Source organism: Phocoena phocoena, chromosome 14 (assembly GCF_963924675.1).
Source record: "Phocoena phocoena chromosome 14, mPhoPho1.1, whole genome shotgun sequence".
Taxonomy (NCBI): domain Eukaryota; kingdom Metazoa; phylum Chordata; class Mammalia; order Artiodactyla; family Phocoenidae; genus Phocoena; species Phocoena phocoena.
The window spans coordinates 42339362-42411450 of NC_089232.1; the positions used below are offsets into that span (position 1 = coordinate 42339362).

Consider the following 72089-nt stretch of genomic DNA (forward strand, 5'->3'; position numbering starts at 1 on the left):
TAGCTTTATGTACTCTAATATATTTATAATCATCTTTTAGTGTCATGCTTCAAGTGTAAACTGGATGTTTATGAAATTCCTCCCACCAACAAAAAATAGCTGAAGCCGTTTTGATATTTTGAAACATTAGAAAAATGTTCCCAAAATGATCTCTTTAGAATATAAGTTCTATGAGATGTTAATAATCAGTTTGGGAGAGATGTTGGGTTGAAGAAGGAAATAGGACTCCTCAGAGCCTTTGATATTTTGGAACATTAGAAAAATGTTCCCAAAATGATCTCTTTAGAATATAAGTTCTATGAGATGTTAATAATCAGTTTGGGAGAGATGTTGGGTTGAAGAAGGAAATAGGACTCCTCAGAGCCTTTAATATTCAAGTGTATATTGTAACTCTCCATGAGGAGGATAAGTTATACAGTATTTCCTAACTTATTAAGTTGCAAAACCCTGTTCTTTGGCATGCCTCTTTGAGAAATAACCTTCAAGAAGAAAAAAGAAAGAAAGAAAGCTAGAATGACTATTTTTCAGACCTTCACTAACAGGCGCTGGAATGTGTCTGCCTTCCTCATCAAACCGAGTGCTCTATATACAAAGCCTTCTCTAATTTATTTCATCTTGCTTAGCAACATCCTGCATCAGGGTCCTCCGTCCTCAGCCAGAGTCCTTTCGAGGATGGCAACTCCTGTTTGGTGAGGAAGTCTGTTTGATGAGCTTCCTCCGGAGTTGGCACCAGTACTGCCTTACCCTGCAGACCCTCACTACGAAGCCCAGTTACCCATCAGGTCACCAAGGTCTGCCCTGGGCTTTCAGGTCCCCCAGGACTGGTTTTGCCCACTTAATGAATAATTGGAAATTCAGAGCCTTATGTTCCGGGTCATGAACCAGAAAGACACATAGTTCATAGAGACACTTCCAGCAAGGAGGATTGCTGCATGAGACTGCTGACAACATCCCATTAAGTCTTGACGTGCTCCTTTTTAGTGTGCCTTTACTCCTGCAGTTTTCCCCACCTGAAAAAACAACCTTTTCCACTTTTGCTTTCCAAACGCTTTTTGTTTCGAATTAAAAAAAAATTGAAGTATAGTTGATTTACAGTGGTGTTTTAGTTTCAGGTGTACAGCAAAGTGATTCAGTTATAAATACACATATATTCTTTTTTAGGTTCTTTTCCATTGTAGGTTATTACAAGGTATAGATATAGTTCCCTGTGCCATACAATAGGTCCTTGTTGCTTTTCCATTTTGTATATAGTAGTGTGTATATGTTAATCCCAAACTCCTAATTTATCCCTCCTTTAACATTCCCCTTTGGTAACTATGAGTTTGTTTTCTATGTCTGTAAGTCTGTTTCTGTTTTATAAATAAGTTCATTTGTATCATTTTTTAAGATTCCACATATAAGTGATATCATTTGAAATTTGTCTAACTTACTTTACTTAGTGTGATCATCTCTAGGTCCACCCATTTTGCTGCAAATGGCATTATTTCATTCTTTTTTTATGGCTGAGTAATATTCCATTGTATATATTAATATATACCACATCTTCTTTATCCATTCAACTGTTGATAGACATTTAGGTTGATTCCATGTCTTGGCTATTGTAAACAGTGCTGCTGTTTACAATAGTGTTCACTATATAATAGTGAACATTGTGGTATATGCATCTTTTCAAATTAGAGTATTTGTCTTTTCCAGATACATCTTCAGGAGTGGGAATGCTGGATCATAAAGTAACTCTATTTTCAGTTTTCTAAGGAAACTCCATACTGTTCTCCACAGTGGCTGCACCAATTTACACTCCCCACAACAGTGCAGGAAGGTTTCCTTTTCTCACACCTTCTCCAGCATTTATTACTTGTAGGCTTTTTGATGATGGCCATTCTGACCAGTGTGAGGTGATACCTTATTGTAGTTTTGATTTGTATTCCTCTGCTAATTAGTGATGTTGACCATCTTTTCATGTGCCTGTTGGCCATATGAATGTCTTCTTTGGAGAAATGTCTATTTAGGTCTTCTGCCCGTTTTTTGATTGGGTTGTTTGTTTTTTTGATACTGAGCTGTATGAGCTGTTTGTATATTTTGGAAATTAAGCCCTGTCAGTTGCATCACTTGCAAATATTTTCCTCCACGACATAGGTTGTCTTTTTGTGTTGTGTATGGTTTTCTTTGCTGTGCAAAAGCTTACAAGTTTCATTAGGTCCCATTTGTTTATTTTTGCTTTATTTCTTTTGCCTTGGGAGACTCACCTAAGAAAACATTGCTGTATGATTTATGTCAGAGAATGTTTTGGCTATGTTCTCATCTAGGAGTTTTATGGTATCATGTCTTATATTTAAGTCTTTACGGCATTTTGAGTTTATTTTTGTGTATGGTGTGAGGGAGTGTTCTAACTTTATTGATTTACATGTGGCTGTCCAGCTTTCCCTACACCACTTGCTGAAGAAGCTGTCTTTTCTTTATTGTATATTCTTGCCTCCTTTGTTGAAGATTAATTGACTGTAGGTTTATTTATGGGCTGTCTGTTCTGTTCCATTGATCTATATGTCTGTTTTTGTGCCACTGCCATGCTGTCTTGATCACTGTAGCTTTGTCATATTGTCTGAAGTCTGAGAGGGTTATGCCTCGAGCTTTGTTCTTTTTCCTCAGGATTGTTTTGGCCATTCTGGGTCTTCTGTGGTTCCATATAAATTTTAGGATTATTTTTTCTAGTTCTGTGAAAAATGTCCTGGGTGATTTAATAGGGATCACATTAAATCTGTAGATTGCTTTGGGTAGTATGGCCATTTTAACAATATTAATTCTTCCAATCCAAGAGCATGGGATATCTTTCCATTTCTTTGAATCATCTTTAATTTCCTTTATCAGTGTGTTATAGTTCTCAGCAAACGCTTTTTAAAATCTTTAGTAGCAACAATAGAAATGCCTAAAAATTATGAAATGTTTATAACTTTTCATATAAACCTCATGTTTATATTAGGAACTGTGCAAAATGCTTTATGATACTGTATCTTATTTTGAATTAATTTCTAAGAGTTTATTAAAATTTTGAGATCTTTAAAAAATTCAAAAGCACAAACACCAGTGTATTCATAACCTCAAATTTACAGTTGTTAAAAATGACATGTTTTCTTTCATTTGTTAAAAATAAAACAAAGAATGTTACAGCTAAATATGAAGTCTTTTTAAAATCTACCCACTTATATCCTATGCACCTCCCCCATTCGTAGGGGCAAAAACTGTCATGGATTTATTGTAACTCCTTATATTTACATAGAGTCTTTTGCATGAATATGATTCCATGAAAAATATATAATATTATTTCAAGCGATTTTCACAAAAATCCATACAATCATATCATATTATATTGGGTGGGCCAAAGAGTGCCTTCGGTTTTTTATGTAAAAATAAAAGACACATTTTCACCAAGAACTTTATTGAATGACATATTCACCCTTTTGTTCCACTACCTTCTGCCATTTTTCAGACAACTTCATAATTCCATCTTCCCAACACTTTTTATCTTTCTGAGCAAGGAACTGTTCCAGGTGCCTTTTACAGTCTTCCAGGGAATTGAAATTTTTTCCATTAAGAGAATTTTGTAAAGACTGAAATAAATGGAAATCTGAAGATGCAATGTCTAGTGAATATGGTGAATGAATCAGAACTTCCCAGTCAAGCTGTAACAGTTTTTGCCTGGTCATCAAAGAGACATGCAGTCTTGCATTATCCTGATAGAAGACTATGCATTTTCTGTCGATTAATTCTGGACACTTTACATCGAGTGCCTCTTTCAGTTGGTCTAATTGGGAGCAGTACTCGTTGGAGTTAATCGTTTGGTTTTCCGGAAGGAGCTCATAATAGAGGACTCCCTTCCAATCCCACCATACACACAACATCACCTTCTTTGGTTCAAGACCGGCCTTTGGTGTGGTTGGTGGTAGTTCATTTCACTTGCCCCATGATCTCTTCCATTCCACATTATTGTACAGTATCCACTTTTCATTGCTGGTCACACTTTGTTTTAAGAAATGAATGGTTTCCTTAACGTTTCAGTAGAGAATTGCATGTGAAAATATGGTCAAGAAGGGTTTTTTTGCTTTACTTATGTGGAATCCAAACATCAAAGCAATTCACATAACCACGCTGGTGCAAATGATTTGCGGCGCTTGATTTGGATATTTTGAGTATGTTGGCTATCTTCCGAGTGGTATAATGTTGATTGTTCTCAATTATTGTTTCGATTTGATTGCTATCAACTTCAACTGGTCTACCCGACTGTGGCGCATCATCCAGTGAGAATCTCCAGCACAAAACTTGGCAAACCACTTTTGACACATTAGATTGGTCACAGCACCTTCTGCATACACTGCCCAAATCTTTTTGTGCGTTTCAGTTGCGTTTTTACCTTTCTTGAAATAATAAAGCATAATATGCCAAAAATGTTGCCTTTTTTCTTCCACCTTCAATATTAAAATGGCTGCAGAAAAATGTACCAATTTTGATAACCCTTTTTTTAAATGTGTGCTGATATGACAGCTGTCACATACAATCTAACAAAATTGTTTCAAATGAAGTTAAGACAACTAAGTGCTACTAGAGCCATCTTACAGAGAAAAACGAATGAAACTTGGCCAACCCAATACATACATCATTTTGACACTGGTTGTCTTCTCTCACCATTGTTTACAACATCCTGTTCTTATCAACACAGTTCAGTGGTTCTTAACCTCTGTTGTGCCATAGGCCCCTTTGGTAGCCTTGAGAAGTTAATGGACTTCTTTTCAGAGTACATTTTCAATTTTCCTTAATAAAATACATAAGATTATGAAGGAACTCAATTATATTAAAGTAATAGCTAGCAATATATTAAAAAACTAATTGTAATATAGCAACACATATCTTTTTTCATCAATACATTAAATAATAAGATCTAGTAGTGTATGCTCTAATTTGGAGGAAGTGATGAGAGTAAACATTATTTCCAGATGTCTGCAACAACTGTAATGTTCTGTAAAGAAAATCTATAAACTCTAATTTCAAGAGTCTCAGGTATGACCCATGCCACTCTGGTTTGTTGTCTACATTTATAGTAAAAGAAACTGCTAAAATTTCAGTTAGAGCTTAGTAATGATAAAGTTGTAAATTTATTTTTATTCAAGCTCATGGGCCTCCTGAATTATTTACATATTCTTTTTAAATTGAGGTATAATAATACATAGTCTTGATTTCTGATTTTTTTCTCCCTTCAATTAATTGCCAACGTCTTCTTCCAATCTTTTGTTTGATTTTTTTTTTCTAACAGTGTTTATGGGGTCTTTTGATCAAGAAATTAATTTTTTTTCATTTAGTTAAATGTGTTCTTTTTTTACTTTTGGGGACTTTGTGCCTTGTGTAAAGTAGGATGTTTTATTATATTTTGTTCCAATAATTTAAAATGGTATTTTTCACTTTTAGGCTTTTAATATACCTGGACATTCAAAAATGTATTTTTTAAGGATGGGACTTAACCTTCTTTCATGTAGTATCTTACAATAAAGGCATAACCTTCTTCATGTAGTATCTTACAATAAAGGCAACATTTTGGTAACATTATTATCGTCATTCAAGGAGCAGATTAACCCTCATCTTCCCCATAACATCCATGCCGAATGCTCCCTTTAACAGGTATCTTCATCTTTCTAAATATCTATCCCATTTGTATTCATTGTTACATTTTTTTCCCTAAATTTTTCTTACTTCTCAAGAGTTCATGTGTTGTCTGAAAAGATGGCAAGCATTTTGAGGACAGAGATAATGTGCTTTAACACTTTTTTTCAGTAGTGACTAGCAAGAGTGTTGGGCCAAATGATTGAGATTAATATATTATAATGTGTTTTGCTTCCAAACTCTTTCCAATTTCAATATAAATTTAGAAAAAAATCATATAGTTTATATAAGAATTTATCTTTTAAAATAGAGTAAGAGTTTTTTCCCTTTTCTAATTCGTGTTTTAGCATATGACCCATTCTCACTTTCTGTATTCCTTATTCCAACATAAGATATGCCTCTAAAATAGTAACAGTGATTTCCATAAGCCACATACAGACACCAGGTCCTTGTCAGGAGTATGAGAAAGAGAAAATTTCTCTTCTGTAGGGAAAGGGAAGGGGAAGGAGCCCTTAGGCCTCCACAGTCCAGACTGCTTCCAGCTGCTCAGTCGCCGGGTCCGTGGTCTTCATGCAGTCAGGACATGTGGGGAATATCTGGCTGTGAGGACCCCCCCGGGGATGAGAGCTTTCCAGTCTGGCGTTATCCTGTCACGCCCTTCTCCTCTGCAGCTCAATTAGGGTTTCTTCTGCTCGCCTAGGCTAAAACTCTGTGAGTATGTGAAAGTCAAAGAAACTCCTTCTACCTAAAGATAGTTCAACATCCAAGCAATAAGTTTCTGGAGATTTTATTAACCTAAATATTGTAATCTGGGACCGTTGTCACTAAAAAAGATAACACATTGTATTTCTGCTTATTCCCTTAATCAGAAAATTATGCTTTTTCTTTTTTCCAACACATTTTTTCACTTTTTATTTTGCAGTAATTTTAAACTTAAAATTTGGAAAAATAGCACACAGGGTCCCTGCATAAATTTTACCGAGTTTCCACTAATATTTATATTTTCTATAACTCAAGCACAATGATAAAAACTAAGAAACTAGAATTGTAACGATACTATAATTTACTAGAGACTCTGTTCATCTTTCGTCAGTTTTCCACTATGTCCTTTTTCTATTCCGGGATACAGTATAGGATCCCACATTGCATTTATTTATTGTCTCCTTAATATCCTCCAATCAGTGACAGTTCATCTATCTTTCTTTGTCTTTCATGACCTTGGCATTTGTGAAGAGTACTTGTTACTTATTTTTGTAGAGTGTCACTCATTTTGGGTTTGTCTGATATTTTTTAAATGATTAGATCGAGGTTGCATTTTTAGCGAGAATACCACAGAGGTGGCATGCACTTCTCAGTGCATCTTATCACAGGGTAAAAATGATGTCCTTATGTCTTTTTACTGGTGATGTTTACCTTGATCACTTGGTTAAGGTGGTGTCTACTGGGTTTCTCTACTGTTACTAATTGTCTATTTGAAATTAACAAATACCTTAGAGGAAATACTTTGCAACCCTGCAAATATGCTGTTTCTCCTTAAATTTTCAGTCACTAATTTCAGCATCCATTGGTGGGTCTTTCTTGAAAGTGTTATTGTGGTATTCTACTGGTGATTTTCTATTTCCCTCATTTATTGTACATTTGTTTATTTATTTATATCAGTATGGACTCATTCATGACTTTAACATTTGTATTCTATGGATTATAATCCAATACTATCATTACTTATTTTGTGCCTCAGATTGCTCCAGCTTTGACCATTGGGAGCTCTTTCAGGTTGGCTCCTATGAACTTTTGCCAGCATGGCCCCATCCTTTTTGGAGCACTTCTTCATTTATTGCTACCATATAACGCTCCCTGCTCATCTTGTGTTTTCCCTGCCACAGCTCTTTAATCAACCACTTCTCCAGGTATCCCTGTTTCTTTGTATCAGTGAATGATATTTAGACACCAAAAGCTAGGCTTTTAGAGATTAAAAGATCTAGGCTTTTAGAGATTAAAAGATCTAAGGACTTGGCAAATTTTATAAGTGGCCAGATCGTAAATAGGGTTTGCAGGCCATTCAGTCTTTGTTGCAGCTACTTCATTCTGCTGTTGTTGCACAAAATCAGACATAGACAGTAGGCAAGTGTGTATGTGTGGATATGTTTCAATAATACTTTATTTACAGAAATAAGTGGTAGGCTGGATTTGGTTCATGGGACTTGTTGTTTGCCATCTCCTACTCTAGAATGACAAGTCATGTGCTTACTTTCATGTATAAAAACAATGACAAAAACCTAGTAATGTTTTCATCTTCTCTGGTGAGGAACGTACTGGAGTATACTGATGTAAATGGAATTAGCTTAAGTGTTTTTACTTTTAAAAATTTTGGATTATTTTAATTCAGAATAGGAAAAAAAATGATAATTACTACTTCCCATCTTTAAATCATTAGATGTTTAGATAGTGCAGTATTTATTTTCAGATGAATCAATAAATAAAAAGTTTACTTTCACTTTTACTTTATGCATGGAATATCAAAGATAACTAAGTGCAAAATAAATGGTACAGGGGTAGTAGGAAAGACTCGTTCTGACCTTGCTCTGGAAAAGAAGTCCGCAACTTTCATAGATGGCCAGATCGCAAATGGGCTTTACAGGCCAGGAAGGCTCTGTTGCAGCTGCTCGCAGGGTAGAGCATCCTGAAAAGTTTCCAGGAGGAGGTGAGGACTGAGAATGACACCAAAGAATGGATGCGACTTGAGTCACCTACAAAAGAAGAAATAAACGTGGTGATTCAGGGATGATTTGAATAAGAGAGGGAGAGAGAAACAGGTTGAGAGTATTCAGGAATAATAAATAGCAAACAACAGCTACAGCAATTCAGAAAGGGATGTAAGAGACAAACCTAACCCTGCTAGCAGCTCTACTAATCTCACAGATTTTAGTAACTGGCTATCTTTCAAATCACCTGGCTTTATTAAAAACAATTGACACTATGCTCTGTACGTTTAAATGATTCTACAGAATTTTTAACAGATCTTTAAATGGGTTAAAGATCTAAATTACTATTTATTAATTTTCATGTTAATATATTAATGTTTTTTTGCCATTATTTATAAGCTTTTCAGTGTTAGTTCTGTAATGAGCAGGTATTGCCAAGAAGCCAATCTTATAAGATGCAAGAACATTTACTCTTGCACTCATTTCTGTGACAGACTTTTTGGTTCTCCAATGAGTGCACAGTGAGCTGAACAACGAATTCTTAAAAGTTTAATTCCACTTTAATTGGGAGTCAAGTATATCCTGCTTCTTTTGAATGCAACCCTAATCCCAAAGACAGATCATTTTATTGTCTTTGGTCTCAGTAGTTTCTGTGCTAGCCCCTGAGTAAGATGGTGACACAAGTGGACAAAGGAATTGTCAGTTTATTTGGGAATATCCTAGGGATTAATTCATCATTAATGATTGTTAATGAAATCTGATTCCATGAGATAAGGTGACTTCCTAAGTAAAATCGAACTCTTCATCTGAAGTATATTGCTGAAATTTTTCTTATCCAGTGTTCTCATTTAGAGGTCACTAAATCCATCATTATTTGTGCTCCAAAGTAGATTCATAAAAAATAAATAAAATGAAATTTGGCTATAGTTTGAGCTTCTTGTATAAAAGGTGGTATTATCGAATTAAGCAGACAGTTGATTTCTATATTTCTGACATTTAACGTTAATTTGATAGGAAATAGTTACCATAATATTATAATCAAATATTCTAAACCCACAGCTTTTAAATATAGAGTTTAGTGGGTGACTTAATATTTTCTACATGAACTACCATATGTCAAAGAGAACTAATGATCTCCTTAATAGGTAGCCTACTCACACTTGCGTATCTGTGGTAGGGAACCTTCTTAAAGGTCAATCTATTTGGTGTCCTCTCCCTTATTCTCATAATCTTTCTGCCCTTTTCATTCAGGTTTGGCCACCTTTTAGCCAACTTTGTTGCCTGCTTTAATACATCCTGCCTCATGTTCCGTGGTGAGCACTGCACATTGCACCTCCTTCAGGAAGCAGCTTCAGTCTTCCCAATCCATAAACACAGACAACATTCCTTCTTTTTTACTTTACTTGAAACCCCTAAAGAAGGTATATTTTTTGAATGTTCTCAGATCCCAAGAACCATGTTCTATGACCATTTCAAGAATAACTCTTCACCATTCCTTGAATATGGCTGGTACACCCCATTCTTCTGCTTATGCAGATCTTGACATGGCCTCTCTTCTTATCAACTCTCTTCAAAGCCCTACCTTCCTTTAAGACTCAAGTTGAGTTCTAGAGTCTCTCTCAGGTCTTTGTGGACCCCAGCTCCAACATCGGTTCTCAGGGGCCTCTGTTTCCTGTGCCATTTGTCATTGTTGTTTCCCTTTGTGCACATTCCCATCTCCCCCAGCAGATTGCAAGCCCCACTCAGAACGGAAGCATGTCCTGTGCCTCCCCTCACAGTATGTAGAACCTAACCACGTGCCCAGTCAAAGCAGGCCTTCAGTAATGTTTGTGAGGAGGAACTGTGACATTCATTAAGCTCTTACCTTCATCAAAAAGGAGTATTTAAAAAGCTACTGTACTGCACCAAATTACCTGCAATCATCTTGGTATCCCCGTAGAGGCAAATCTGTTGAAAGCCAAATCACTTCAGAGTTCCAGGTATTCATGTGAGGATTTGTAAACAAGTTAGATTGCAGCAAGTCAGTACTCATTTTTTTAGGCAATAAAATATTCTGTAATATAGACAAGGAGACAGTGTCACTCCCGTTTAAGATGTCTGCTGAGAGAGCGAGCATTAACTGAGAGGTCAGATATCTATAATTTTAAGTGTAGTGGAAAGCCACATAATGGATTTCTGCATATGAAATATCATTTTACTGAGTTCTGTAGAGATGTACCAAATCCAATAGTATTAGTGTTAGGCATTTGGGATCTTCAATGGCTAGTCTCTGTGCTTTTAAAAGGAAGAGTGATATATAGCCATGTACAGTGTAGACAGGCCACATCTCCCTAGGAATTCAGTGCTGAGTTTCATCTTTAGAGCAAAGGTGTTACAGAGCTAAAAGACATATGGATTATATTATCACCTTTAAAAGGTGAAATTTTTTTGGTGACTCTTTTCCGGATGTTTCAGCTGCTAGCAAGATCTGGCAAGACAGTCCACTGGGATGGAGCCAGCTTCTGTAAGATTGCTAATCAGGGTCTAAACCTCTGAGTGCAGCAACAAGCCAGGGTGGTTTCTATCAGAACCTTATATACTTGTGTGTCTGGCATTTACTTTGTAAAGCAGTGGAAGAACTCCATGTAAACCAATTTGTGACTTAAGACAATTTAGGTAACCTATCATAAAGCCAAAGGAAAGTTTTTCTCATCAAGAAGTTGTTTCTTTACAATGCAAAGATTTTTCTAATACTATTAGCCTACTAATAAACTCTTAATAGCAACCAGATAACTTATGCCTAAGACCTATACTTGTCTATATTTGTTACTAAAATTTTTAGACATTTAAGTAAAGAAAGGAAGCCCCATTTGGGTTCTTGGTTCATACAATAAGAATAGACCAGAAAAGATATTTATATCAAACTAGTGAAATTCCTATTAAGTATACTATAAATTCTCTAGGAATCATTTTCCTAATCTCCTCTGAAAGAATAATTTTATCTTTAAAAATATACCACTGTATATTTCATATATATATATATATATATATATATATATGTACACACACACACACACACACACACACATATATATTTTCTTTCACCTTCTCCACACCTGTTAAATAAACTTGTCATTTTTACAGCCAATTCAGGAAGAGAGTTCTTCACTCCTCTCCTTGGAGACCTAGATGTACCTCGTCCGGTGTCTGGGGTCAATCCCATCTCCTCTGAAAGCCTGGCTGCATGATTTGATAGTCACAGCTGTCATTATCATCCAGCTTGGCACATGCCTCTAGGGTTTTCCCATTGAGCAAGGGTCTGAACTGTGCTGCTCACGCTTCCTCATACCAATTATAACTCCCATGCAGTTATCTAAAAGGCAGAAAAAAATGATCAACACCATCCCCAGCCTTGTAATGAGGAAGCAATTTCCCCTCATTATAACTGACTAAATAAGTGCAAGCTGACCCTCAAGGCCCCTCCTTGCCCTCTTCGTGTCCCTCTGGAAATCATGGTCAAAACTCACTTTTCCTTTCAGATTTCCTTGACTTCCCACTTGTTTTATTTCTTTCTCTTAATTCCACACTTTTTCCATCTTCATCGTCACTGTGCCGAATGCTGTTCCTCGTTCTGTGCCCTCACAGAGTGATCACGCCTCTTTCTGGTGCGTACCTCATTAGAACCTGACCTTTGTTTCTCGTTTCTGATCTTCTGCCATTGGACTCCCTTACCGCAGATTTACTGCTTGGGCGCCAGAGGAAGAGGGTCCTCGAGCCATGCAAATGATCCAGCAGATTTCACTCTTCCTTCCTTTTGTCACTTCTAAGACCCTCGTGTCTCTTACACTTTTTTGTCCGAAGAATCTATACTGTGTGTGTTTGGTTTAACCAGAAACAGTGCTGTGTTGGCTGTAGGCAGTCAAAGCATTAGTTACGTTGTTGAAAGGCACGAGGAATTTATCATCATTTTTTTACCTTTCTACTTCAAGTAGAGGTAGTTCAAAAACGTTGCACGAATGAGTCAGTATCCCCTGTTTTGGAGCATAAGGAAATCATCTCTGAAGGTTTGATGAAAAACTGAGATAAAACAGAAAAACAGTTTTGGACACTTGTGTATCAGTGGCTCCTCCCTCTGACATGTGACCCTTTGGAGCAGTCCCAAGCTAAAAAAAATCTTAGATTGAGAGACTAATTCATTCTGATTAAAGCTTTTATACTTAGGATTTTCATTTGGGCATATGGAAGAGACTAACCTAATATCTGTCTAAACTAATATTTGTTCTTCCTTGGGAATACAACCTCCAGTTTTTAGCTAGGCACATGCTAAGCTGAATAAAGAGTCCATTTCTCAGTCTCTTAACAATTAGCCATGTACACATTAGGCCAAATGATATGTAAGTGGAAATGTTTTGCATGGGCTTCTGAGAAGTCTTCCAAGCATTGGTGCATGCGCATTGACACTTTCTTATTCTGTTTTCCATCCTGTTTCCTGATCATAAGGCAGATGGCTGGATCTCTAACAGTCATATAGGACTGTGAGGTCAAGGGCCATATCCTAGGGCTGGAGAAACAGTGAGTTGGTAAAAGCCTGAGTCCAAAAACTTCATGAAGTGGAACATCATATCAAGCATGGAATAATTTTTATGTGAGAGAATGAGAAATAAACTGTATTGTTTAAATCTTATTTTGGTTTTTCCTGTTATGTACAGTCGTGTAATTCTAATTGAGTCAGGGAACTTTGTGGTGAGTTGGATAGATGGAAGAGAAGTATTGGGGGATTATGACTGTACCCTTTGCTTATGCAAGGTGTGGAATCAGAAATTATCTGACTGGGTTTAGGACATGGCCTCATGTAAATGAGAAGTTCATAGTTGCTTCCTAGAGACATTTGCTAGTTCTCTAATAACTAAGCACATACATTTTCCAAGAGAAAATTTTCCAAGAGATTCTGACAGGGAGGCAAATGTATGTGTTTGTACGTGTTAATTGTAATACCTGTAATAGAAAAATATTTTAAGTAACCTAACTATTCATCAGTAAAAAATTTGATATATTATAATGGCCTATCTGTACTTTGGCATATTCTTCAGCCCCTAAAGATGATATGTTATGCAGCCATTAAAGATATTAAGAGTGTGAATAAAATGAAGCGGTGTTTGTAACATTTTGTTGAGTGAAAAAAAATAATGTTAAGATTTCTAGCCATGATGGCATTGTAAATTCTCCAAGGGACCTCCTCTGCCTCTACACATATGACATACAGATAATATGTAGAATGAGGAAATCTAAAAGCTGTAGTCATGCTCAAGAGTAAGATAAATGTCTCCATGACACAGAAACTGAAAGTGATAGGCAGCATAAAGGCATCAGCCTACCAGCCTACCGGGTTCTGGGTGAGAAAAAGGCTGATATGGCCAGGAGTTTAGCCATATCTTCAGTAGAGAATAAGAGCATCCGTAGCACAACTTCAGCTAGGTCTTCTCCTTACCTTATGTTTCATGAAAAGAGAATCTAGAAGATACGTGTACAACCACGTGACTAGGAAGTAAACCATTAAGTTGCTTGCTGGCTTCATGATTGATGACATCCCCAGTGTGCAGATGTTTTTAATATATAACCCCTGTCTGCCTGGGGTCCAAAATGGATGGGCTGGTAGCAATTGCAAAGACACTAGAGAGAGGTTAGTATACATACACACACGTGCGCGCACACACAAACACACACACACACACACACACAGAAAAATAACCTCCTATTCAAAAAATATCTATAAACCAACATTCCAAAACATATTAAAAATCTCTCACTAGGGAAACAGCCAAATAAACCCTATAATATGAGTATGGCATTACTATGATGAATATGAAATGAGCAGACTGAAAAACTTTTCTTAAAAATAAATATGTTTAATTTCCACTCCCATGTTTATTGGAACATTATTCACAGTAGCAAAGATATGGAAACAACATAAATGTTTGTTAATGGATGAATGGATAAAGAAAATGTGATTAGTAATAATATATATATATATATACACACATATATGTACATATATATGTATATATTATTCAGCCTTAAAAAAGAAGGAAATACTGCCATTTGAGACAATACTGATCAACCTGGAGGACATTATTCTAAGTGAAGCAAGCCAGACTCAGAAAGACAGAAAGACAAATATTGCATGATGTCATTTATATGTAGAATTTAAAGTAGTCAAACTCATAGAAACAGAGAGTTGAATGGTCGCCTCCAGGAACCAGGGGAGAGGGAAATGGAGAGGTTTGGCCAAAGGGTACGAAGCTTCAGTAATGGAGGTGACTGAATTCTGAAGATCTAATGCATGTACATCACAGTACCTGCAGTTTACATTACAGTATTGTATACTTGAAATTTGATAAAAGGATAGATTGATCTTAAGTGTTCTCACCACATACACACACACACACACACACACACACTCACAAAGGTAAATAAATATACTATTTAAGACTAAAACAAATAAAAATATCCATTTTCTGTGAGATAAATAATAATATGTAATGAAAATAGGGAAATAATGTACTTGGAAAGATTATTGCAAAAATATTATGGAAAAGGGTTAATTTTCTTATTGTATAGAGAGAACTCTGAGAAATTAACTATAAGAACCAACAGCCTAAAATAAAGGAAGGGACAAAAGTTTTAAAGAGAAATCCAACAGATAAAGAAATACAAATCAATTGTAAACCTGAAAATATGTATGGTATTACTCACAATTTAAAAGATACCAGTTGAAATGGTGAAATAGCGTGTTTAACATGTATAAGATTGGAAAAAATGAAATAGAAACACTATCACTATTGCGTGCATTGAAGGTGTGAAATATGGGCAATCTCGCACACATTGGTTTGGGAAGAGAATGACACTTTTTTGCCAGGCAGTTCTATAGTATCTATCAAATTTATAATATCAAATTTACTATGCAATATACCCTTTTATTTTACAATTCCATTTTAGACATTCACCATAAATGAAACATACACAACGTATGAAAAGATGCATTTATAATAATGACCGTTATAGCATTAATTTTAGTAATCATAACATTGTTTTTCAGTAGGGGAATAGAACTGGTTAAACCCATTATGCAACATGGACTACCCTTAACATTCCCAGGCCTGGAAGCAGGGCATATAGAGGTCCACACACTGTCTATCTAAATATTGAAGACTTATAAATTAAATAAAATATACTTCATCTTCCTTCACTGACAAAGATGCCTTCATAACTACCTAAAGTAACAAGATAATGACAAACTAAAAAGGACCTAATGTGGCATTCAAGCCTTTACACACCTGTTTAAAGGTATCTCTCACCACTACTCACTCAAAACTAGCTCCATATTCTATATTGTCCAGTCAGGGGACTCATCTCCATTTCAAGAATGTTTTGTGTTCTTTCTTCATGCATGCTGTAACTTCTTTTTGAAATTCTTCCCTGCTCAGGTTAAATGTCCCCTTTGTTATTACCAGATCTGATCTCGAAAGAGAATGATTTCCTCCTTTGAGATCCCTTAGGTCTTTGCTATAACATTTAAAAATAATCTTCCTCAGATTATAGAATATTGTGGACGTAATTACTTCTCCACCAGGTTGTAAACTACTTTAGATTATGGAATTTATCTTAGTCATTCTTGTACATTTTTAGCATCTGAACCTGTGCCTTGCAACCAATAGGTACTCTACAATTGAAAAAACTGGATTATAGATTAAGAAAAAACCTCTTTATTATGAAAATTTCAAACATGTATAATCAAGCAGTTTCAAAACTAAAAACTCATAGCCAGTCTTGTTTCATCTATACCCTTGTTTCAAACCACACCTAATTTTAGTATCAAATTATTTTGAAAAAAAATGTCATTTTTTCTGTAGCTACCTCTGTATATATTTACATAAAATAAGGAGTACTTTCTCAAAGCATAATGATAAAACCATTGTCAAAACAAACATTTAACAATCATTCTTTAATATATCACATTTCTAATTAGTGTGAAAATTTCCTTGATTGTAAAATAATTTTTATTTGTTTGAGTCAGGATCCAGATAAAAACCATATATTAGTATTGGTTTATTTGGCTTTTAGATTACTTTTTTTTTTTTTTTGCGGTACGCGGGCCCCTCACTGTTGTGGACTCTCCAGTTGCGGAGCACAGGCTCCGGACGCGCAGGCTCAGCGGCCATGGCTCACGGGCCCAGCCGCTCCGTGGCATGTGGGATCCTCCCAGACCGGGGCACGAACCCGTGTCCCCTGCATCGGCAGGCGGACTCTCAACCACTGCGCCACCAGGGAAGCCCAAGATTACTTTTAACCTACCACTTTATTCTGTCTTTATCTCTTCCCTTCCTAGCAGTTCTTCCTTGAAGCTGAAAGGCAGGTGTGTTTTTGAAGGTAGATATAAGCAATGCACCTCATGGCTGCCATTTAATGTTAGTAGTTTTAAAATTTTTATTGCCTAGATCCAATATTTCATTATTTCACCAACAGTTGAAAATGGTAAATTTTTTTTGTATTTTTTCTTCATTTATTTAGGTGACCAACAAAGTGAGTCACAATTTTTAAAAATTATACTCAATTTATAGTTATTGTCAAATGTTGGCTATAGTCCCTGTGCTGTACAATATATCTTTGTAGCTTATTTATTTTATACCTGGTATATTGTACCTCTTAACTCCCTACCCCTATCTATCCCTCCTCCCTTCTCTCTCTCCACTGGTAACCACTAGTTTGTTCTCTAGATCTGTGAGTCTGTTTCTGTTTTGTTATATTCATTGCTTTTTAAAATGTTTTTAGATTTCACATATAACTGATAACATACAGTGTTTTTCTTTCTCTCTCTGACTTATTTCACTAAACATCATAGCTTCCAACTCCATCCATGTTGTTGCCAATGGCAAAATTTCACTCTTCTTTATGGCTGAGTAGTATTCCATTGTATATATACCACATCCTCTTTATCCATGCACACATAGGTTGCTTCCCTATATTGGCTATTATAAATAATGGTACTGTGAACATTGGGATGCATGTGTCTATTTGAATTAGTGTTGTTGTTTTCTTCAGATATATACCTAGAAGTGGAATTGCTGGATCATATGGTGTTGTATTTTTAGTTGTTGTTTTTTTTTTGTCTTGAATTTTATTTTATTTATTTTTTTATACAGCAGGTTCTTATTAGTCATCAATTTTATACACATCAGTGTATACACGTCAATCCCAATCGCCCAATTCATCACACCACCACCCCCATCCCCCGCCACTTTCCCCCCTTGTTGTCCATACGTTTGTTCTCTACATCTGTGTCTCTATTTCTGCCCTGCAAACCGGTTCATCTGTACCATTTTTCTAGGTTCCACATACATGTGTTAATATACAATATTTGTCTTTCTCTTTCTGACTTACGTCAATCTGTATGACAGTCTCTAGATTCATCCACGTCTCTACAAATGACCCAATTTAGTTCCTTTCTATGGCTGAGTAATATTCCATTGTGTATATGTATATCTTCTTTATCCATTCATCTGTCGATGGGCATTTAGGTTGCTTCCATGACATGGCTATTGTAAATAGTGCAGCAGTGAACATTGGGGTGCATATGTCTTTTTGAATTATGGTTTTCTCTGGGTATATGCCCAGTAGTGGGATTGCTGGGTCATCTGGTAATTCTATGTTTAGTTTTTTAAGGAACGTCCGTACTGTTCTCCATAGTGTATCAATAGCTCCATAGCTGTATCAGTGTTCTCCATAGCTGTATCAATTTACATTCCCACCAACAGTGCAAGAGGATTCCCTTTTCTCCACACCCTCTCCAGCATTTGTTGTTTGTAGATTTTCTGATGATCCCCGTTCTAACTGGTGTGAGGTGATACCTCATTGTAGTTTTGATTTGCATTTCTCTAATAATTAGTTATGTCGAGCAACTTTTCATGTTCTTCTTGGCCATCTTTATGTCCTCTTTGGAGAAATGTCTATTTAGGTCTTCTGCCCATTTTTGGATTAGGTTGTTTTTTTTTTTTTTAATATTGAGCTGCATGAGCTGTTTATATATTTTGGAGATTAATCCTTTGTCCATTGATTCATTTGCAAATATTTTTTCCCATTCTGAGGGTTGTCTTTTCGTCTTGAGTGTAGTTTCCTTTGCTTTCCAAAAGCTTTTAAGTTTCACTTGGTCCATTTTTGTTTTTATTTCCATTACTCTAGGACGTGGATCAAAAAAGATCTTGCTCTGATTTATGTCAAAGAGTGTTCTTCCTATGTTTTCCTCTAAGAGTTTTATAGTGTCTGGTCTTACATTTAGGTTTTTAATGCATTTTGAGTTTATTTTTGTGTATGGTGTTAGGGAGTGTTCTAATTTCATTGTTTTACATGTAGCTGTCCAGTTTTCCCAGCACCACTTATTGAAGAGACTGTCTTTTCTCCATTGTATTTCCTTGCCTCCTTTGTCATAGAGTAGTTGACCATAGGTGCGTGGGTTTATCTCTGGGCTTTCTATCCTGTTCCATTGATCTATATTTCTGTTTTTGTGCCAGTACCATATTGTCTTGATTACTGTAGCTTTGTAGTATAGTCTGAAGTCAGGGAGTCTGATTCCTCCAGCTTTGTTTTTTTCCCTCAAGACTGCTTTGACTATTCAGGGTCTTTTGTGTCTCCATACAAATTTTAAGGTTTTTTGTTCTAGTTCTGTAAAAAAAATGCCGTACGTAATTTGAGAGTGATTGCATTGAATCCGTACATTGCTTTGGGTAGTATAGTCATTTTCACAATATTGATTCTTCCAATCCAAGAACATGGTATATCTCTCCATCTGTTGGTATAATCTTTAATTTCTTCCAACAGTGTCTTATAGTTTTCTACATACAGGTCTTTTGTCTCCCTAAGTAGGTTTATTCCTAGGTAGTTTATTCTTTTTGTTGCAGTGGTAAATGGGAGTGTTACATTAATTTCTCTATCACATTTTTTTGGTGGCATCTTTAGGATTCTTTATGTATAGTATCATGTCACCTGCAAACAGTGACAGTTTTACTCCTTCTTTTGCAATTTGTATTCCTTTTATTTCTTTTTCTTCTCTGATTTCCATGGCTAGGACTTCCAAAACTATGTTGAATAATAGTGGCGAGTGTGGACATCCTTGTCTTCTCCCTGATCTTAGAGGAAATGTTTCAGTTTTTCACCATTGAGAATGATGTTTGCTGTGGGTTTGTCATATATGGCCTTTATTATGTTGAGGTAGGTTCCCTCTATGCCCACTTTCTGGAGAGTTTTTATCATAAATGGGTGTTGAATTTTGTCAAAAGATTTTTCTGCATCAATGGAGATGATCATATGGTTTTTCTTCTTCAGTTTGTTAATATGGTGTATCACATTGATTGATTTGCATTTATTGAAGAATCCTTGCATCCCTGGGATAAATCCCACCTGATCATGGTGTATGATCCTTTTAATATGTTGTTGGATTCTGTTTGCTAGTATTTTGTTGAGGATTTTGGCATCTATATTCATCAGTGATATTGGTCTGTAATTTTCTTTCTTTGTAGTATCTTTGTCTGGTTTTGGTATCAGGGTGATGGTGCCCTCATAGAATGAGTTTGGGAGTGTTCCTTCCTCTGAAATTTTTTGGGAGAGTTTGAGAAGGATAGGTGTTAGCTCTTCTCTAAATGTTTGATAGAATTGACCTGTGAAGCCATCTGGTCCTGGACTTTTGTTTGTTGGAAGATTTTTTTTTTTTTTTTTTTTTTTTTTTTTGCGTACGTGGGCCTCTCACTGCTGTGGGCCTCTCCTGTTGTGGAGCACAGGCTCCGGACGCGCAGGCCCAGTGGCCATGGCTCACGGGCCCAGCCACTCAGCGGTACACGGGATCCTTCCAGACCGGGGCACAAACCCACGCCCCCTGCATTGGCAGGCGAACTCCCAACCACTGCGCCACCAGGGAAGCCAGTTTGTTGGAAGATTTTTAATCACAGTTTCAATTTCATTACTTGTGATTGGTCTGTTCATATTTTCTCTTTCTTCCTGCTTCAGTCTTGGAAGGTTATACCTTTCTAAGAATTTGTCCATTTCTTCCAGGTTGTCCATTTCATTGGCATATAGTTTTTGTAGTAATCTCTTATAATTCTTTGTATTTCTGCAGTGTCAGTTGTGATTTGTCCTTTTTCATTTCTAATTTTATTGATTTCAGTCCTCTCCATTTTTTCCTTGATGAGTCTGGCTAATGGTTTATCAATTTTGTTTATCTTCTCAAAGAACCAGCTTATAGTTTTATTGATCTTTGCTATTGTTTTCTTTGTTTCTATTTCATTTATTTCTGCTCTGATCTTTATGATTTCTTTCCTTCTGCTAACTTTGGGTTTTGTTTGTTCTTCCTTCTCTAGTTCCTTTAGGTGTAACGTTTGATTCTTTATTTGAGATTTTTCTTGTTTCTTGAGGTAGGCTTGTATAGCTATAAACTTCCCTCATAGAACTGCTTTTGCTGCATCCCATAGGCTTTGGGTCGTCGTGTTTTCATTGTCATTTTTCTCTAGGTATTTTTTTAATTTCCTCTTTGATTTCTTCAGTGATCTCTTGGCTATTTAGTATCGTATTGTTAGTCTCCATGTTTTTGTGCTTTTTACTTTTTTTCTCTGTAATTCATTTCTAATCTCATAGTGTTGTGGTTAGAAAAGATGCTTGATATGATTTCAATTTTCTTAAATTTACTGAGGCTTGATTTGTGACCCAACATGTGATCTATCCTGGAGAATATTCCGTGTGCACTTGAGAACAAAGTGTAATCTGAGGTTTTTGGATGGAATGTCGTATAAATATCAATTACATCTATCTAGTCTGTTGTGTCATTTAAAGCTTGTGTTTCCTTATTAATTTCGTGTTTGGATGATCTGTCCATTGGTTTAAGTGAGGTGTTAAAGTCCCCCACTATTATTGTGTTACTGTCGATTTCCTCTTTTAGAGCTGTTAGCAGTTGCCTTATGTATTACGGTGCTCCTGTGTAGGGTGCATATATATTTATAATTGTTATATCTTCTTCTTGGATTGATCCCTTGATCATTATGTAGTGTCCTTCCTTGTCTCTTGTAACATTCTTTATTTTAAAGTCTATTTTATCTGATATGAGTATTGCCTACTCCAGCTTTCTTTTGATTTCCATTTGCATGGAATATCTTTTTCCATCCCCTCACTTTCAGTCTGTATGTGTCCCTAGGTCTGGAGTGGGTCTCTTGTAGACAGCATATATATGGGTCCTGTTATTGTATGCATTCAGCAAGCCTGTGTCTTTTGGTTAGAGCATTTAATCCATTCACGTTTAAGGTAATTATCAATATGTATATTCCAGTTACCATTTTCTTAATTGTTCTGGGTTTGTTTTTGTAGGTGCTTTTCTTCTCCTGTGTTTCCCACTTAGAGTAGTTCCTTTAGCATTTGTTGTAGAGCTGGTTTGGTGTTGCTGAATTCTCTTAGCTTTTGCTTGTCTATAAAGCTTTTGATTTCTCCATCGAATCTGAATGAGATCCTTGCCAGCTAGAGTAATCTTGGTTGTAGGTTCTTCCTGTTCATCACTTTAAGTGTATCATGCCACTCGCTTCTAGCTTGTAGAGTTTCTGCTGAGAAATCAGCTGTTAACTTTATGGGTGTTCCCTTGTATGTTATTTGTCGTTTTTCCCTTGCTGCTTTCAATAATTTTTCTGGTCTTTAATTTTTACCAGTTTGATTACTATGTGTCTCAGAGTGTTTCTCCTTGAGTTTATCCTGTATGGGACTGTCTGCACTTCCTGGACTTGGGTGGCTATTTCCTTTCCCATGTTAGGGAAGTTTTTGACTATTATCTCTTCAAATATTTTCTCGGGTACTTTCTCTCTCTCTTCTCCTTTTGGAACCCCTATAATGTGAATGTTGTTACATTTAATCTTGTCCCAGAGGTCTCTTAGGCTGTCTTCATTTCTTTTCATTCTTTTTTCTTTATTCTCTTCTGCAGCAGTGAATTCCACCATTCTGTCTTCCAGGTCACTTATCCGTTCTTCTGCCTCAGTTATTCTGCTATTGATTCCTTCTAGTGTATTTTTCATTTCAGTTATTGTGATTTTCATCTCTGTTTGTTCTTTAATTCTTCTAGAACTTCGTTAAAGGTTCTTGCATCTTCTTGATCTTTGCCTCCATTCTTTTTCTGAGGTCCTGGATCATCTTCACTATCATTATTCTGAATTCTTTTTCTGGAAAGTTGCCCATCTCCACTTCATTTAGTTGTTTTTCTGGGGTTTTATCTTGTTCCTTCATCTGATACATAGCCCTCTGCCTTTTCATCTTGTCTATCTGTCTGTGAATGTGGTTTTTCTTCCACAGGCTGGAGGATTGTAGTTCTTCTTGCTGCTTCTGTCTGCCCTCTGGTGGATGAGGCTATCTAAGAGGGTTGTGCAAGTTTCCTGATTGGAGGGACTGGTGGTGGGTATAGCTGGCTGTTGCTTTGGTAGGTAGAGCTCATTAAAACTTTAATCTACTTGTCTGCTGATGGGTGGGGCTGGGTTCCCTCCCTGTTGTTTGTTTGACCCGAGGTGACCCAATCCTGGAGCCTACCCGGGCTCTTTGGCAGGGCTAATGGAAAACTCTGGGAGGGCTCACGCCAAGGATTACTTCCCAGAATGTCTGCTGCCAGTGTCCTTGTCCTCATGTTGACACACAGCCACCCACCGTTTCTCTAGGAGACCCTGCAACACTAGAAGGTAGGTCTGGTTCAGTCTTCTGTGGTGTCACTGCGCCTCCCCCTGGGTCCTGAAGAGCACACTACTTCGTGTGTGCCCTCCAGGAGTGGAGTGTCTGTTTACACCAGTCCTGTCGAAGTCCTGCAGTCAAATCCCGCTAGCCTTCAAAGTCTGATTCTCTGGGAATTCCTCCTCCTTTAGCTCCTTTAGCCAGACCCAAGATTGGGAAGCCTGACTTGGGGCTCAGAACCTCCACTCCAGTGGGTGGACTTCTGTGGTATAAGTATTCTTCGGTTTGTGAGTCACCCACCCAGCAGTTATGGGATTTGATTTTATTGTGATTCCGCCCCTCCTACCGTCTCATGGTGGCTTCTCCTTTGTCTTTGGATGTGGGTTATCTTTTTTGGTGAGTTCCAGTGTCTTCCTGTCAATGATTGTCAGCAGCTAGCTGTGATTCTGGTGTTCTTGTAAGAGGGAGTGAGACAATGTCCTTCTGCTCCGCCATCTTGAACCAATCTCCCTATTTTTAGTTTTTTAAGACCCTCCATACTGTTTTCCACAGTGGCTACACCAATTTACATTCCCATTAATAGCGTAGGAGGGTTCCCTTTTCTCCACATCCTCACCAAAATTTGGTACTTGTGTTATTTTTGATGATTCACATTCTGGCAGGTGTAAGGTGATATCTCATTGTGGTTCTGACTTGCATTTCTCTGATGATTAGTGATGTTGAGCATCTTTTCGTGTGTCTGTTGGTCATCTGCATGTCTTCTTTGGAAAAATGTCTATTCAGGTCTTCTGCCCTTTCTTTAAGTGGGTTGTTTGGTTTTTTGATATTGAGTTGTATGAGCTGTTTATGTATTTTGGATATTAACCCGTCATCGGTCATATCATTTGCAATTATTTTCTCCCATTTCATAGGTTGTCTTTTTGCTTTGTTTATTGTTTCCTTTGCTGTGCAAAAGCTTATAAGTTTCGTTAGGTCCCATTTGTTATTTTTGCTTTTGTTTCCTTTGCTTTAGGAGACAGATCCAAAAATAATATTTCTATGATTTATGTCAAAGAGTGTTCTCTATGTTTTCCTCTAGGAATTTTATGGTTTCTAGTCTTACATTTAGGTCTTTAACCCATTGTTAGTTTAGTTTTGTATATGGTGTGAGAAAATGTTCAAATTTCATTATTTTACATGTAGCTGTCCAGTTTTCCCAGCACCACTTATTGAAGAGACTGTCTTCTCCATTGTGTATTCTTGCCTCCTTTGTCTTAGATTAATTGACCATAAGTGCATGGTTCATTTCTGGGCTCTGGATTCTGTTCCATTGATCTGTGTGTCTGTTTTTGTGCCAGTATCCTACTGTTTTGCTTTCATTAGCTTTGTATTATAGCCTGAAGTCAGGGAGCATGATACCTCCAGCGTTGTTGTTCTTTTTCAAGATTGTTTTGGCTATTTGGGGTCTTCTGTGTTCCATACAAATTTTAAATTTATTTTTTCTAGTTCTCTGAAAAATTCCCTTGGTATTTTTATAGGGATTGCATTGACTCTGTAAGTTGCAGTGGGTAGTATGGTCATTCTAACAGTGTTAATTCTTCCAGTCTATGAACATGGTATATCTTTCCATCTGTTTGTGTCATCTTCAATTTCTTTCATTAGTGTCTTATTGTTTTCTGAGTACAGGTCTTTTACCTCCTTAGGTAGGTTTATTTCTAGATGGAATAATTCTATAAGGAGAATCCATACCTTATAAATTATTTGGTTATTGAAAAGTACACGTTATATAGGAAAGAATATATAACGAATAACTGCTTGATGTATTCCCTTGGTAAACGTATAATTGGTTAATTACTTACCATTAAAAAATAATTTATTTCCTTAGACTCTTCCAAAGAAGATGACTACCTTTTTTCTGATGAGTGGATGGTATTTAAATGTATTTGTGTGCTTCAAAATACTGCAGTTATTTTTTTTATTCATGGTTAAAATTAGTTTATCTTTGTCCAGCAGAAACCTCTTCAAATTGTCTCTGGGTCCTTTTAACATGGCACTAATAATCCTTGTTACCTTTCTTACTATCTAATATGGCAAAATTCTTTGCATTTGTCCTATTAAATTTCTGATGCCAGCTATACCAGGACTGTATGAAAGGTCCTTGTTCCTTATTGTGAATATAGTATTTAGAAACTACAACTTAAGCACTGGAATTTTTCATTGCCTTTGGATTAGTTTTTGTTTCTAGACCTTTTTTAGTTTTCAGAAGTAAGAAATATTTGTTTACTCTATACATATAAAACACAGTTTAACTGTATCTCATTTATTTAATATGTTAATAATTAACCCAATAATAATTCATATAATTAATTCAAACTCAAGACTGTAGGGCTTTTCTTAACCTCTTTGATCCCATTTCTTTATTTCACTTGTATTTCAATATTTCTACAGTAATTATTCATTTGCTTTATTCCACAATACACACACTACAGACTCAGTATAGTAATATCAACATTATTGCCAACACTGTAATTACTGAAAACAATTTCAGATTTTAATTTTCCTTTATTTGTCCTTCAGGAATTTCACAGTGGGGTTATTCAGTTAAAGTATTGTTTCATATTCACCTGGAATTTTCCTCTCTGTGTGGTTATACTGCCAAGTTAGTACAAAGTTTGGTTTGTGTAATTCTTTTTGCTTCAGACATTTAGCAGTTGACTTTAAAATTTAATTTTGTATTATAATTATATAAAATGTTCACATGGACAAAAGTAAAATATATCAAATGTGTTATATTCAGAGAAGTATATTTTTCTGTTCCTTTCTCTCCAATGCATTCCCTCCCTCCCCTTAAATGTAAGGATATTATACAAACATAGAGCCACATATGGTTTATCTTTATACATAAATGCATGCATCCACACATATATACATACATACATACACACATATATTCAGTATTCAACAATGCTGAATGAGAACTGAATGGAAATTTACTGTAACTTGTGGGAAATTAAATTTTTACATTAGCAAATGAATATAAATTACTTGAAAGTATAAAATGTGATATTTCAGTTTAGTTGCATTTGCCTATATTTTCTAAATTCCACTGTTCATGTAATTCTGAATAAAATGGCATTGGCACCAGACTATGTGCCATTGTGATGTTCCTTTAATGAAAATGCTGCTACCACAGCCCTCGCCATGCAATGCACTTGCACATTTACCCATTTGTAGATACTCATTGAACACATATCTTGCATTTAGTTCCCTTGTGAAAACAGTAAGAAGGAGTTAACAAGAGTTATATCCGTACTGGCTGTTTTGTATAGCACTTCTCAGTATAAAACTAAACATTTCTTATATTCAATTCAATACTAAATACCCATAGCTTAATGCTTTAATCAACATAGCTAAAGCATAATAGTTTATGCTTTACGATCCTCTACAGTGGTCTTGTGTAGTCAAACTCTTTGTATCAGTTTGAATTATGTTTGACTACATGTAACAGAAATCTAACCACAATAGCTCAACCAAATAGAGGTTCATATTTTCTCACATTATGAGAAATCTGGAAGCAATTAGTTCAAGATTGGTACAGCTGCTCAGGGAAGGTCCAAGATCTTTTCAAATTCCTGCCCCATTATTCTTTTCATATGGTATTTATTTTTTCATGGTTTCAAAATGGCTTCTCTGCCTCCAGAAATTATGTTTATATTCTAGGCAGAAAGAAAGAGGGAAGAGTAAAAAAATAAAACATGTCTGCCAGCTGAGCGTATTCTCTCTATACTGGGTAAAAAGAGACTTCCTGTAAAATCTACCTAACAGATTTACTCTTTAATATCATTTGTCAGAACTGGATCACATGTCCATTCCTAGCTACAGTAGAGTCACATTACTGCTCTGAGAACAACTGGACCTCCCAGTAAGTAAAGGAAACAGAAGGAATGGCTACTGGACAAGGAACCAAAACTTTCTACCGGGGCTTCCCTGGTGGTGCAGTGGTTGAGAGTCCGCCTGCCGATGCAGGGAACACGAGTTCGTGCCCCGGTCCGGGAAGACCCCACATGCCACGGAGAGGCAGGGCCTGTGAGCCATGGCCGCTGGGCCTGTGCGTCCGGAGCCTGTGCTTCGCAACGGGAGAGGCCACAACAGTGAGAGGCCCGTGTACCGCAAAACAAAAAACAAAAAAACTTTCTGCCATATGCCTTGAATCCTTGTCAATGATATTTTAAGGTTTATTTTTTTCCTCAAAACAAAAGCAGTATATGCTTTGTGCTACTCAGCTATGTAAATATGAATCAAGTCTGCTTCCCTGAACACCAGAAATTTGTTTTATGATTTTCAAGGACTGTAATGGAAAAATATTTTGCAGCTGCTTATATGAGTTTTCTAGAGCTTCCATAATAAGGAACCAAAGACTGAGAGACTTAAACAATAGATATTTATTTTCTCACAATTCTGGAAGTTAGAAGTCCTAGAAAAAGGTGTCAGAATGGTTGACTTTTTATGAGGTGTCTCTCTTTGGCTCATGGATGTCCATCTTCCCCTTGTGTCTTCACACAGTCTTTCTTTTGTGTGTATCTGTATCCTAATCTCTTCTTCTTATAATGACACAGTCATGTTTAATTAGGGCCCAATGATATGACCTAATTTTAACTCAATTACCTCTTTAGAGACCCCGTTTCTAAATATAAATTCTGAGGCACTGGGGTTTAGGACTTCAGCATATGAATTTTTGAGGGGACACAGTTTGCCTGCAACATTGCTAAAGCATAGAAAAAATAGCAATAACAAAACAAAACAAAAACAAACCAAAAAGGTGAGGTGACAAGAGACATTTCTGGGTCATCCATTTCAATTTTTAAATTGTATCAACATTTCCAATCCCACCTCACTGGTATCATCTGAAACTGGTAACCAGAAAAAATTACTTAGCCAAATATAAAATATAATATTGCCAAATGATTTCTAATTCCTATGATTCATAGATTCTAATGGCTTAATAAATGACTCTTTAACTGGGATAGTAGAGTCATAGGTAATTGCAGTTATTCACACATTAAACTGTAGGGAAATAGCAAATCCAATTATATTGAATTCAAGCGTATCTCTCTGGGATTTGTGGAAGATATTTAAGCAAAGAGACATGCCACTTTCATATTCCAATTTGCTTGTACATGTCTACTTAGATTTATTGTAATTTTTCCTTGGTTTTTGTGTGTTCCCTTGCAGATAACAATCAGTTGCAGATGCAACAGACAGCAGTATAACTTTGGAATACTTTTGTTAATTAACTTGGGTTCAAATTCTAATAACGTGCGCATTATTGCTAGGGTACTAATAGAGTGTGGGAAATAAATGCTCTTGATCTTCCTTGGTTTATTTTTTTGCTTTTTATGTTATATAGAGTGTCTACAGGGCTGTGGAAAACAAAACAGACACAGGCAATAATGATGTTTTATGTGAGTCATAGAGAAAAGTAGGAAAGGATACAATCCAAACAAATATAAAGTGGTATTGATTTTAATTAATGATTATTTGAGACTCAGTCAATATAGAAGAGCTCTCATTCATTAGATAGTTATAGTAATTATAGGTTGCAAATTAGATATAAGTCTTGGGAGGCGGGAACTGATTTGGCACCCTGAGCTGGAGGTTATTATTGTCAACACTGAAGGATTTGCTAGATACCATCAAGCTGAACTATCTAGGGATGATCTTCAAAGGTGAGCATTTGAAATAAGACCAGTTGAAAAAAAGAGACCAGTTCAGTGCCAGGGAGATAATCACTGCATGAGATGATCCTGATGAATTAGATCCTGATGCTTATTTCTTCTTCTGTCTCTTCTTTTTCTTTTTCTTTTTTTTTTTTTTTGCGGTACACGGGCCTCTCACTGTTGTGGCCTCTCCCGTTGCGGAGCACAGGCTCCGGATGTGCAGGCTCAGCGGCCATGGCTCACGGGCTCAGCCGCTCCACGGCATGTGGAATCTTCCCGGACCGGGGCATGAACCCGTGTCCCCTGCGTCGCCAGGCGGACTCTCAACCACTGCGCCACCAGGGAAGCCCTTCTGTCTCTTCTTTGACTAAGGTGAAGATCATGGTGGGCAACAAACCCATGACTCAATTGCTTTCACAACTATCTAAAATAAAACCATCTATCTCAAACATTCTCTCTATTTCAATTCATTGAACTAAATGAATTTAAATTAATCAAACATATAGAGCTTTTGTTAGATACCTTGCCCAGTCTAGGTATATGAGATCCAGTGATGACCAATTGTGTAGAAGGTTATCTGATGATAAATATTTTAAAAAAATGTAGAACAGGACATATATTGACACAGTAATGCTATATAATAATCACTCACAGAACTTCATACATTATTGCTGTGCGTTACAACAATAAACATTCATTTAGTTGATGTGTCTGTGAATCACTGATTTAGGCTGCAAAGTTCTTTTGGTCAGTGGCACGGTGGTCTCTGTCACATTCCATTAGGCAAAACAAGTCGCACAGACGACCCAAACTCAAAGGGTAGGGAAATCAACTCTACATCTTTAGTTGGAGGAACCACAAAATTACTTGGTACACATACAGAGAGGAAAAAATAAGTGCAATTATTAATATAATCAGCCTGCCATTCTTTGCCCTCAGGGAGGACACACTCACATCCCTCTTATGTATAAAATATGTTCTCCCTTTACCATGACTGTCAGAAGTCACATCCCATCACAGCATGAAATTCAAAGTCTATAATTTTGTGATCTCTCTTGGTCTGGATGTAGCCCCTCTTGGTCCAGAGACCTATAGCCAAAAAGACAATTTATATGCCCCTGAAACACCCAATATAAAATGAAGAAAAAAATTTATTTATGAAAATAAAAGGAATGAACAACACATTATAGTCTCTGGTCTATAGAAAGTTTGACATTTCTTGAGCAAATATTCCAGATTTCCCTCTTGTTTTGGAAAATGTTTATTAGTTTAGACCTACTTCTGCTCCCTAGAAATGGAGCCTCTGTTTATTGTTCTCCATGAGTTTTAGCTTTTCCCTCTGATATATCCTTTCTTTTCCATCCATCCTGACCACTTTTGAAGAAATGGTCCTATTAGCTGAGTAGTCTTCTCAGCCTGTAGAAAGTTGTAGGTCCAGAGTCTTTGTTTTCCCTCAGTCGAACATCCTTTTTTTTTTGCAGACTGGCAGGGCTTTTGCCAATACAGCTCTTTTAAGACATTGTGAATTTTCTTTTTTTTTAAATTGAGATATAATTGACATATATTTTATTAGTTTTAGGTGTACAACATAATGGTTCTATATATGTAAATGATATGAAATTATTGCCATAATAAGTTTAGTTAACATCCATCACCTCACATAATTAACAGATTTTGTTCTTGTGATGAGAACTTTTAGGATCTACTATCTTAGCAACTTTCAAATATACAATAGAGTATTGTTAACTATAGTCACTATGCTGTACATTACAGGCATTCATTGTTTTATTGCACTTTGCTTTATTGTGCTTCCCAGATACTGCGTCTTTTTTACAAATTGAAAGTTTTTGACAACCTACATCAAGTAGTGGCATCTATTGGCACCTTTTTTCCAACGGCATTTGCTCACTTCGTGTCTCTTTGTCTCATTTTGGTAATTCTTGCAATATGTCAGACATTTTCATTATTATTATATTTGTTATAGTGACCTGTGATCAGTGATCTTTGATGTTACTAGCGAAATTGTTTTGGCGTACCAAGAATCACACCCATATACAATGGCAAACTTAATTGATAAGTGTTGTGTGTGTTCTCACTGCTCCACCGACCGGCCATTCCCCTGTCTCTCTGCCTCTCCCCAGGCCTCCTTACTCCCTGAAATATGATAATATTAAAAGTAGGCCAATTAATAACCCTCCAGTGGTCCCTAAGTGTTCAAGGGAAAGGAAGAGTCACGTATTTCTTACTTTAAATCAAAAGCTAGAGATGATTAAGCTTAGTTAGGAAGGCATGTTGAAAACTCAGGACGAAGACTAGGCCTCTTGTACCAAACAGTTAGCCAAGTTGTGAATGCAAATGAAAAGCTCTTGAAGGAAATTAAAAGTGCTACTGCAGTGGAGACATGAATGATAAGAAAGCAAAGCAGCCTTATGGCTGATATGGAGAAAGTTTTAGTGGTCTGTATAGAAGATCAAACCAGCCACAAAGTTTCCTGAAGCCAGCACCTAATCCAGAGCAAGGCCTTAAATATTTTTGATTCTCTTTGATTCTGTGAAGGCTAAGAGAGGTGAGGAAGCTGCAGAAGAAAAGTATGAAGCTGGCAGAGGTAAGTTCATGAGGTTTAAGGAAAGAAGCTGTATCCGTAACACAAAAGTGCGGGGTGAAGCAGCAAGTGCTAATGTGGAAGCTTCTGCTAGTTATCCAGAAGATTTAGCTAAGATAATTAATGAAGGTGGCTACACTAAAAAACAGATTTTCAATGTAGATGAAACAGCCTACTACTGGAAGAAGAGGCCATCTAGGACTTTCATAGCTGGAGAGGAGAAATCAGTGTCAGGCTTTAAAGGACAGGCTGGCTCTCTTGTTAGGGGCTAATGCGGCTGGTGACTTTAAGTTGAAGTCAGTGCTCACTTATCATTCTGAAAATCCTAGGGTCCTTAAGAGTTATGCAATATCTACCTTCCCTGTGCTCTATCAGTGGAACAACAAAACCTGGATGATAGCACATCTGTTTACGACATGGTTTACTGAATATTTGAAGCCCACTGTTGAGACCTACAGTTCAGAAAAGAAGATTCCTTTCAAAATGTTACTGCTCATTGACAGTGCACCTGGTCACCCAAGACCTCTGATGGAGATGTACCATGAGATTAATGTTGTTTTCATGCCTGCTAACACAAGATGCTGTCTGCAACCCATGGATCAAGGAGTAATTCGACTTTCAAGTCTTATTCTTTAAGAAATACATTTCATAAGGCTATAGCTGCCGTAGATAGTGGTTCCTCTGATGGATCTGGGCAGTCAATTGAAAATCTTCTGGAAAGGATTCACCATTCTAGATGCCATTAAGAACATTTGTGATTCATGGGAAGAGGTCAAAAATATCAACACAAACAGGAGTTTGGAAGAAGTGAATTCCAACCCTGATGAATGACTTTGAGGGGTTCAAGACTTCAATGAAGGAAGTAACTGCAGATGTGGTAGAAATAGCAAGAGAAGCGGAATTAGAAGTGGAGCCTGGAGATGTGCCTGAATTGGTGCACTCTCATGATAGAACTTGAATGGATGAAGAGTTGCTTGTTATGGATGAGCAGAGAGAGTGGTTTCTTGAGATGGAATCTACTCCTGGTGAAGATGCTGTGAGGATCGTTGAAATAACAACAGAGGATTTAGAACATTATATAAACTTAGCTGATAAAGCAGCATCAGGGTTTGAGAGGATTGACTCCAACTTTGAAAGAAGTTCTGCTGTGGGTAAAATGCTATGAACAACATGCATGCCACAGAGGAACCGTTCTTAAAAGGAAGCATCAATTCATGCAACAATCCTAACTGCTGTCTTATTTTAAGAAACTGCCACAGCCACCCCAGCCCTCAGCAGCCACCACCCTCGTCAGTCAGCAGCCATCGACATTGAGGCAGGACCCTCCACCAGCAAAAAGATTACAACTGGCTGAAAGCTCAGATGAGGGTTAGCATTTTTTAGCAATAGTTTTAAATTAAGGTATAATGCCATTGCATACTTAATAGACTGCAGTGTGGTGTAAACGTAACCTTTATATGCATTGGGAAACCAAGAAAATTCATGTGACTTGCTTTATTGTGATGTTTGCTTTATTGTGGTGGTCTGGAACGGAACCTGGAATATCTCTGAAGTATGCTTGTACATCCCTAGGACTTGTTTATCTTATGATTGGAAGCTTGTACCATTTGACTACCTTCACCCACTTCCCCCACCCTCCACCCCTCACCTCTGGCAACCACCAGTCTGTTCTCTGTATCTATGAGTTAGTTTCTTTTAGATTCCACATATAAGTAAGTGAGATTATATAGTATTTGTCTTTCTCTACTTCACTTAGCATAGTGCGCTTAAGGCCATCCATGTTGTTGCAAATGGCAGGATATCCTTTTTTACGGCTGAATTATGTATATATACCACATTTTCTTTATCCATTCATCTGTTGATGGACACTTAGGTTGTTTCATTGTCTTTTCTATTGTAAATAATACTGCAGTGAACAAGGGGATGCAGATAACTTTCTGAGTTAGTGTTTTCTTTTCCTTTGGATATATACCCAGAAGTGGAATTGCTGGATCATATGGCAGTTCTATTTTTAATTTTTTGAAGAACCTCCATACTGGTTTCCATAGTAGCTGTACCAATTTACATTCCCACCAACAGTGCACAAGGGTTCCCTTTTCTCCATATCTTTGCCAACACTTGTTATGTCTTACCTTTTTGCTAATAGCCGTTAACAGGTATAAGGTGATATCTCATTGTGGTTTTGATTTGCATTTCTCTGATGATGTGAATTTTCTATGTATTTGAAAACAAAAGCCCAATTCATTATTTCACTCATAGGAATTTACCAAATGGAAATACATATGACTGTATGAATAATACATTCACATGTATTATTAATTTACATTAATGAATAATATAAATCTTTTTTATAATTATATTGAAAAATGAACACTTGTATACATTAGTTTTAGTTTTATTCTTTTAACAGAACATTTTAGCAAAATTGTTTATTCAGTATGATCTACTTATTCCTTTTCTAGGCTTTTACCCAATAGGATATATCTATGTAGATGTGTGAACATTTACATATAACCATGTTCACTGAGCATAATTTAAAATATTAGAAGATTGGGAAAAATCTAATAGCATATATTAAATTTGTACATTAAAATGTTCTATTTTATATATAGTTAACTTACTTAAACAATGTATTCATTTTATAATTGGCAAAATATAAACTTTTTAAATATGAAAAATAAAAATATTGCTTTATCTGTTGACTAACATTTAAGGTAAATTTGAACCGTTTTACTTAGCCTCAGGATATGAGTGGAAAAGTCAAAATGATTAAAAATGTGCTAAAACATAGCTCATGGGTGATGCCATTACCTAAAATAGGAAAGTAAAACAGAAGTTATTGGATTTTGGACATGTTCCATTTAAAGTGCCTCTGAAAGCCTCTGTGGGAGGTATCCAGAATATACTTGGAAAGATATGTCAGGTGCCGTAAAAATAGTTCAGATGTAGACAGATCTGTTTAGGATCTGGAAATGTGGGAAATAATTAGCACTCTAAGTGAAAATTTATTTATAGATAAACAATCTAAGGCCCTCAACTTGGTGAATGTCTAAATGCGAGGTTGGGAGATGTGAAAGGGTATAATGAAAAAGGCCCAGAATGCATACTTAGAGGCATAGAGGGTTGTAACAATGCGGAGTCGCAAAAGGCAAGGGAGGAATATTTCAAGGGGGCGCCTGCAAGACTCAGATGCTTCAGGGAGCAGTCTGTTAGAATGCCTCCATATTTTTTAAAAATAGCATTGTGTTCAGTAATGAGATGGTTGATGAAAACTTTCAAATGAACAGTTTCAACAGAAAGTTAGAAATATTATAGACAGTTGAGGAGTAAGTTGGTGAAAGAAAGTAAGAGGTAAAAATATAGGTAACTTTCAAAATGCCTTGAGATGAATCCAGTTACAGAGATCAGGCAGTAATAGAGGGAGACTGACAAAACTATTAGCAATTACTCAGATTTCTTGCCAGCCTCTACACCAAGACTGTATTATATAAGCAGAGTATAATGAGAGTGTAAGCTCTCAGAAGCTTTTGGAATTTGATGCATTTTAATGACACAGAAAATTCTTCTCATTCTATGGACAAAACTTTGGAAAAAATATTTGAAAGAAGGTCCCAGCTTCTGTGCTCTGAAATTCATGACCATTCCTATGGCTGTTTCCACAATGGTTGAGCATGGCAGGGATTGTAAGGAAGGATGTCCCTGGGACAGAACACCTTTGGCTCCAGAACTCTCCAAGAGCCCTGCTGACCACTCCTGAGACAGTAAAGCATTCTGAGGTACTTCACCCAGCCTTCATACTCTCTCTCCTCTACTGGAGTCAGACTACCTTGCTGCCTGGTGTTTTCACCCAGCCTTTCAGCTCCTGCCCTGTTTTCTCTCACACACGTATTTCCCCTCCTAAAATCCTTGAACATTTAACTCCAAATTGGCATCTGCTTCTCAGAGGACCTAGAGTAACACACACATATAATAGAAGTTTTCAGATGTTCTTTGAAGCTGTGAGCTGCTAGACTTATGCTATTTATTAAAGACAGCAGCTTACATTTATCACATAGTTTCTCTTGATGTTTGCAAAACAGATACTAGTTAGACTTTTCTGATTTTACAGTGGGAGCAGCCCATCTGTGGTCACATTTCTTTTTTCATTGTCCTCCTAATTTTCAAATTTTGAATATCCTACTTTTAAAAAATCATGAATGGTACCATCCAGTGATTTCTGCTATTCCTTTTCGTTCTTGCATATGTTTATAGGCTCCATTTGTGAGCTTGGTGAAATTGGTGGATAAGAGCAAGGATTCTTTACATTTCCTCATTTGATATGTAGTGTTTATGTTATTTGATATTTGTCCATTTTGTGGAAATAACATTTCCATCTGTGAAATGATGGATGCTGGTTGATGAGTTAGACACAATATAAATCAAAGTAATAACCTTAGTACTATGGTGAGGGAAGTGCCAGGAATCTCTGCACTCATTAGCATGTGCTTTGCATCAAAAGATGGTAGGAGAACAAAGAAGAAAATATCACTGGGTGAAAGCTCCAAAGAAAAATACCTCTAAATTATGGGTGAGACTTGGTTCTCCAGTCTTTTCTAATAATGTCCTATTCTTCTTGTGGGATAATTGGATTAAGGATAGGAGTATTGTATGGGGATAAGTTAACTGAATTTGACCTGAATTTTATTAATTACTTTTTCAGTAAGCCTCTCCCAACTTATTAGACAAACATACTGCTCTCTGTTGTCTCTCTGTCACTCTGAGGTCACAGGGTTGGGAGGAGTCCTGTAGTGGTCACATGTATGCCAGCATTATAAAATATGGACCTTCACACTCTGCAAATGCTCTTTCTGTAAGAGACTCTGAGCTCAGCCAGTTTGGAGGGAGCCTCTTGAGAATGCAGCTTTATATAAAGGCTTCATATTAAATGATACTTGACCGTATTTAAGTGAAGACATGTGAAATGTGCAGAGTGGGTATAATTATTTTGATTAGTGAACTCTAATGCAGACGCCATCGCATTTCCATACCACAGTTAACGTTTAGCAGAATAGGGAGCCTCAGATCATTAACAACAGGGCACAAGCAATCCTGGCATTTCCCAGGAAACCTATAATTAATTGGAAACCATGAATTGAGGAGAGGCATCTATTTCTTTAAAGTTGATTACTTTGTTCTATTCAGCTAAAATAAAAGAATAAATAGGCCATTACCTAGTATATTCTACTGAATCGTCATTACCTAGTGTACTGTACTGAGAAACTAGACTAGTGCTCTAGGAAATAGTTCCAGAAGACAGGGAGTAAGAAAATTTGCAGGTAAAGCAAAATACACAAAAGTCACAAAATCCTTCCCGCCCATTAAAGATTCACCGACGTTATGAAGACACAAAATGTTGACTATTAAAGCAATCAGTAAAATCTTTGGAGTAGATATTTACATTTATCTTGACTTATCAGGATCCAAACTCCCTTCCCATTTTGGAAGAATGCCTTATCCTCACTATTTAGCTAAAGGGGTACAAATTCTTTCTCTCTCTACCCCTTAGTAGGTAGGATCTGTGAATCCGATTCTTTGTCAGATTGATGTTTCAAACAAAGCTTAAACTCTGGAGGGAGTGATGCAAAAAAGACGGGACAGAATTTATTTGCAAGAGCATTACAGATTCCTCTGAGATATGCATCAGCAACAGGATTGGCATATAGCCTTGGTTTTAAGTATTCCATGAAGGCTGGGTTAGGCCCAATGGATGGCTCTGATACCAAAAGCAACATTCTCATCAGACTAGACTTCTGGTATGAACTTGGCTGTGGTTGTTCTTGCTTAGACTTCCTTGGTCTACCCATTTTCCCAAGCTTGTTTCTCCAGTTTCCAGTCTGTCAGCTACCACATAACTAATTCCTTCCATGTTAGCTAGAGGTTTAGCAGGTGCTTATGGTCAAGAACCCTGAATGATGTGCCACCTTGTTTAAAAATTAGATGTTTTAAAATAACTCTGTTAGGTAATATTTTTCATCCATCATTTTCCTAGAATTATAGCCACTGAATATTGAAAGTAACCCTAGAAGGCATACTTTAAACAATTCTTTAAAGAGTGCATGGTACCTTCTACAACATTTCAGATTAGTGGATATTTGGTCTTCACTCAGATGCCTTCAGTGGCAGAAAGCTCACAGCTTTTCAAGACCAGTTATTCCATATTAAGGCAATTCTAATTTTCTATTGTTATTTCTTTTAACTAGCTTTCTTTACCTGTAATACTGTGATGATTTATTGGGCAACCTCATCTAAGTTTTAGTTCATATTGAAATTGCAGTAAGTATATATCTCTGTTTTGACAGTGTATAAAGATTCAGTTTCACTGAAGTTTAGAAAACAAAAAATATTTTGAAGAATGGATATGCCACAAATATTGGCTCTAAAGCACACCCTTTGGGAAAAAGTTCATTGTTGCAGACTTGTGATGTTTCTAGCCCAGATTTAGGCCTGGCTCCCTAAATTAAATACAAGTTTGAGTCTTACTAGCTCATCACCATTGGCAGCTGCCTCCAGAACCATGTGTCTTCCCCAAACTGCCTGATTTAGTATCATATTTGGGTTCAGTTATAAGTGATAATTAGATCAATATGAGTGTCGGATTGGCTCAAACTTCCTATGACAAAGAGAAGGAAAAGTGTTCATGTATATGAACATTATGACAAATAATTTCCAAAAATAATAACTTGCCAAAGTGAGTGAATAAGATGTAGATAATTCAAAGCTCAAAAAACTCTTAGCGTGAATAATAGTCTCCACTTGGCCTAAAACGTGGCTAACTGCTGTTTATTAACAACACACTTTCCTCTTTTGCAATGGCTACAATAAATGAACTGTTGGAATTCCCCTGATGAGCTATTTCATGGGCCAGGATTTTCATTTCTGCTTCAGAAAACATACCTTCATTGATTGAAATCATGTAGGTGAAGAATAAAGACACACTTGCTTCAGTAAATTAAGGAATTTGTATCAGGAATGTATTTGTCCAAAAGGACACCTGATCAAAACAATCCCTCAAATCTCTAGCTGCTTTATCACTTTTTATTTAGTGGTGTCTGCTTTCATCAATGGAGAAACGCAGGGAAATAGAATTTGTTGTGAAACAATATATTAATTTACATTAATATGTGAATTAAACATTTTTTAATCCATGTATTTCAAACTCTCCTGTAAATGCAACTGAAGTAGTGTGACTTAGGAGCTGTAACTGAAGACAACCCTCAAAAGTAATAGGTACAGAACTTGTACGACTAATATGTATAGTAGTTCAGCCCTCTGGAAGTGTGTATCATTCAAAATTAATCCTTGGGACTCCTCTGGTTAATTTCCCATTAAATTCACCCTATTCCCCTACCCACACCTAAGTCCCCTTGAGAAATGTGAGAGATGGAGGCACAGAGGTAAAGACGGAATTTCAGGATGACCACTTCTGCTGTCAAGTGTCCACTCTAAATCCACTTGCTAAAGTGAGTTTGTAAGATGTACAGAATCCAAAGTTCAAAAACTCAACAGCATTTTTAATAAGACCATATGGTCCCCAAAGCTACCACTCTGTCTAGAATATCCTTCCTACCATGTCTTTTTAGTTAACTCCATTTGTTCCTCAATTATTAGCCCAATCATATCTTTCTCTGGGAAGTCTTCCCTGATCTCATTGAAGACTAGGTATTTTATGAACTGTTTTGGAAAAATGTACTTTTCTCCTGTTACTATTCATTGCTGCATGATCATGTATATGTGGTTATATTAGTAATGGTTATTATAATAATAATAACCAATAACAATGGTTATTATAATAATAACGGTCTCACCTCCTGAAAACCCTGAGCCACTTGAGTGCAGGAGCCATATCTTTTTGTTCACCAGTGTATTCTGAGCACCTTGCACAGCGACTGACAATCAGGAAGCACTTGATAAACGGTGGTCAGATGGGTAACACCTTCACACCGTTTGAGAATATGACTTCTCACAAACATACCATTTTCCTATCTCTCTGCTATTGAGGGGAATAAAGGTTGCTCCTCTAGTCAAGGAAAATCCCTTACCTGTGCTTTGGGTCACTTCCCCCCAAGACCCCTTCACTGTCTCATTCCAACACTCCCTGATGTTGCTTCTATCTTCAACCTTTCCTTCCTTCCCTTCAGAATGAATGTATGCTCAGGTTTCTTCCAATTTAGCAAACAAATAAAAACAAACCAAAAAAGAGTCCCAAAAAATCCTTCCAACCATCCATTCAATTACTTTACTTATCGGACATACATGGCAGAACACTTGCAGGTTTTGTCTGGCATTCACCAACATTTTAGGTTGTGTAGATGACTAAGATAGACGTAACATGTACGCTCAAAAAACTGAGTCTAGCCAACATCCTATCCGCTTTACTTCAGAGCCAAGTTTGTAGTTTCTTTAAAGCATTACTTTTCCATAGTTCTCCCCCCATCCCACATCCTACTCTCTACTGAACTGCTAACCAGCAAGTGGGTAGTCCTCAGTCCCTATCAGTTTGATGTCTCTGTAGCATTTGAATCCACTGACCAGTCCCTCCTCAATCCTCTTTCCTTCATTGATTGCCTAACACTTCTCTTTCCTGGATCTCCTCCTACTTCATGGAAGATTTTTCTTGGTGTCTAAATGAACTATTATTCCTCAATTCATATTTCACTTGGGTGTTCCCTGTGTTTCAGTTTTTATACTTCTCAGGCATTTCCTGGGTGGTCTAATTTAATCTATTGGCTTAAACTATTATGTACAGTCTCAATATATACTGCAAAGATCTCTGTTTTGATTTCCAAGCCTATGTATCCAATAATTTTCTGGTTTTCTTCTTCATCCGGATATCCTACAGATCTTTTTCAAAACAAATCCATTGTCATGTCTTTCCCAGATCTTATTCTCAAATTTTATCTTGCTTATTTTTCTTATTCTTATTTTCTTTCTCTCTCAAAAAATTGTCACCCTCCTTTCAGTGGTTTGAGGCAGACCCTTGGTTTTCATCCCTTGACTTGTGTCCACTTCTTCCCCTCACTTGCTGTGATGGTCAGTCATCAAATAGCATCAATTTCACTTGCTTAAACTTCTTTAGCTTCTATTCCCTTTTCTCCATGTTCACTGCTACTGCTTTTTTTTTTTTAGGGTTTGTCTCCTCTTGCCCAGATTACTAGAAGAGCCTCCTAAGCACCTACCCTTTAAATATAGTTTTGTCACGCCTCCCAGCATGATTTTTCTCATATGCAAGTGTGGCCATGCTGTTTCAGTGGATCACCAAACTGTCAAATCACTGTCAGCCTCCTTAGCATGTCATAGAAGGCTTCTTGTGCGTAAGCTGTTCATATCTTTCATCACTTGTGTATGCCTCTTTCAAATCCTATATTTCAGTCAGATTATAATACTTCTACTTCCCCTGAGAAGCCATGCTCCCTCTCACCTCCAGGATTTAGTACATGATTTTCCTATTTCTGTTGTCTTCTTTGATCTTCCCAGTATTATAAAGGGGTCCATTCTTTGTCCTTCAATGATAGAATCCCATGATTGTCTTTGTTATATACATTTTCAATATCTACAGGATAAAGTTTACTCAAAAATTTTCAACTACGTATACCCTTTTCCCACCATCACCCCTCACCCTCCTACACATACACACACAAATATGATATAAGAGAGAGGGAATTGATCATCTGATTTGATTTTCTAGTAGGAACTCATGTAAAGTCATACCGTGAGAGTGGCACTTTCTTCGGTCTTCTCCTCCCTTTTAATTTAATATAACTATATTAATAAAATAATGCAGTGCTATTTTTTCCCCTGCCTGTGGAATAGGCTACACCATTTTCTCCTGCCTTAGGTTTGCTCCCTTTTCTTTTTGCCTCTGTAGGATTAAGTGCGAATTGACCCAGGGCTTTTCTCCTGGGGTAGCCATGGCCAACTCTTATTTCTGCTTCCTTTCTCCTGTGGCTCCAACTGTAAAAAGGCTAAGATTGTGTCTTGAATATGAAAAGTCATAGTTACCTCTGTCTTCTCATATTAAGATCAGATATTCTCATCAATTATTTTTATTCTTTTAGTTGGCTTGAAAAGTTCTTGAGATTTAAATTTGTATTCATGGGAAGAAATAATTTTTTCCATATTTACTATTATCATTCTAATTCAACTTACCATCTTCTTTCATGAGACCTAATACCATAATACCCTCCTAACATGTGTTCCCATTCCGATTCTTGCTCTCTTTCCAATTCATTCTCTACCCAGAACTCAGCGTGTTATTTCAAAAATATTTGTCTCCTGTTTAAAATGGTTTCCCATTTAGTCACGTCTATTCCCTGCTTAAGTGGTTTCCCATTACACTGAGAATAAAATGTAAACACCTTCTCATGGTATAAGAGGATTTACTCTCATCTGTCTTTTTTTTTTTTTTTTTTTTGCGGTACGCAGGCCTCTCACTGTTGTGGCCTCTCCCGTTGCGGAGCACAGGCTCCGGATGCGCAGGCTCAGCGGCCATGGCTCACGGGCCCAGCCGCTCCGCGGCATGTGGGATCTTCCCAGACCGGGACACGAATCCGTGTCCTCTGCATCGGCAAGCGGACTCTCAACCACTGCGCCACCAGGGAAGCCCTCATCTGTCTCTTGAAACTCATTCTTCTCCATCTTGCTCACAACTCTCCAGCCCCACTGGCCTTACTTCAGATCTTTAACCGTGTCAAGCTCTTTCCAGCATCACAGTCTTTGCATGTGGTCTTTCTGTCTGAAAACTCTCCCCACCTCTGACCCCTCCATTCTTTATCTGGCTGTTTGTGCCCACCTTTCAGGTCTCAGCTTAAATGTCACTATCTCATATAAGACTTCTTTGACTTCTTATTTTATAATGAACCCCTCCTTTCTCACGCTGCTCCTCACCATGGTACCTCATAGAATTATCATAATTTATAATTATAATCTGTCTCCTCCATTTTACTATAGGGCCCATAAGTCTGGAGACCCTCTCTCTTTTGTTTACCCCTGTATAATTTGTCAGGCATCTACAAGTGCTCAGGTACCTGTACTGAATATGTGATAAGTGTAGTGTTTTGGGGAAAAAGAAGGTAACATGCTTTCATTGCTTACCTTTTGGAAGGACTGGAGATGGAGGCTGACCCTGTTGGCCTTTGTAACCTCCACGGATGTCCTTTTGGATCCGTTACTCTTTTGGTGCATTTCAGTTGCTTGATTGCGTTCACTCCCAGAAGCCAGATTCCACCTCTTTTTGTGAAGGTTGCCCTCAGACTAGGTAAGAGATGCTCGGGATGTGAATGCCTGGGATTCACAGCCCTCTGGAGTCCGAGTCCTTAAGCAAGGTCTGATGCGTTTTGGAGGATGGGCTATGAACACACACATCTCTTTCATTCCCAATTAAGACCACAGTCTCCTCTGTCTCTGTTGTTCCCATGTGGAGTTGAGCCACAGTTACCCTGTGTGATTTTGCTTAGTTCTACACACTTGACAGACTTCCATTCATCCCTTCCTCTTACTATTTCCTCACTTGCCTAACAGTTTTTCTAACAAATCACTTTTGCAAGAGTTCTTGACTCGGAATCTGTGTCTGGGGAACTCTATCTGAGATATCCAGCTTCACAGGAGAGGCTTTTAAATGTTTTTCATGTCCTTAGTACATAATGTTGACCTAGGTTGTCAATCAAATCCTAAATTATTTCTTGTTTAAACAGGCACAGATGGAGAATGTGCTAGAAAGGCCTTAGTGATCTACCCATCCAATGGCCTTGTTTTATTGATGAGGGACTGAGCGGCAGAGGGCATGTGCTCTGCTCAAGGTCACAGCCTTCCTGAGCAGCGGGGTGGCAACCAGGACTAACATCCTGATATCCCTGACACCCAGCCTCATGCTTTACATCAACAAGTTTTCATAAATTTAAATTGGGTGATTTGAAAAGGATGAAAAGAAACCGAACACTATTCAAGTAAAACAAATTGGCCTGCAGATGAAAATAATTCATTAGGAGTATTAGAAATCATTAAAATACAACCTAAGGAGAAACTGAACCGATAGCAACTTAGTGTCTTTTACTGTGTTGTACTCTGCGGCTTCATGTAAATGTCATTTCCTCTAATGCCTCCTTCAGAGAAAACCTTGGGTAAGTATATAGCTGTAGGGTGTGTGTGTGTGTGTGTGTGTGTGCGTGCGCGTGTATGCGTCACATAACATTGTCTTAAGAATCTTCTTAAAAATAAAAATTCGAAATATTTACAAAATTACCATTAAACGCCACAGTACAGCTGCTTCACAGATCGTGATGAGTAATAGCTTCATACGTCTTACCATGAGGCCTCAAAGTGCCTTAAGTGTATTGTAGGTCTGACTTATGAGGTTCCCAGACAAGACATAAACCCATAATTTTCTGCAGTCGCTGTTACTCAAAACGATGGACTCAACCTAGGGTAGGATTGATTTATTAGATTTTTTTATTCAGATGATGAATAATTATCTGATTAATGAAAAGGTTCTAATATCAGAGCTAGCACATCATCGAGATTTGGTCTCTAAAACTACTTTAAGCAAAGTTGTAAATACCATTCAGTAAAACACACCTATTGTGCCGTGTGTGTGTGTGTGTGTGTGTGTGTGTGTGTGTGTGAGTGTATGTGCTAATGCACTGTAATAGGCCCATGAAATTTTATGGGAGGTGGAGGGGGTCTCTTCTTGTGACATTGATTTCATTATTACTAAAGGGTTTGAGAGCTATTATGATAGTTTTGCTAGAAGGAGGGGCAGGATCTGAAGCGTGAACATATTGCCTTGAAGCCCATTTCTGATAGCTTAGCATCATTTCAACTGGGATGAAAACTCCCAGTGCAATGCTTTTCAATAGGTAGAGTGAGAAGGGATCTAGTTATCACTCAAACTTCCACGCCATGCAAAAACGCCCTAAATATCCTGTTTTAGAAGTGATGTTTCGTACTGGCAGGGATGAAGAGATTAAAATTTACAGTTTTAGACACCATGAGTTTTAGAAAAATTTAACTTGTATTCATATGAGATATATGTTTTTATAAATCCAAAGCTCTTGTCAGTATTCTGCCCTCTGGTGACATACAGAGTTAGCGTAGTCCTTCTTGCATAGGACACTTTCAAATCCTTGAAGACAGACAGCTGTCATGTGTCCATCCCTCTTTACCTTTTTAGATAGAAATTGGAGGCTTTCTAGTCCTTAAAGCACTTCTTATGCCGCATGCTTTCTATATTTTTCATAACCCTGCCATAGTTTAATTGGTGAAATTCCCTCTTCAAATGTGGTATTCAGTTGAGAAAACAGTACATTTGCTGCTCCTGATTTGTCCATTCAACAAATATTTATTTAGTGTCTATTTTGTATCAGAAATCACTCTGGGTATTGATTGAGGCATACAAGGGGAGGAAGAATAGTCCCTGTCTTCACAGTGTCTCTATGTTTGCTCAGCAGTGCATATTTTAAAATGTGATTTACCTCCTCTAGATCCAAACACTCTTTTATCTTTATCATCTTACATTTCACTAGAAATTTCAGTTCAGCAGGTAAATCATGTTATTTACTCATATTTACCTAATCACTAATGAAAGCATTTAGGGTTTTTCAGATGAGGATCGTGCAATCTCACATTCTAACCTCACTTTTTAATTGTCTCTAAAATTAATACGTTTATTATCTTTTTTTTTTTTTTTTTTTTTTGCGGTGCGCGGGCCTCTCACTGTTGTGGCCTCTCCCATTGTGGAGCACAGGCTCCGGACACGCAGGCTCACCGGCCATGGCTCACGGGCCCAGCCGCTCCGCGGCATGTGGGATCTTCCCGGACCGGGGCACGAACCCGTGTCCCCTGCATCGGCAGGCGGACTCTCAACCACTGCGCCACCAGGGAAGCCCCGTTTATTATCTTTTTAAAATTTCATCTTATCGTCCAACTTGAAATAATCTTTATGATTTAATTTCTTATCTGTGAATTGGCCCTTTAGGTGTTGGAGCAACAAAAAATTGATAAGGACATTTTTTGTGACTTTATTAAGCTATGGTTAAAGTGTTATTTAGGAAAAGAGCCAAGTACAGAATCTTGCAGTCCTACAGTAGTCACATTACTCTTGGTTTCAAATGGTGATAGCACTTAAAACAAACGTCATGGTTAAAAACATTTTAAAAAGACTGTTCAGTGCAACCAAAAGTTTCTCAGAGAGTCTGCTCCCATGTATAACCATCATTAACAATTCATTGTTTACCTTTACAGAATTTTAATCCACATATTTTATATAAATAGTATCATATTATATACTTTTTAAACTAACATACATATATACACATTTGTTTTCAAATGTAATAAATATTCCTGTCCTTTTGAACGTATGCATTTTATTCTACTTTATGCGTATACTGTAATTTATTTATTATTCATAGACAGTTAAGCTGTTTCCAAATTTTTTCCATTGTAAGCAACATGGCCCATACATACAGAGATATACATCTTCGTGTACTTACACTAGTCTGCCTTAAAATAAAGTTTCAGAGGTAGAATAGTTCCAGAAGTGAATTAAATTATATACAAGTTAAGATTTTGGAACACATTACCAGATTGCCCACTAGAAAGTGTGAACAATTTCACACAACCGCTTCCAGTGTATCAGAGTTCTCATTTCTTTACATCCTTGTAGCAAAGTGAATTGTAAATCTTTCTAATCATTACTCATCTGATATTTTTGTTTTCCTTTGCATTTACATGTTTAGTAATAACCTTTTATATTCTAACTTGCCATTTGCCCAGGTTTTTGTTTGAGTTATTTCTTTTCCTTTTTGATTTGCAGGAAGATAGTGAGTTTTTAAAGTCATATTTTGCACAAACTTGTTTTTTAATATATATCTTTTGCATATGGTATATATGAAATGTGTGCTGTCAAATCTGAAATACTTATCTCTACTGTTAATTTGATCTTTAATCAACTCTCTTTAGATGCAGTTGAAAAACAGATGATTTATAACAGCATTCCAATATCAAAATGGAACTTGGAGAGTGCTGGAGAGTTATAATAAAAATAGTCTTGGCAGATAGTATCATGTCATCTTTTGCTAAGTATTTCAATCTCTCCAAAATCTCAATTTCCATATTTGTAAACAACAACAACAAAGAATATTGGGAATAATAATACTTGTCTTGCATAAAGGGATGTTGTGATGATGAAATGTGTTAATGTAAATGCTAGAAATTTTCACTGTATGAGACACAATTCAAGTAATATTTCATTCTTTTTTTAACTACTCTGATTATAGAAATCCAAGAGGTTATGGCATCTAACTATCTAATCTGTAGTTTGCAGAGCCAGTATCTTTATTTCTGTTCAGAATGTGGTTCATATTCCATCTTGGAGGACTCCTGGCATTTCCTGTTATTCTTAAACATCACTGGCAATGTTTGGACAATCACACTTGCAAGTTTTCTCAGTGTTTAAGATGCCATTCATCTTAGTCTAGAGACAAAAATCCACTTAAGGCCTCTGGGGGCTCTCTCACTACCTTCTTACCTCTCCTGAGTTTCAGTGTCCTCTTAAACATATTTACTCTCTCTTTTTGCAGATTATTCTCCTTGAGGGAAAAGACAGAGTAGTTTTCCTTTCCTTTTGTCATCTCTTTATCCCTGCTTCCAAGCAGTGTGATTATCTGTTTCTGTTTTTTCTCATTCTGAACAATGCTCCAGGCACCCTGTGGTTATTGTTGATAATTTTTTCAAGCTTTCCCTAACATAAGGTTTAACTTTCTGAAATAAATTTGTATGTTTTCTTGTTTCAGTCTTCTGTGTTTGTTCTAGCTTTTGTCGCATTTCCCACCTATCATGATTTTATAATTTGAGTGACTGGATGGCCCAGGTAGATTTTCCTAGTACCAGAGACAACAGAGAGTTTTCTCAACTAAGACAAGTGGAAATACCAGAGCCAGGGTAGAAACTGTGGGAAGACAAAGCCAGAAAGGAAATCTGGAGGTGAACAATCAGTGGGTGAAAAGACATCATGAAGCCAGCAACCAGAGCAATTAGAGGAAATGCAAAGTGAAGCAGAAGACCAGGAAGAGCTGTGTTTATCGCTTGCTTTAAAGGACCAGCTGGAGCGTGGTTTTTGGCACAGCTTAAAAATGTGTAGTCTTATACTCTTGTTCAGATCCTGACCTAGGATTCCCCTAGGTTTCCTCTGGAATTCAGTGATTCCACTTCAGATTCATTTATTGTTCTCTGTGATATGGACAGGGCTGTTCATAGATCAATGGTTTAGCTTTGTGAAAGTCTAGGGTTATTTATTTATTTATTAACATCTTTATTGGGGTATAATTGCTTTACAATGTTGTGTTAGTTTCTGCTGTATAACAAAGTGAATCAGCTATATGTATACATATATCCCCATATCCCCTCCCTCTTGCATCTAGGTTTTGTAGAGCTGGGTCGTGAGGTTGAGAATTAATAGAAAATTAGCATTTTTTTGCAATGGCATGTATTAGTTCTGTCACAGGTCATTGGGAGTATACAAAGAGACTTGTGTTGTAAAGCACTCTGGTCCTTTGCTGGGAAGATGGAGGGGCATCTAATGAACCCTTGCTATAAGGTTCTGCCTAGGTAATAGTGGAAGAACTCAGTGGCACGCTGGAAAAATCAAACATGATGAAGAGGCAGGTGACAGGAAACTGCCCTTTGGCAGTCTGTATTGCAGCCTGATTCCTCTATACCAACAGAGAGAACTGACACCTTGATGATAATGAATAATGAGTCTTCTAAACCATGAACATCGTATATAAATACATTTATTAGGTCTTTTAAAATTTCTCTCAATAATGTTTGCATAGGTTTTATGTGTTTTTAGTAGATTTATATGTAGATATTTGATATGTTGATGCTATTGTAAATTGGTTTTTTTCAGCTTTATTTTCTAGTTGGAGCCAACAAAAGAAACAAATTATCCAGTAACCTCCCAAAGTGCACTTCTTTATTCTAATAGCTTTTCTGTAGTTTGGTTTCATTATATACACAATTGTCATTTGTATAAAGTAGATTTTTAGGTCTTTTTTCGAAAACTTATACCTTTTGGAGGTAAACTTTTTTGGGGGAGAGGAATGATACATGTAGGAATCCTGAACCAACAGGCATGGAGCCTGAGACCTAGAACAGGGCTAGAAGTAACACTCTGAGTAAAGCGTAGCATTTCCAGGTGCTTGGTAAGAACCATGGGAAAACATGGGTGATGCGTAACACCAGCTTTTCGGAACTGGCACTATGTGAAGCTTGATGCGGGGAGTTTCATAGATCCCTTCCTCTCCCTTAAAAGAGTATATTTGATTAAGTCAGGTTATAATAGCTAGCATTTTAAAAGATTCATTATGTGTAGGAAATAATATGCTTTAAATTTTAACTCATTTCCCCTTCAAAACAATACAGTGAGGTATTAACAACTATTATTCCCATTTTACAGATGAAAAGACACAGTCACAAAGAGGTTAAGTAACTTTGCTAAGATTATACAGTAAGACGGTGAAGTGTGATGCAAATCGAGATGTTCTGTTTCTAAAACTTGGGCTCTATATTACACTATTTCCAGTTGATCTTATGGGTCACAGATTATTCACAAAGCTATTACATATGCCTTGGTCTACCCTAAGGTGAGTATATCCTGTGAATGATGAAATAAAATTCAATACATCACTTAGTAGCTAAAGCCAAGATACAGTGTGGGCGTGTAGGACAGACTCCTTTAGTTGTCCTTCTATTGGCAAGCTACTTTTCCGCCGGTGGTTGTGGTGTTATTTGGGCCAACACCATGCACAGGACTTGCCTTGTCACTTTGAGGGCAAGACTAACAGCAAGCCGGTGGCAGGAATCAGCAATCAGTTGGTTTAGAGAGAGAGCCTCATAAATTTCCCACCACACCTTGTTTTGGAGAATGCATTTGCCACAATGGCAAAAGCATGACCCAATCCCTGTGTCAGGTATGGTGCACCGTGCAGTCCAAGAGCCGCTGGTAAATGTCTCCAAACTCAGACACAAACCAGCCATTACTTAGAGAAGGATACTTTTAACTTCCAGAGCTACTTCATCACTCAGTGGCTCCCAGAAGGGTCACCTGAGTTAAATCTATACTCCTGAGTTAATCTAATCCAGTTTGTTTCATGTTGGTGCATTATCCCCAATCACAGAAGCCCAGGAATTATTAGGGGTTTGTAGCATTTTAGCTGGTGTAGTTGTCAAACATACGAGGAAACCAAATACTAGTTAGTTCTAAACCTGCTGCCTTGTTGACACCTGCAGTTCAACATGCTAAAAAGGCTACCTCAATTATAAAATAAAGATTAGTTAATTTTGTAAAAATATTGGCTCTTTTCATATAGGACTAATATTTCCTATTTCCAACAGTTCGATGACAAGTGGTCTGCAATTTAGCTGCCAGTATTCACAGAGGAATAAACAAAAGTACCAACAGCCGGCCGAAGATGTTCAAATTCAATCTAGTTAAAATTTTTCTTGAGATCCACAGTTCTCAGAGCCCATTAAAATTGCACAAGGCAGGTCATAAGGCAATAGCCAGGGCATAGTCTGTGGGGACTTAGAGAAGAAGGGTAAAAATAGAACATCTCCTTGCTCTTCGGAATATAGGTATAAACTACCTTAATGTAAAGTGCTTATTTGCCAATAAATTAGCTAATTGCCAGCTACACATCGACCATTCTAAACAGATTTTTCACAAGTGGACTCTAGAAAGTGAATTAGTTGAGAGAGCTAATGACCACATATCCCTATTAAACATTTTGAAAATACTAACCTACAATGCTTTGGTCTGCTTCAATGATAAGAAAACAGATATGATTAATGATGGCAGTGAGCCTTCTACTAACACCTGAAAGACAAGCCAGCACTAACAGGGGGGATAAGTCATGGGAGAAAAAAAAATCTATAAATATCACATAAGAGCAGCTCCTTTGAGAAGAAACCATTAAAAGAGTTACCCCTCCGCTCCCCCAAAAAGGCAAAATGAAGAAAAGTGATTATATTATCCACCTTGAAATAACCAGTAAAGATAGAACACTAGCCTGAATTTAAAGGGCCGGACTACACATCAGACGTGTTGCCTCCCCTCAAATGCTGGTCCTAGGAGAGTATGGAACACTGGTGAAGCATAAGAAACCTGTGATTGAACTGATGGCCTCTGGTTTCTCCTGGAAAGGGGCCATTAATTCAGAGTGAGAAGGGGTATGCAGTACTACAGAGTAAAGAAATAGAGATGTTGAGGGTCGTATAGGGGTAAGTGCTCTGAATCTTAAGTTAGAAGGGAGGGGAAAGTCATGGGAGTCTGAAAGGCATTTTGAGTCAGGAAGGGAGAAGGTTATTAATTGGTTGTTGTTGTTGTTTATGCTTTGTGTTGGCAGTGCTTTTATGTTGAGCCTGAAACCCTACTAGGAACCATACATACGTTTTTTCATTTAATATCACGATAGCTCGGGGAGTCACACATTATTATTCCCATTTTACAGACCAGTAAACAAGTGCTTGTTGACATTAAATCCTTGCCAGTGATGAACAGTCAGTCCATGAAAGAACCAGATTGCAAACCTGTGTCTCTCTGGCTGCAAGGGCCAGACTCTCTTTTGTAGCTGGCTGGTTGTAGAAGTTTGAATAGGTCACTTATCCACCCAGGCCTCAGTTTCCTCATCTCTACAGGTGGATAATAATACAGATCTGATACGGTTGTGGTGAGAAGTATTTGGGGATGATTTCCAGGAAGGACTCAGGACGGGGCTTGTCACAGGGTGGGGCTGGCCACCTGATGGTTGAAAGGTTGGCACGATGGAGCGCAGGAGAGCGCTTTGGTGAGGCCCGAGGCAGGTGCTTTATCAAGAGGCGGGACCCTTGCTGGAGTTGCATATCTTCTCCCTGTCAGGACCACAAGACAGTAACCCTAATTCCAGGCAGTCATCTTGAAAATCTGTTTGTAATTGCTCACATGAGGAAGCATACAAGAGAATATGGATGGCATAGTGATAAAACCCATGTTCATTACTGAGAAAACAGTTGGAACTACTTCCCTGATTGGGCTCAGTACCATCTCTGTACAGAAAGTGTGTTATTAGAGCACAGATCCCCCAGCAGTATTCTAAAACCAGATTATTTACAGCTGCTATCCAGCGCCACCTACTGGTAAACTGACAGAAAGAGAACGCAAACTGCACTGCTGAAATTGAGCAGATTGGTTTTTAAAAGTCAGTAGAGGTAGGGGAATGGTTAAAGGAGACACTGCACAGCTACATAATGAGCATTTCATAGTCCTGATGTAATAGGGAGAATATGCAGAAACGTAGATGTTGGAATACTGAGTAAAAAATTAGATTACAATATTATAAACAAATATGCAAACGTGTCTTCAGGGCATTTAGAAGTGGGAGAAGGAGGAAGTGCACCCAGTTTGATGAATTTAAGATTTTTTCTTTCAAATTTGTTGTTTTGTGCATTGGCCACAAACATAGCCTTCCAAAGTAATCTGTAACAGATTTGCAACTGTACCAAAATATGTATTAAATAGATAATCATAGGTGGGAAAAAGAAATGAAAGTAGTTATGCATTTTGGGGTGCATTAACTTTTATCTTAAACTTTCCATAATTTTTAAAAAATTAAAGCCTTGTTTAAAGAGCTAATATATGCACGTAGTAAACAAAAAATCTAAACTGCAAAAGGTATATAATGAAACATAACTCTCTCTGAACCCCAGAATTGCAGTCCCTCTCCCAGAAATGGATCAGGTTTATGAGTTCTTGTTTACTTTTCTAAATGTTTTCTGTGCATATTTCAGCAAGTATTTGGTGTCTGTTCCATGTCTTGGTCAGGAGCCTCTGGGACATCACTAAATGCTATCAAATCATTTCAGCGTTAGCTAAAAAGTTGGCTGGTATAACTAGATGACAGTAAAATAATTTGAATTTAGGCAACAGAGCTATGTTTAATATGTGTTTAGCTTTTTAGAATTCATGTCAAAAATATTGGTGAATTCTTTAAATTCAGTTTTATTTTGATCAGAGATATACTTGCATGGTGTATCTTATTTCCACATAGCATACTTACGGTCAAATTTCTTATTGATATTTAGTTAACTCCATATAATGCCTATTTCTTTTCTACTGTACAAGATGGAGATTTAGCTTCTTTAAACTGTCATCCCAAACACACAGGCACAGTCCCTCCTCCACCCAACCAGTAGAGTTATTTCATATTTGGCTTGAAGTGTGACCAATACTCAACATATACACTGTTATGATTGTATAAATATTATTTGCAGATGAGACATATTTATGCTTCAGGAGCACTTGGACATTATGCTATTTTATTTCTTGTACCAATGTTGCTTTTCCTGGACTTAATAAATGTCTCTTTTTAAACTTTATACAGGTTTCTATGTACCTATTAGTAAATCATCCCTAAACTCTCAGACATCCCCAGACTCTCAGAAAATATCTTCTCTGCATATTCAAACATAGGAGGTTATCTGTCAGTTATTAATACATTTTCTTTTTAAAAAATCCTTGTTGTCACATTCAAATGTGGATGGATGGCCCCTGAACCTGCTGCTAAGCTACCCTGGTTATTTTCTGTACCCTTTCCAGTGTCGTATCCCCTGGATTCTGTCTTAAACTGTCTTAGTTTATGCCTTCATTTGAGGAACTGTTTAGAACCTTCTAAAGAAAAGGTGCTTGGGTGTTTTTGTTTGTTTGAGATGTGATAACCTGACTGTAAAAGAACTTCTAAGCTGACAATCATTTTTTCCACAAAAATTTAAAAGCATTATTCCTTTGTTTTCTAGTTTCCAGGGGGGTTTTCTTTATTTCTATTTTGTTTGGAGAATTCTAACACAATTCTAACTCCTGATATTTTGTAGATGACCTGTGGTTTTCATTTTTTTAAAAAATTTTATTGGAGCATAGTTGATTTACAATGTTGTGTTAGTTTCAGGTATACAGCAAAGTGAATCAGTTATACATATACATGTATCCATTCTTTTTTAGATTCTTTACCCATTATAGGCCATTACAGAGTATTGAGTAGAGTTCCCTGTGCTATACAGTAGGTCCTTATTAGTTATTTATTTTGTATATAATAGTGTGTATATGTCAATCCCAGTCTCCCAATTTATCCCTCTCCCTCTTACCCCCTGGTAACCATAAGTTGTTTTCCACATCTTTATTTGTAGATAAGTTCATTTGTACCCTTTTTTTTAGATTCCACATGTAAGCAATATCGTATGATATTTGTCTTTCTCTGTCTGACTTCACTCAGTATGACAATCTCTAGGTCCATCCAGGTTGCTGCAGATGGCATTATTTCGTTCTTTTCTATGGCTGAGTAATATTCCATTGTATATATGTATCACATCTTCTTTATCCATTCCTCTGTCGATGGACATTTAGGTTGCTGCCATGTCCTGGCTATTGTAAATAGTGCTGCAGCAAACATTGTGGTGCATGTACCTTTTCGAATTATGGTTTTCTCTGGATATATGCCCAGGAGTGGGATTGCTGGATCATATGGTAGTTCTATTTTTAGTTTTTTAAGGAACCTCCATACTGTTCTCCATAGTGGCTGTACCAATTTACATTCCCACCAACAGTGCAAGAGGGTTCCCTTTTCTCCACACCCTCTCCAGCATTTATTGTTTGTAGATTTTTTGATGATGGCTATTCTAACCGGTGTGAGGTGATACCTCATTGTAGTTTTGATTTGCATTTCTCTGCTAATTAGTGATGTTTAACATATTTTCACATGCTTTTTGTCCATCTGTATGTCTTCTTTGGAGAAATGTCTATTTAGGTCTTCTGCCCATTTTTTGATTGGGTTGTTCATTTTTTGATATTGAGCTGCATGAGCTGTTTGTATATTTTGGAGATCAGTCCCTTGTCGGTTGCTTCATTTGCAAATATTCTCTCCCGTTCTGAGGGTTGTCTTTTCATTTTGTTTATGGTTTCCTTTGCTGTGCAAAAGCTTTTAAGTTTAATCAGGTCCCATTTGATTGTTTTTATTTTCATTACTCTAGGAGGTGGATCAAAAACGATCTTCCTGCAATTTATGTCAGAGGGTATTCTGCCTATGTGTTCCTCTTAAGAGTTTTGTACTATCTGGCCTTACCTTTAGGTCTTTAATCATTCTGAGTTTATTTTTTGTGTATGGTTTTCTCTTGAAGTGTGTAGGATCATTTCTCTGTACCCAGGGTTCTGAAGTTTCACATGTAGGTCTTGGTGTGGTTCACACTTCTTTCATTTTGCAAAAAACATGGTGGATCTCTTTTTGAATTATTTCTTTAACAATTGTATTTTGTAAATTTTGTCCTGTTCTTTTTTTGTCTCTCTTTTAGAACTTCTTTTATTGTAAATTAGACTTTCTGTGTCACCTTTTGAATTATCTTCTCTTGAAGTTTCTATTTCTCTGTATTTTGGGTCTTTGGAGATTTGCTCAGTTTTATTTTCCAAAACTTCTGAATTTTCCCTTTCCTTTATCATATTTTTTTTCTTTCAAGAGCACTCTTGTTCTCTAAATGTTCTTCTTTTTAGTAACTGTCTCTTCTTTCAGGGATATAGTAACTTCATTTATCTCTCTGAGCATAATACAGCTTTTTCCCCTTGATTCTATTTAGCCTTCCCACACTCTATATTTTTCAAGTGTAATTTTTTTCTCTATTCGTTGATTTTGATCTTTGTCAGTTCTTTTAGGGACTTTCCTCAAATGTTTGGCGAGCCATGAAGCTATCTAATAGCACACATGCAAGAGGGAGAGAAATAGAGAGAGAGGAAGAGAATGAGGGAGAGGGGAGAGGGAGAGAGAGAAGGAGAGAAGGGAAGAGGTGTTTGGTGGGATTTATTGTAGAGAGATGTTTATTTAGGGACTCTCTCCTGTTAGGATTGTTTTCCCAGAGAAGAAACCTCTAATATTCTTCCCAGTGAATATAAAGCTGGCTTCAGGGTTCTGGAGCCAAGCAGAAAGGGACTGGGGGGGGTCCCCAATATTCAGTATATAGACTCTTATTTATTTATTTATTTATTTATTTATTTATTTTTAAACATCTTTATTGGGGTATAATTGCTTTACAATGGTGTGTTAGTTTCTGCTTTATAACAAAGTGAATCAGCTATACATATACATATGTTCCCATATGTCTTCCCTCTTGCATCTCCCTCCCTCCCACTCTCCCCATCCCACACTTCCAGGCTGTCACAAAGCACCGAGCTAATATCCCTGTGCCTTGCGGCAGCTTCCCCCCAGCTGTCTACCTTACTACGTTTGTTAGTGTGTATATGTCCATGACTCTCTCTCGCCCTGTCAAAACTCACCCTTCCCCCTCCCCATATCCTCAAGTCCGTTCTCCAGTAGGTCTGCGTCTTTATTCCTATCTTACCCCTAGGTTCTTCATGACATTTTTTTCCCTTAAATTCCATATATATGTGTTAGCATACGGTATTTGTCTTTTTCTTTCTGACTTACTTCACTCTGTATGACAGACTCTAGGTCTATCCATCTCATTACAAATAGCTCAATTTCATTTCTTTTTAAGGCTGAGTAATATTCCATTGTGTATATGTGCCACATCTTCTTTATCCATTCATCCGATGATGGGCGCTTAGGTTGTTTCCATGTATAGACTCTTATTTAATCTTTATCCCCACCCACTGCTGTATCTGGTGTCTCTAAACCCAGACTTCCTCTGTTCTACCTCCTCAGTAATTAAACCTACTGTTCTACCAGGGTTATAGAGGTCTGTCTAGTTGCTCCTTATGCAGACTTGAATACATTAATTTATTTTGTCAGTAAAACTTACCAAATGCCTACTACATGCCAAACATTGTTTTCTGTAGTGTGGAAATGATTGTCTGCGGAACAAGCAGTATCCCCTGTTCCCTGTGGAGCTTTTATCCCCAACGGAACCCTTACTTTCAGAACTCACTGATGTCTCCAAACTCTAAACTTTGGTCTTCTGTAGTATAAACTGCCTTGCTTTTTGTTTAGCTCTTTGTGTGCCCTGTTTTGATTTTCTATTTGGTCTATTCAGTCAGACACCACTTTTCCAGTTCCAATATTGGGTAGCTTTCACCTCCTCTTCAGGCTTTTTTGTTTTGTTTTGTTTGTACTTTGGGATTGATTTCACACCCTTTTGGTCATTTCATGGCATTTAGGAAGAACATAAAGGTAAACATGTGTTGTCCAATATACCACCTTTGCTAGAAACCTGTGAGTAATTTTGCCTGATGAGCCTAGCACCCGAATGTCTGCCAACCTGTGATGTGCGTGGGTAGCCCAAAGTCTCAACAGAGTTGGGAATCTGGAGTCTTCTCTACTAATATTTATCTCTGTTACAAGCTGGTCCTGTCTGAAAAGATTTTGAGTCACCAGATCACGCACTAAGCTTGTGCTACTCTTCATGCAATTGCTGTGTCCTCTGACAGAACCACAGTTGCTTTTCTGGCCAGAAAGGACCCAGATTTCTGAGGACATGTGGCTATCAGATGCCTACCTCCAATCCTACCCTATGATAAACGGAATATTGCCTGCCATATCAGTAAACAAAGGATGTCACAGTCGTCTGCAATTGCAGCCACAGCCAATCGCTGGCGAGCCCTGAGGAGACTCAGGAAGGAAAAGAATACCTGCCACCTAGCGGCCATCAGACTGCAGCCACTCCCCGCGGTGAGCCCTGAGGAAACTCAGGATGTGAAAACACAGCATACTGGCCCCAGATAGCTGAGGTGCTTATCAAAGGAATGATTTCAGTGAATCCAGATTCTTGCGTCTTCCCATATGTAGGAAAGCACTAAATTCCTTAACTTGAGATTTCTAGTTTTCTTGAAGTAACAGTAATCTTTTGTTCCTACTATGTGCCCTTTGTTGCAAAACTGTATATCCTAGCTCCACCCCCCCCCCACCCCCCCCCGCCACCACCCCGGCTTCCTTGGAGCAGTTCTCTCAGGGTTACTTGAGATGCTGCCTCCCGAACTTGAAGTCCTAAAAATTTCTGCGGAATAAAACATAACTCTCAACTTTTAGGTTGTGAATATGTTTTTTAGTCAACACCTAGTACCAACATATATCAGCACATTTCCTACCCCTCATCCCCCAACCTTTCCCTAGCATTATATATTGCCTGGATCTGAGAGAATCTATAGAGCTTCAGTTTTTTTTAGCTAAGCCTTCTCACATTTTCCCCTTCTGGGTCTTTGGAAGCTTCAAAGAAGGCAACATATAAGTTTGTATTTTTATCACAATTCTGTGCCATCTGTGATTTTTTGGGAGGAAATAGTCACTTATCTAGAAGAGGTAGGACCTTGATTCTTCTCACTTGGAACAAGAAAATTCCTATTGAGCACTTTTCCAATTTCTCAAGCAAAGGAAGGCATATATGTCCTGCCACCCTCTGGAAACTTCACGGTAGCAGACTTTGTGGAGCTGAGGGACACGGGCTCTCTTTCCCTTTAGATCATCAAACTCAAGGCAGTGTGCTCTGAAACCCGCTCCACTCCCGCATGAGTCACATGCTTTTGCCTAGTGTCTAACCTTTTCTCCAGGAGATCAAAACTGTACACTTTTTAAGAATTTTATTTATTTATTTATTTTTGGCTGCGTTGGGTCTTTGTCACTGCGCACGGGCTTTCTCTAGTTGCAGCGAGTGGGGGCTACTCTTCTTTGCACTACATGGGCTTCTCACTGCAGTGGCTTCTCTTGTTGCAGAGCACGGGCTCTAGGCACGCAGGCTTTAGTAGTTGTGGCTCGTGGCCTCAGTAGTTGTGGCTCACGGGCTCCAGAGCGCAGGCTCAGTGGTTGTGACGCACCGGCTTAGTTGCTCCGCGGCATGTGGGATCTTCCTGGACCAGGGCTTGAACCCGTGTGCCCTGCATTGGCAGGCGGATTCTTAACCACTGCGCCACCAGGGAAGTCCCAAAACTGTACGTTCTTATGGGAGATCTTTTATTGCTCACAGTCTTCTCATATTATCAGAAACTTCACTTTACTAGTTTTCAAAATAGAGCCCAATTCCAGAGATGAAATTCTAGGATTTTAGCTCTTGGTACTGTTTTTTCTTTGGACATCAGACCTGGAAAATGCATCTTATACTGTCTTGGGGGGGGATTTAGAGGAAGGGAAAAGCAGTCAATCTTCAATTAAGCTGTTAAACTGGTTTGTGAATTCTATACCGGTGGTGGGGAAGGAATGCAGAAACCTCTTGGTTCTGACCTTCTTGTTCCTAAAAATAACTCTCGTGTGTGAAGAAGGATTTCACAGCTCTGAAAGGAAATCTTTCAAAGGGAACCAAAGAAAATGTCAGATTTTCAAACTATGAAAATTAGTTATGCCAAAAACTAATATTAGAACTCTGACCATTGATAAAGCACAATATTATCTATAACAACTCTTTGGGGCTTCCCTGGTGGCGCAGTGGTTGAGAGTCCGCCTGCCGATGCAGGGTACACGGGTTCGTGCCCCGGTCCGGGAAGATCCCACATGCCGCGGAGCGGCTGGGCCCGTGAGCCATGGCCGCTGAGCCTGCGCGTCCAGAGCCTGTTGCTCCGCAGCGGGAGAGGCCACAGCAGTGAGAGGTCCGCATACCGCAAACAAACAAACAAACAAAACACTAAATATTGGAGAGGATCTGGAACAAGTAGGACACTCGTGTATTGTTAGTGGTGATGGAAACTAGTGTAACCACTGTGCAAACTATTTAGCAGTTTCTTATAAAGTTAAAAATCTTCCAAAATACCCTCAATATTTCCTCTTCTTGGTATATGTACTTTAAAAAATGAATGTATATGTATATATTTCACTGCAGGTAATTTATACATCAATAAAATACTGTTAACGTTAACAAAAGGAAGAAAAGTTTAAGTTAGGATACTAATGAAATACAGGTGAAAGACGATGTTGGCCTGCACCACTGTGGTGGTAATGGGAATGGAAAAATTCATGGAGATTCAAGAAGTATTCAGAATGTAGTATTAATAAGACTTCGTGTGTAATTTAATGTTAGCGCTTTAGATGGCAGATTCAGGGATTATTCCCATAACCAAATGAAGTAGATGCAAACAAAATGTTTTGTTAGAATTAATGGGAGCTTATGAGGAGTCCACAGAGCTGGGTCTCAGGTGAGAGACTCCTGGTCACTCCAACCAAAGTAAGAAATATATCAACCATTTCTCAGCCCTGTACCGACATCAGAAAGTTCCCAAATGAGAGGGCTGGAGATGAGGTTGGAGAAAGCCTGCAGGCAAAAGGAAGGGGGTGAGGGAAAATGGGCAGTCACTGTGGGATTAAACATCCTCTTGCACCCCAGCCTACACATAGGCTTCTCTGTTTGAGTGAACTCAAGTCCATGCCATCTTTGCCTATTTGTGTTAGCCTTTTGGCTAGGAACAGGATCCTGACTTTTAACCGGGCTTCTGCCACTTATTAAACCTTGATACATCTTCTTCCTCATTGCAGTTTCTGCCCTATCATTAAAACTTGTACTACTTGACTAAAGAAAGAATGAAGTTATGTTATGGTACGTAGAAGACTCACATTACTGGGTAACGTACAAGTGGGGCTATTCTGCTGTGGTGAAAAAGAGGAGGCTCTTGGGTCCCCTTGAAGAAAATGCAACCATGTAAACATGCACTTTCTTGAAACTTAGTCTCTTCCAACCAATTTGCTTTTAGTTGTATGGGAGAAGGTGAGGTCTTGTCTCATTTGTAGGTGATCTTTGTGCTTTTAGTAATTCAAAAAAATCCCCCCATCATGAATCATACAAACTTTAGATTTTGATGGAGTCATCTGATGGTTCTTCACTGGAATCTCTTTTAGCTGATCTTATGCCCACCTCCTCCCATAGTCCTTGAATTTTGTTCCTTTAGGGTTTTACATTCCTTTTTATGTGTGGCCTCATAAATATGTTAAAGAAAAGTATAAGTTACCTAATGATCGATTGTAAAACTGCTACATTGCCAATCCTTTTTCTGGCTTATATTTATAAATTAAGAATATATAACGTTTCTAGAAGAATTAACTTCAAGATACATTTTTTTATTGAGAAGTACATTCTTGCTGGTTGGTTTTTTTACCTAAGTGGGAAAACTCAGTTTTAGAATATAGTGAATCTTTGTTCAAGCCATCCAAACTTATTTTTAGCATGGAAAAGGACCAGAAGTAATGACAAGCATCACTGGATATTTAAGATCCACAGAAACTGAAAATCTTCATACATATGAAAGAAAAGTCTTCAGAATAAAATAAATAATATAAGACATCTTACACAAAGAAAACCACTTGTGAATTATAATGATGATTTCTGACATGTAATCATAATAAGTGTCTCTATATGCATAACCAGATCTTAGCTAACTCTGAGTCATGAGGAGACATTATAATAAGAAAATTTCTATATACTTGCTAAGCTTTTGTTAGCCACTGTATCAATCATTGTGACAGTCCTTTTCACCAGCCAAATTCTTTATTTCTATCCCCTTCATTATTCTTGGTGGAGACTCTAATAAGCAGTGAAATGTCCAAACTGTAGGAAGCAGGAGAAAGTAAAAGTCCTTAGTAAGCCAGCAAGGAAAAGTCAGTTCCTCCTAATGTTTTTTGAATCAAACCAAAAGAAATAAATCATCAGATACAGAAAAGACACAGTTTTCATCACAATGTAATTTAATTTACAATTCTTTTTCTAGAAATACTCTTAGGTAAATAACCATTTTACCTCTTCAACTATATTTACCTTTAGTTAAATCACCAGATAATTTCCAATGAAAATTGCAAAGAGTATCTGCATTGTTAATGCTATCAGGACATGGGGCATATGGATAACTTAAAAACAAACAAACAAAACAACAGCTGGAGGATGAAGAATTCATTTGGCTAGAAACCATCTCTGGAGATTTCCTGATAAAGCCCTTGCCGTGAGACTCAGGCAGTGTGACAGCCCTTCTGATGCTGATGTAGAAGAAAAGCCCCCAATATAATAACGACATAGATTTTCTTCCCAGCTGAGTCTACCTCCCATATCCATGATAATTCATATAACAAGAAGGGGCAGGAAGGGACATTCCTTATGCTGTGTTTTTCCAGGGCGCTTCTTCTGTTTGATAGGCCATGACAGGAAAACTCAGTGTCCTACGTCATATATTCCAAGTTCTAAGTATATGCTATACATATAAGGTAGGTGATACAGTAGCGTTAGCCATTTTTCAATATGTACTAATGCTTACAGACCCTGTCACAAGTCCCAACTAAATTGTTTCCAACCTTGAGGGGTTATGTTCTAAAGAAAATTTTTACGAAAACAGCATAAAAGAACAGCAAAGTCATTATGCAAATGTAAGGTCATTCAGAGCGTTCTTGCATGGAAGAGATAAGGTATAAAAGTGAGAGAAGGAAAATATAAGAAGTTTTCTAGCACATATCAGATTGTTTCAAATCTTTCTTCAGTAATACCGCTCTGTGATGTTCAATGTACATCCCCTTTTGCCAAACCAAAAAAAGCCTCCATTTTTTGCTTTGTGCCTATATGTTTTTTTTTTTTCAGATGTTTAGGCAGTCACCTTTAAGCACACACTCATGTTTTCGGCTACCTCGATGGTTTAGTGTATAGCCAGGGAGCTTTGTTAAGAGTACCAGAGACTCTTGTCCAAAATGCCTCCCCACTCTACTGGTCTCCCCATCTCACTGGTCTCCTCCTCGTGCAGGCAAAATCTTATGAAATTTCAAAGTATTTAGGGACATGATATTTTGGAACAGGTTTAATTTCCAACAAATAACATTAGAAAATAAATAGAAGTTCAGAGTAGTATAAAAAGACATGGTGTACATCTTAAGAAATTTAAAAGAATAGAAATCATACAAAGTATACGCTTAAGAGCATAATAGAATTAAGTTAGCAATCACAGTAAGACAGCTAGAAAATCTCAAATATATTTGGAGATAAACAACCTATTTCTAAATCACACATGAGTCAAAGATGTTTCAAGATACATTTTAAAATGTTTTGAGCTAAATGAAAATGAAAATACAGTTTACCAAGTTTGTGAGATGCAGCAAAAGCAAAGCTTAGAGGGAAATTTATAGCATTGAGTGCATACATTAGAAGAGAAAAACGGTCTAAAGTCAGTGATATGCACTTCAACCTCAGGAATAAGAAAATGGAAAGCAAATTAAATCCAAAGTAAGCAGAAGAAAAGAAATAATGCAAATTAGAGCAAAAATCAGTACAGTTGAAAACAAGAAATTAATAGAAAACATTAAAACAACTAAAAACGTCTTTGAAAAGATCAAATTGGCAAACTTCTAGCTGTGCTCACTAAGAAAAAAAGTGAAAAGTCATACACCATGACTATAAGAAGTTGAAAAGAGACCATCACTGCTATTCTCATGGACATGAAAAAATAATAAGCAATATTATGATGAATTCTATTCCCATAACTTAGATGAATTAGACCAATTTCTTGAAAGATAAAATTTACTAAAACTCACTCAAGGAGAATTTGATAATCTGTATATGTCTTTATCAAAGAAATTAAATCAAGAATTAACAGCCTTCCCAAACAGAAATCACCAGGCCAAGAAATGTTCACTAGCAAATTCTACTGAACATTTAAGGAAAAGATTATACCAGTTCTCTCCAACATCTTCCAGTAAATAGAAGCAGAGGAAACACTTCTTAACTCATTCTGTGACATTACAAGAAATAAAAATTAAAGACCAATGTCTCTTATGAACATAGATGCAGAAATCCTCAACAGAATATTAGCAAATCAAATCCAACAATGTATAAAATAAATATACACCATGACCAAGTGAGATTTATTCCAGATATGCAAGGCTGGGTCAACATTCAAAATTCAATCAATAAAATCCATCATATCAACAGGCTAAGGAAGAAAAAACAAATGGTCATATCAATAGATGCAGAAAAAACATTTAACAAAATCCAGCCCTGATTCATGATAGAAACCAAACAGCCTTTCCAGAAAAGAGGGAATTTTAGGGCACCAGACTAAGCTTGGGTATTAGGAATCTGAGTACATCACAGGAGTACATTCTACTCTCCCCAAAATGATGGAACTGAAAGAGATCAAACAAATGGCACCCACAGACTGAGAGGGAAAATGCAAGTTAGAAAGTGCAGGGCAAAAAGGATGAAACTGAATACAGAGCAAGATCTGAAACTCTAGATCAAAGCACTTGGAATAGTCACTCTTTTTAATGTAAACCATTCTAATAGGTGAATAGTGGTATCTCATTATGGGTTTTTAAAATATTTTTCTTTTTATTAAGGTATAGTTGATTTATGATATTATATTAGTTTCAGGGTTACACATAGATATTCAAGTTTTTTATAGATTATACTCCATTTGAAGTTATTATAAAATATTGGCTATATTCCCTGTGATGTACAATATTTCTTTGTAGCATATTTATTTTATACATGGAAATTTGTATCTCTTTTACTCCACCTCATCTTGTCCCTCCCTCTTCTCTCTTCCCACTGGTAATCGCTGGTTTATTCTCTGAATCTGTGAGACTGTTACTTTTTTGTTATATTCACTAGTGTTTTTTAATTTTTAGATTCCACATGTACATGATATATCATACAGTATTTGTCTTCCTCTGTATAACATTTCACTTAGCATAACACACTCAAAGCCCATCCATGTTGTTACAAATGGCAAAATTTCATTCTTTTTTTATGGCTGAATAGTATTCTATTGTATGTATATACCACATCATCTTTATCCAGTCATCTGTTGATGGGCATTTAGGTTGCTTCCATATCTTGGCTATTGTAAGTAGTGCTGCTGTGAACATTGGGGTGCATGTATCTTTGCAAATCAGTGATTTTTGTATTCTTCAGATATATGCCCAGGAATGGAATTGATGAATCGTATGGTATTTCCATTTTTAATTTTTTGAGGAACCTCCCTACTATTTTCCATGTTTGATGAACCAATTTACATTTCCACTAACAGTGTACAAGGGTTCCCTTTTCTCTACATCCTCACCAATATTTGTTATTTGTGGTCTTTATGATGATAGCTATTCTGACAGGGTTGAGGTGATATCTCATTGCGGTTTTGATTTGCATTTGTATGTGGATTAGCGGCGTGGAACATCTTTTCATGGGCCTGTTGGTCATCTGTATGTCTTTTTTTTTTGGAAAAATGTCCGTTCAGGTCTTCTGCCCATTTTTTTTTTTTTTTTGCGTTACGCGGGCCTCTCACTGTTGTGGCCTCTCCCTCTGTGGAGCACAGGCTCCGGACGCGCAGGCTCAGCGGCCATGGCTCACGGGACCAGCCGCTCCACGGCATGTGGGATCTTCCCAGACCGGGGCACGAACCCATGTCCCCTGCATCAGCAGGTGGACTCTCAACCACTGCGCCACCAGGGAAGCCCTGCCCATTTTTTAATCGAATTGTTTTTTTTGATATTGAGTTGTATGAATTGTCTATGTATTTTGGATATTAACCCCTTGTTGGTCACATCATTGCATATATTTTCTCCCATTCAGTAGGTGTCTCTATTTTGTTGATGGTTTCCTTTGCTGTGCAAAAGTTTTTAAATTTAACTATGTCCCATTTGTTTAATTTTGCTTTTTGTTCCTTTGCGTGAGGAGGCAGATCCAAGTTGCTACAATTTGCGTCAGTGCAGCTGGCTGAGGGGCCCAAGGTGTTTTGGGCCTGGTCTTGGCCTGCTGGTGGTTTTGGGGGCTGTGCCCGGGCATCCCCAGGGATATTGCTGGCTCACTGGTGGTCGGAGCTGGCTGTAGGGCCCCAGGAGTCCTGGGGCTAATACCTGCAGACTTGTGTGCAGGGCCAGGTCCTGGGCCCTGTGGTGGGCAGGGCCATCCATGTACTGGGGTGGCTTTGGGCTTAGGAAGTCTTAAGGCACCCTGCTTGCTGGTGGGTGGGGCTGTGTTTCTGCCTGGCTAGTTGCTTGGCCTGAGGTATCTCAGTACTGGTGTCGACAGGCTGGTGGTGGTGGCGGTCGGGGAGTTGGGGGGGGGGGGGCTGGGTCATGGTGTCAATTAGCCAGAGAGAGGATTTCGAAATGTGGCTTGCCAGCCCCAGTGTCCGTGTGGTAGAATGAGCTGCCCAAAATGGCTTCATCAGTGTCTGTGTCCCTGGGGTGAGCTGCAGTTGCCTCCTGCCTGTCTGGGAGACTCTCCAATATCAGCAGGTAGGTCTGATGCAGGCTCCTTTTAAATTACTGCTCCTGCCCTGGGATCTGGAGCATGTGAGAATTTGGATGTGCCCTTTAAGAATGGAGTCTCTATTTCCCACAGCCCTCTGTGTCTCTTGAAAATAAGCCCCACTGGCCTTCAAATCTACCTGTTCTGGGGGCTCATCTTTCCAGTGTAGGACCCCTGGGCTGGGGAGCCTGATATAGGATTCAGACTAATGGCTCTTTGGGGGGAACCTTTGCAATTGTAATTACCCTACCATTTGTGGGTCGCCCATTGGTGGGGGTATGGGTCTCAACTGTACTTCAACTCCACCGCTCCTACATGTCTTTTTGTGGTTTCTTCTTTAAATATTTAGTTATAGAAGACCATCTCTGCTATTTCTGCTAGATTCTGGCCTTTCTCATGAATAGTTGCTCTGTACAGAGTTGTAGTTTTGGTGTGCCTGGACAGGACGTGAGCTTGGGGTCTTCCTACTCCACCGTCTTGACCAGGCTCCTCTCATTGTGGTTTTAATTTATGTTTCCCTAATTACTAATGATGTTGAACATCTCTTCATGTTTTTCTTTGACATTTTTATGTCTTCTTTGATGAAGTGTCTATTAAAACCTTTTAGCCGTTTTCCTTAATTCTTTTATGTTAAATAGCATTAACTTAGTTGTCTTTAAATGCCGCACATCCTAAATATATTTGTATGTCTCCGCACCATTTAATATACCCCTTTATTCCCTATATCTTCTAATAAAGCGAGGTTCTCCTAGAAGGCTTCAACTCTTTGGGTGAGAACACTTTACTTTGGTGCTGTGTGCTTCATATGAAATCACATCAGGAAGTTGTCACATTTTTTAAATGGTACCGACGTTGATCAGTGGAACCAGTCATTGTAAAATTCTTCATTAATTTGTAAACTAATGATTGCTGCCTGAATCAATTATTTCATTAACGTTTGCAACGTTGTGGTTTTAAAACTTTCTTCCATATTTGCTATAATAGGAATTCTTCTGTAAGGAAGATTTTTTCCTTCATTAACAGTTCATCCAGCAAAAGATAGAATAAATGTGTATTTACTTCCTTTTAATTTATAATTTTCATGCTAAAGTGTTGGTGTCCTAGTTATTTCCAAATTTCTCAGTTGTGGTCATTGTTTTTGTTGGATTTCCCTGTTAAAAATTGAGCATCAACACAAATTGATGCTTTTAAAAAAATACGTGTAGTGAATTTCTATTAAATGCATTCATTCTTCTGTTGATGCTTAAACTGTCCCATCTTTGGCACAGCCGAGTCCTTCACACTGGTACCTCTGTGTTGATAATTTTGTCAAGCAAATGGCAGTTGTTATCCCCTCCAGGGAGGGGGTCCCACTCCATCAGAAGCAGCAATTCCAGAAGCCAACCCACTCCATGGTTCAGGGTCACCAAGAAAGACACGCCTCACATGATTCTACAGTGAAACGACACTTTACTCACATAGAGAGGAGACAGAGCAAGGTGAGCTTCGTGAGTGGACATGGGTTTCCCCGTGGCCAGCAGGTCACCTCCCACAGCTGACCCAGGGTGATGATCTGCATGCACCCTTCTTGTGCTGTGGGTGAAGGACCCCCTTCCCTCCCCTCCCCTCCCCAACACCCGTGAAAGGATGCAGTAGGCAGTTGGCAATGTGCTCTTTGACAGCCTGATCAAGCAGGACAGAGGAGCATATACTGAGTCTAAAACAGAGAAGGACATTCCCACACAGGTCCAGAAGCCCACACGGGCTGTGAGGGCTCCTTGGCTCTCGGTAAGGAAGTGTTCCAGGCCCAAGGCCCATTTTCATGTGGCTGAGTGGGGAGTCGGAAAACTGCACACGTGCGATTGCCTTTCCCAACAAACTTCCTTACTTTCTGGCACAACAAAATGCCCTGGAACCTCTTGATGCTTCCTGCCCCAGGCACGGAATCAGATGTTCTTCAAAGGAGTCCTGTTTTTTTTCTTAGGAAAGTGTATTGAGGGTGCTAGATTTCCTCATTGTTATTAGATTGTTATTGCTTCTCAGCCTTTTCAATAACATAATTTGAAGGGGAAAATATCATAAACTCATTTGTCTGGCTGGGTCACTTGGCAGCGTCCTTCCCAGGTATGGGGCAGTACTTTCTATGTCTGTCTCCGTCCCTCTCTTCCTTCTCTCCAGCTTCTAGCTACTGCTCCTTCCTCCTACTCTTTCGAGCTAAAAAGCTAGAGAAATTCCCCTGCTCTTCCCAGCTGCACTATTTCTTCTAATTTCCATGCTCTGTCCAAACTTTGCAAATTATCTTTTTAAACAATCTTCATATTACCGAAGTAGAATGTGCTGTTTTTTTCCTACTAGTAGATTCTTCCTGACATAGAAGGAAGAAAGGAAATGGTTAGGATAAGCCTTAAGATGAATATTAAGTCAAGTATGAAGTGTATAAGACGTTTGACTCCAATAATATTGTGAATTTATTGATATTTGGTAACTTGCCCCATACCTCTTTTATATTATTCCTATAATACTATAGATATTGTACTGCCCAATAAATACAGATGAATTTAATATCCCTTGCTTAACTCAAAGAAACCAATGTACTTTAAAAAAAATGCCATTTTCATTACTTAGGAAGAAATTGGGCAAATGAAAAATTATGCCTGTGGGGTATGTGTGTGTGTGTGTGTGTGTGTGTCTTAAGGAACTGGTCAGATAAGGAGCAAAAATCTAGATTTCTTTTTTATTGTTAAGCTGCAACGTACATGGTTTCATACAACAAAAGTATTTAATCGAGTGAAAAGTAATAAACTGAACAATAAACAAATAAATACTCAAAACAACATATTTTCCATTGGAAACATGTTAAGATGAATGTGGGGTTTCATTACCATCTTACTGCAATTTTCTTATGTGTTACTAGCCTACATACCCCATGTTTTCTGTAATCAGGCAGATGTGAATGGAAGTTTGAATGATTAAATAAATGAAAAGTCCATTTAGTGCAGGGGATCATTTCACAAGGCAGTCAAACTGGGTTTAGAGAACAAAATTATTCAAGAACTTCTCTACTTATTTAGGTTCATTTTAGAATCCATGAACCTTCAGCTGTTCCTCCTTGACAATGCGAGTCTCCAAGAGAAACTGGCAAATGTTTTTTCTTTGGTCACTTGGAGCTGAATAACCTTTCCGTATTCGGGATGTTCAATCACAGTACCATTACAGGGAAATTTCTTTTGGAAAGCTTTCACACGTTTCCTTTTGTCATAATCATTTGCAATGCCCTGAACAGTCGAGATAGTCGTGATTTTAATAAATCAGTTATTAATCTTCTGGTCCCAATTCTAATTCTCTCTTTAGTCAGTCTTGTTTAAGAAGGTTTGTTTTACTTTCTGAAATCTAAAATTGCCTAAAATCTAAAATTGCTTAATTGACAGTGAACAATTTACACAAGTGAGAAACTTCTAATTTAAGAATCTGGGTTATGTTATACTGGTTGTTACTTATGCTGACAAAAGGAGGGCAACTGTATATTTATCCCGAGGGTATTTGCATTATGACCTTAGGTAAGTTATTTAACCTCTCTGTACTTCAGATGCCTCTTCTATTAACTAGAATAATAATTTCTTACAATAGTGTTTGCTACAGAAGGTACTCCATAAATAGTAGTGATGGCTGTTGTTACCATTATAATTCTGACTATATCTGGACTCCATCTAAATTTGGCTTTTTTTTTATGCCAGGATCCAGCTTTGTGACATGTGTTTTTTGTCCTGTAATTTCAATAAGGAGGATGGTGGGAAAACGAGATGGTCTATCCCCCTGGATTCATTGACTCTCTTATTGAGTTTGCTTTTGTTGACTTAGCTAATTAACTTAAGTATTTTGAGATTTGTTTTACTTACTATAAAATGGGAGTACTGTTACTGCTTTGTAAACTCCAAAGTGCCAAACATAGATGAGTAGTCTACATAGTAGGTTTGATGAAGAACTGTAATATAGGCTAAGTAGTCACTGTTCATTTAGAGGTTTATACCATTACTTTGATTAATTAATAATCAAACTATGTGCTGTAGACAAATGGATCAAATGGCAAACATATGATGAATAATTTGCAGTTGGCAAATACTATAAAGTGAATATGGGCAGAAAGTGGTCTGTTCTCATAATACACACAGGGTGCACTTTCGCTAACCAGCCTCAGACTCTGTACCCTTGTTTAACCTTCCTCAAGGCTTAACTGATAACATTTTTTTCTTATTTGGCAATGATTGAGACTTTCAAATTAATAAAGTCACTTTCTGTTTGGAATTTTACTGGCAGAATAACAGATATCTGAAAGTGGATCAGTGAATTTTGATTACTATAAAATCCTCATGATTTTCTGTGTCTATATAATTGGGTTTCTTTTATTGCTTTTTACAATTGCAGTTAATTCTGACACCAAGACACCGTGGTATTAATGCCTTGTGTCCACTAGATGTCACTATTTTCAAAGTAATAAAATAGAATTTGTGTCATGATGTAATGGAAAGGAGTTTGCTCCTTTCTCCCTCCCTCCCTCTCACCTCTGTCTCTTTAAATCTTTCCCCTTTCAGCATGTGAATTTTGCTTTAAAAATAAATAAAATTAGGTTTCTAAAAACCATTTGGAAAGTAAAGCTGGTTGATATGCCCAAACTTATACATCATCCTTTGATACTGAAGTTTATCAACCTGAAATTTTGTGTGTTGAAAGAAAAAAATATACAGAATTAGGGCAAAAAGAAACGGGGTTTTGCCAACAGTTCTTTAGCATCTTCTAAATTACCATAAGCCATTTGTAAAGAGAAGGACTGGGAGACAAAGGAAGTTGTTTTTATATGAAAGAAAAATTTCTGTGTCACTTGCTTCTTGTTTGATAATTTAGAGAAAATTTCTCCTCTGCAGTTGTATAAAAAACAGAATTCACAGATATTATTCCACTCTGGGGGAGATTCAGTAAACAGAGCCAGGCAACATTACACCAGAATTCATAAAAGCCCACCTTGAGGAAGGGGAAAAAACTGTCGGTAGCATATCATTGGCTAGAAAACTGACATTTTTCAATAATATTTTTCAAGAAAAGAAAGCTTATAAAGGTGTTATATATTTAAAGTGGTTAATACACCCCAGAAGTTATGCTTCATGGGATTTTTATATTCTTATTTCTGATTTTCTATATTTTACAAAGTACAAGTATACTTTCTTGTTTGAAAAATATATAAACTGTACAATAAGCTAGTGTAAACAATTAATAACATCTCAATCCTCTCTCTGGAATATCAACAGCATAGAGCTCCACGTTCTGTAGAACTGAGCTCTGGACCTGAGGACCTTACCAACTATTAACCTGTTAAGAGAATGAACTGCCTGTAATGTTGGGAGAAACATCAAACATATTTTACTTGCTTCTCTGTTCTCTAAACTTTCCCTATTTCTACTTTCAAGCCCAGGTGGCATCTGGGAAACTGTATTCTATTATCCCGAAAGGAAAGTCCCCTGTCAACAAACTTCAGTGATTTTCTAAGACCCTACCTTTTAATAAGAAAGAGAAACAGACATGAAACCATGTTAACAAAAAGCAAAAAGGAACTTGGAGATACCAGTGGTCCATTAGCACAGCCACTGAATGGAGCCACTGTGGCTCAGTAAGTGTGGCTGCATCCTTTCGCCAGACTCATGGTGACTTCCTTGAGGGTGATAAACTTTAAAAGTGAAGAGAACACCCTAATTGGTTTGCTGCTTCTTCCTAATTTTACTATACCTCCTACTGTCCTCTCAAAGGGAATTCAAAAAGGTGCTGGTTGGAAACATGAGGTTTTATAATTTCATGATAAAATTCCATTTTTGCTGAATAGGTTCGATCTAAGTCTGCTCTATATTTTTCTAGGCTTATTGAGGAATTGAAGGGAGTAATTTTCTTCAAGTGTATTAATGAAACAAATCTCTTTAAGTAATGATTCATTCATTCATTCACCAAATATGTACTGAGCAACTTACTAGATCCTGGTACTACTCTGTGTACTTGGGATACAGCAGTGAAGGAAAGAAAGCAATAATCTGGTCCTCATGGAGCTTATATTGTAGTAGAAGAAAACGTGTAATTGTTTTCATTTCTTATTTTTTAATTAAACCGAAGTTTAGTTATAATGTTTTAAATAATTCTTCCAATAACACTCAAATATTTATTCTTTGACATTTTAAATGGCCTACAACTAGCATTTCTCTAAAAATATCAATATATTAATGTAAAACTATGTTTTATAGGTTATTGTGCTAAATAATATTTTCCCACCCAACAGCAGTTATTTTTATTTTGTTTAAGGAGCTATAATGTCATTGAAAGAGGGTTTATCTATCTATATAGATAAATATATCTCTCTCCATATATGTATCTGTAGATATATGTATATATAGAGAGATATATATCTATACATGAAAACAGACATGAAAAAAAGCAAAACTATTTGATATCTCGGTAATTTTG

The 72089-nt window shown here is 37.5% G+C and overlaps 1 pseudogene; it reads left to right on the plus strand.

Moving 5' to 3' along the window:
- Positions 1 to 8271: 8271 nt before the first annotated feature.
- Positions 8272 to 32731, plus strand: LOC136133575 (tigger transposable element-derived protein 1-like; annotated as a pseudogene).
- The last annotated feature ends 39358 nt before the right edge of the window (positions 32732 to 72089 follow it).